Source organism: Heloderma suspectum, chromosome 6 (assembly GCF_057233095.1).
Source record: "Heloderma suspectum isolate Gila_16-S chromosome 6, 16-S_ref, whole genome shotgun sequence".
Taxonomy (NCBI): Eukaryota; Metazoa; Chordata; class Lepidosauria; order Squamata; family Helodermatidae; genus Heloderma; species Heloderma suspectum.
The window spans coordinates 45,650,584-45,722,058 of NC_139463.1; the positions used below are offsets into that span (position 1 = coordinate 45,650,584).

At 50.1% G+C, this 71,475-nt stretch overlaps 1 protein-coding gene across 1 annotated transcript; it reads left to right on the forward strand.

Annotated features, from left to right (window-relative positions):
- Positions 1 to 1,461: 1,461 nt before the first annotated feature.
- Positions 1,462 to 13,995, forward strand: LOC146340750 (pituitary homeobox 3-like). The gene is made up of 3 exons (XM_084808212.1): positions 1,462 to 1,894; positions 3,952 to 4,166; positions 11,364 to 13,995. Exons 1-3 carry the CDS (start codon positions 1,807 to 1,809, stop codon positions 11,871 to 11,873), a joined length of 813 nt encoding a protein of 270 aa, XP_084664338.1. The 5' UTR covers positions 1,462 to 1,806; the 3' UTR covers positions 11,874 to 13,995.
- Positions 13,996 to 71,475: the final 57,480 nt, after the last annotated feature.

Sequence of the window (71,475 nt, forward strand, 5' to 3'; positions counted from 1 at the left end):
AAACTGGGGATCTTGGCTTGTTACAAGCCAGAGTCACAAACTAGGGTTTGTTCTTAGATTATGAATCCTGGCTTGTTTAAGGGCAACAATCCAGGATGCTAGGTCCGGAAGAAGGGTATGTTTAGCCATCCTGTTGGTGGGAAGGAGCAAAGCAGGAGCAAATAGGCTGCATGTACTGGCAGGCTGCTTGTTCATGATAAGCAAGGATTCTCTGGAATTCCAGCTTACTGTTGCATGCAAACATGGCCAAGGTGATGGCCACCACCTTATATGGTCTTTAAAAATTTTTGATTTTGTCTAATCAAATTCATGGTCAAATGGTCTATCAGTGGCTATTGGCCATGAGCAGTTGGTGCAGCAACAGTAACATCTAGGGCCTGGCAGAGTGGGCAATTCACATTATTGTGGCTTCAGTCACCATTTTGCTGCCAGGGAAGAGCCAGGAGACACAGACTGTCCAGCAGTGGAGGCTGGTGTCTCCAATGTCAGTGGGATGGTGAATCCGCTCTGGGTTTCAGTCAGAACCAGTCAGAACTCTTAAAGGAGCTATCCAAGGTGCAGAGCAGTTCTGAATGAAACCTGGAGTGGATTTATCACCCCACTGACTGACATCGGAGCCATCAGCATCCACTACTGTCCAAGATGCTCAGCCCCAGGGATTGTGGGGGTGGGGTGGAATTTCCCCACATGGACACTGCCGAATCTTTTTAGAGCAGCAGTAGACACAACAGACCACCTTATAGAGAGTTAATTTTCTTTTATTGTAAGCCACCTTGAAGGCCTGTGCTCAGGCAGTATAAAAATACTTTAAATATTTTTTTTCAAACATGTAGCTAAATGGAACCCCCATGTATAGAGACAGTACACCTCTGGGTATTACATTCTGGGAAGAAACAACACAGAGGGGTGTGTGAATGTATGTGTGTGAACCATCCTCCACTGTTTGTGAGTTTCCAAAGCCACCTGACTGATCACTGTTGGAAACATAATCCTGGGTTAGATGGACCTTTGATCTGGTCCAGTAAGACAGTTCTTACGTTCTTCTCCTAAGTGGTGTCAGAGGCAAGCTGCAAGGATGAATGAAACTCCAAGCAGAAAATGTAAACACAGAGACAACTGGTGCCGAAATGGTGCATATTTCATGTCTTCTCCAAAGAGCTCACTGAGCAAAACAGTGGCCTCCCAGCTGCCATCTTCTCGTCCATCTCCACGTCCAAAGGCCCCAGCCTGCTGCAGAGACCATGGCTGATTGGCACCTGGTTAGACTGCACTCAGCTGTCCCTGATATTTGACACAGAGAGAGAGAGAGACATGTCTCCTCCCTGCCAAGCCAAAGAATGCTCGAGCCCTGGGAAAGGAAAATAAACATGTGAGAAAAGGAGGTGGGATAGAGTTTAAAAAACGGCTGTACTCTGGGAGCAAATAGCTCCTAAGAAGTTGCAGACGCCTTCAGTGGAGGGAGACTGGCAGTCAGAACTTGTTGTGGACCTGGTGGAGGAAAGCTGAGCCCTCAGAGAATGGCTAACTTGGCTCCATGAAGAAGATCCCTGAGGGGATTTTATAACCGGAAAGGGGCTGTCCAAATAGCCAGTGTGAAGAGATTCCCTAGCTTGGACTGTCGGTTATTCTGGAAGACTAGTGCCCCAGGTTTTGTGCCGTTTTATTGCCTAGTCCTCTCCCATCAGCACAGTAAAACTGACACATCAGGCCTTGCTGGCCAGATCTTTTGGAAGTTGTGGAGCAGGAAGCAACTGTTCCTGCACAGGGGACTTTAGCCAGGGAATCTGCCTTTGGATCTTTGGGAGTATGGCAGCATTGCTGCAAGCCGCAGATGGGAGCGCTGATGGGATTCCACCAAGAGCTCAGGCTGGGACACCCAGCACGGAGAGTGGAGGTAAGACACGGAGGAGGAGAAAAGAGTTCAGGAAGATACCAGCTTGCCTGGGGGCTCTGAACCACTCACCCTGGAAGTGATTGTCTCTGAAGGTGTGTACTCACGATCCCTTTGCACAGATCAGCTACATCAAATATTTACCATAGGCCAGAGATAAACAGAGTGTTAAAAATGGGTTGAGAGAAGTCCCACTTTCCATGGTACTTCCATACTTATTTTGTCCCACTGTCATCTCTAGTCAATTAGGGTTTTGATGCCACAAGATCCTGTCCACAAAATCAGGGTGGCTAAACACGGATCTGAAGAGAAATGTTTTCCCAGTCTTTTGCCACATATTTAAAGCATAGAATGGAGATTTCAATCTGTGTTGGCAATTGTGAATAAGGAACTAGAAGGCAGAAGCGTTTATGTAATCTGGAATATTTTATTTATTTGTTTGTTTGTTTATTTCTATACTGCCCAATAGCCCAAGCTCTCTGGGTGGTTCACAAGGTTTTAATAAAACCTAAAAAATTAAAACCACAAGGTTTTACTAAAACAATATAAAATATGAAAGCTTAAAACTACAATATAAAAGTACACCCAGAATAAAACCTAGCAGTGATGCAGAGGTTTAAAATACAGATTTAAAACAGCAGAGGTAAAAGACTAGAATGCTAAAATGCTGGGAAAATAAAAAGATCTTCACCTGGTGCCAAAATGAGTACAATGTAGGCACCAGGTGAACCTCTCTAGGGATAAATGAAAGGGAACCTAAATCCTTAGACTATCTAAGGGACTGTGAGAAAGGAGCAGAGACAGGGCAGAAAATTACACTAGGGGAAGATTTTGAATGGGCTTGGTGAATGTCACGGATTGTCAGGACTTGCTCTCTTTTGGGGTACAACTGCTGCTGTGACCGCTGCTCTTCAGGTCTGCATTACTTCTAGAGTTGTCTTGGCATTACTTTATTTATTATTTATTTATTTATAGCATGTTTACCCCACTCTTCAGCTGAAATGGCTTCCAAAATGGCTTCCAAATCGATAAAAAACCAAGACAGTCCGTGAACTCAGGCTTACAGTCTAAAAGGGGCAGAAAAAGAAAAAGGGATGGGGAAGAAGCTGGGGGGCAGGGGGTTGCGGGGGGGGGGGACACAAACTCTGGCACCAGTTCTTAAAGTAGCAAGAGTCCTTACAATGACCAGCAGGGATGGAAATGGTTCATGGAGAAGAACAGCCAAAAGGAGCTGGTCTCTCAGCAAAGTCCCTGCTTTCCTTTTCTCCCTCTGCTCTGCAGCCTAATGCAATTATATTTATTAGTTCTACAGCAAACTATCTTGATTTGTGATACTTTATCATTTGCTTCTAGCCACTCCGAAGTAATGGCAGTCGAAGTTGCAAGTATGTCCTGCAGAAATTCATTTGACTCGAATCAAACAGTAGTAGTAGTAGTAGTAGATAGTATGCAAAGTAACTGTTCCAAGAAGCTTTCAGCCTAAATTTTGACAATGAACATCTGAAATGTGGGTTTTCTTGATTCAGGACAGCCATTGTACATCACAATTCCATTTCAGCTTGTGAAAAAGGTTTATAAAACCATGGACCATGCAGAACAAGTAGAAAGAAATGGCTGCACCTCTCCTGTACTAGAACTTGGGACCACCCAGTGAAGTTGTCTGGCAGTTGATTCAGGGTGGGCACACTATTTGTACTTCTTCATGCAACAGCTATAAAACATGATAGCTAGATGGAACCTCCATGGATACCTCTGAACACAAGATGATAAGGACAAACAAGGGGGGGGTTGTTTAGATGTCCTTCTTGTGAGCTTCTCAGAGGCATCTGGTTGCCCAGGATGCTGAACTTGATGGACCTCTCTTCTGATCTCTCAGGGCAGTTCTGCGGGAGCTAGGCCGGTGGGGGATTGTGTTGTTTATATCTACTCTAGCTTCCCCCCACCCTCAAGGATATCACTTTGCAAAGTTGTTTTAAAATGTGTTTGTGCCCCTTGGACAAGGAATAAGTCTGATGCCCGTTGTACTTACTAACACCTCCCTTGCTCATGGTTCTCTCCAGGAGAGAACGGTGAGACGTCTCAGTACAAATCTTCTGACTCCAGTGGGGAAGAGGAGGCAAACGTGAGCAAGAAGAAGCCACGCCGACAGAGGACGCATTTCACCAGCCAGCAGCTGCAGGAGCTGGAGGCCACTTTCCAGCGAAACCGCTATCCGGACATGAGCATGAGGGAGGAGATTGCAGGCTGGACCAACCTGACAGAGCCTAGGATCAGAGTGAGTGAGGACCGATGTCAGGGGCATCAAAGTTCTTTTAGCCTGAGGGCTGGATTCAATTTTGGGGAAGCTCTCAGGGCTGCATTCCAGTGGCGAGGCCCAAACACTAGCATATTTTAGCCTAAGGGCCTAATCCTATGGATGTTTAGACAAAAACAAGTCCTACAATTCCCTGTGCTGGGTGGGGAATGCTGGGAGTTGTAGGACGTTTTCTGTCTAAACATCCATTGGACTGAGCTTTAAAGCTCCTACTGCCAGTAACTAAATCTTAGCAGAGTTATTTCGACCTCGTAGAATGGGAAAGAAACAGTGCAAAAGCTGGGAAACTGCCGAACAATTACCAGCTATGGGAAAGGGGTGGGGCCAGGGGAAGGGGGCGTGGCCATGCTGGGAATTCTGAAGGGCTGGATAGGGACCCCAGGTGGTCTGAATTTGGCCCGCAGGCCTGTGGTTCAGCACCCCTGGTCTATGTGGACACAAGCAGCAGGCAAACCAGGAATGAAACTCCTGAACGCAGGTGATCTGGATATACACATGCAAAGGATGAGTAAGCGGAGCCCCAAATGGGTTGACAGACAGTGAGCAACCCCCGGCAAAATCAGGGGCTCTTGGCTGACTTCTCTTTCACGGCAGGATGAAGGGACAGTAAACCAGCCTTCCCCAGCCTGGTGCCCTCCAGATGTGTTGGACTGCAGCTCCAATACATCTGGATGGTACCAGGGTGGGGAAGGCATGTGGAAATGATATCAAGGTTGCTACCAGTAGCGGGATCAAGTTCACAGTTCTATAGGGAAACATGGTGACCCATTGTCTTAAACCTGGGGACTGATCAAGCCAGGACCCACACTAAACAGATTTAAAGGTACCAGTATGACTCATGTCCACTTGTGTGAAAGAATGATAGAGTTCATTGATAGAAAATGGATGCAGATAATAAAAGCAAAGAAGAGCTTACACACACCTCTCAATCGGCAGATCACAGTCTCCTCAATTGATGTTGCATTGGTTTCCTTGATGAACAGGTGCTGTCCCAGGAGGCTGGTTATCTGAGCAGGTGGCACATCTTCCCCCAACCCTCAGACCAGAACAGGTAGCAGGCCGATCTGCCCAGGATTTTATAGGGCTTGTCTCACTGACCCTGTTCAGACATCACACTAAGCCATGATGGTTAGGAGTTTTGAGCTAACCATGTTTGCTTAGCATGATGTCTGAACAGGCATCTGTCGCAACCATGGTAGGTTATTAATCATGAACTAACCATGTTCAGTAACCACTTGCTGCAAGATGGTTAGTGGCCTCTACCATGGCTTAGTGTGATGTCTGAACAGTTGCTGTGGTAAATTGGCAGTTGCCATAGAGCTCTGTGGCAAGAGCGGCCAAAGGAGTAGCCTCCGAGCACCAAAATGGCCAGCAGCACCAAGCACCAAAATGGCTGACAGTGCAAAGGCTGCTGGGATGTATGGCCACCCATCCGGAGGACTGCAGGTTCCTGCAGGAGGGAGGGTGGTTAGAGAATATTTAGTCTAACCACTTTGCAGAACATGGTTACCAGTACGTGTGACAGTAGCACTCGCAGTGATTAGCAGTAACCTCCATACACCATGGTTAGCCTAACCACTCTTCCCCAGTGTGCATCTGAACAGGGCCATCGACTTCCAGACTGTCAAAAGGCACAAATACACCTCCCTCCCTTCACCAAGGAGGAGAAAGGGGACCCTTAACTTCTTGGCAGGAAAGACAGTTTCTCACAGCAAAGAAAGGAGCATTTCTTATCAACAAATTAGCAATTAAAATACACCCCATGCAAAACAACTACTATGCATTATATAACTTTTGTGTAGCAAAAAGCACTGAACTTCAGCTGTAAAAACCAATTCTAACTTCATAATAGTTGCCAACCGCTCAATCAAATAAGTGTACATTTGCTACTAGACACTGTATAGGACTTTGCTCAAGTTCACACCTGACTGCTCACCATTCTTCCAAAACCAAACCCAATACACCTATAAATGACCGAAAATCATCGGTGCTGCTGAAATACACTGGAATTCTTTGTATGTTGAGGCACATCAACCCCAGAGATTGTGCCCACAGCTCACAACATGAAGATATGGAGAATGTGCCCAACCTGAGAGCATCCACAGGGAATTTTGCAGGTTGCCTGGTGGGCATGTGTAGTCTCCAAGTGATTCTGGAGAATGTACCCAAGTGGACAATGCCAATTGGGTAGTGTGTACTTGTTGTTGTTGTTGTTGTTCAGTCGTTCAGTCATGTCCGACTCTTTGTGACCCCATGGACCATAGCACACCAGACCTTCCTGTCCTGCGCTCTCTCCCGGAGTGTGCTCAAGTTCATCTTCATTGCATCGGTGATGCTATCCAGCCATCTCATCCTCTGCCGTCCCCTTCTCCTTTTGCCTTCAGTCTTTCCCAGCATCAGGGTCTTTTCCAGAGAGTTTTCTCTTCGCATTAGGTGGCCAAAATATTTCAGCTTCAGCTTCAGTATCTGTCCTTCCAATGAGCATTCAGGGTTGATTTCCTTTAGGATGGACTGATTTGACCTTCTTGCAGTCCAGGGGACTCGTAAGAGTCTTCTCCAGCACCACAGTTCGAAAGCATCAATTCTTCGGCGCTCAGCCTTCCTTATAGTCCAGCTCTCACAGCCATACATTACTACTGGGAAAACCATAGCTTTGATTAGACGGACCTTTGTCGGCAAGGTGATGTCTCTGCTTCTTACTATGCTGTCTAGGTTTGCCATAGCTTTCCTCCCAAGGAGCAAGCGTCTTTTAATTTCATGGCTACAGTCACCGTCTGCGGTGATCTTGGAGCCCAAGAAAGTACAATCTGTCACTGCTTCCATTTCTTCCCCTTCTATATGCCAGGAATTGATGGGGCCAGATGCCATGATCTTAGTTTTTTTAATGTTGAGTTTCAAACCAGCTTTTGCACTCTCCTCTTTCACCCTCAACAAGAGGCTCTTGAGATCCTCTTCGCTTTCTGCCATTAGGGTGGTATCATCTGCATATCGGAGGTTGTTGATAATTCTCCCGGCAATCTTAATTCCGACCTGTGATTCATCCAACCCGGCGTTTCTCATGATGTACTCTGCATATCAGTTAAATAAGCAGGGTGACAATATGCAGCCTTGTCGTACTCCTTTCCCAATTTTGAACCAATCGGTTGTTCCATCTCTGGTTCTTACTGTTGCTTCTTGACCCTCGTACAGGTTTCTCAGGAGACAGGTAAGGTGGTCTGGTACTCCCATCACTTTAAGAATTTGCCACAGTTTGTTGTGATCCACACAATCAAAGGCTTTAGCATAGTCAATGAAGCAGAAATAGACGTTTTTCTGGAATTCTCTTGCTTTCTTCATGATCCAGCGAATGTTGGCAATTTGATCTCTAGTTCCTCTGCCTCTTCGAAACCCAGCTTGTACTTCCGGTAGTTCTCGGTTCGCATACTGCTGAAGCCTAGCTTGTAGGATTTTGAGCATCACCTTGCTGGCATGTGAAATGAGTGCAATTGTGCGGTAGTTTGAACACTCTTTGGCGTTGCCCTTCTTTGGAATTGGAATGTAAACTGACCTTTTCCAGTCTTGCGGCCATTGTTGAGTGTTCCAAATTTGTTGGCATATTGAATGCAGCACTTTAACAGCATCATCTTTTAGGAATTTAAATAGCTCAGCTGGAATACTGTCATCTCCGCTAGCTTTGTTGTTAGTAATGCTTCCTAAGGCCCACTTGACTTCACTCTTGAGGATGTCTGGCTCAAGTTCAGTGACCGCACTATCATGGCTATCAGGGACATTAAGATCTTTCCTGTATAGTTCTTCTGTGTATTCTTGCCACCTCTTCTTAATCTCATCTGCTTCTGTGAGGTCCCTGCCTTCTTTGTCCTTTATCATGCTTGTCTTTGCACAAAACGTTCCCTTGAGATCTCCAGTTTTCTTGAAGAGATCTCTAGTCTTTCCCATTCTGTTGTTTTCCTCGATTTCTTTGCATTGTTCATTTAAGAAGGCCTTCTTGTCTCTCCTTGCTATTCTCTGGAACTCTGCATTCAGTTGGATAGATCTTCCCCTTTCTCCATTGCTTTTCGCTTCCCTTCTTTCTTCAGCTACTTGTAAAGCCTCATCAGACAGCCACTTGGCTTTCTTGCATTTCTTTTTCTTTGGGATGGATTGAGTTGCTGCCTCCTGAACAAAGTTACGGACCTCCGTCCATAGTTCCTCAGGCACTCTGTCTGTCAGGTCTAATCCCTTAAATCTATGCCTCACCTCCACTGTATATTCATAAGGGATATGATTTAGGTCATACCTGAATGGTTTAGTGGTTTTCCCTACGTTCTTCAATTTAAGCTGAAATTTTGCAACAAGAAGCTCATGATCTGAGCCACAGTCAGCTCCAGGTCTTGTTTTTACTGACTGTATAGAGCTTCTCCACCTTTGACTGCAAAGGACATAATCAATCTGATTTCGATATTGACCATCTGGTGATGTCCATGTGTAGAGTCATCTCTTGTGCTGTTGGAAAAGAGTGTTTGCTATGATCAGCGTGTTCTCTTGGGAAAACTCTATTAACTTTTGTCCTGCTTCATTTTGTACACCAAGGCCATGCCTGCCTGTTATCCCGGTGATTTCTTGACTTCCTACTTTAGCATTCCAATTCCCTATGATGAAGAGGACATCTTTTTTTGGTGTTAGTTCTAGACGGTGTTGTAGGTGTTCATAGAACCGATCAACCTCAGCTTCTTCGGCATCAGTGGTTGGGGCATAGACTTGAATTACTGTGATGTTGAATGGTTTGCCTTGGATTCGTACTGAGATCATTCTATCGTTTTTAAGATTGTACCCCAGTACTGCTTTTCCCACCCTTTTGTTGACTATGAGTGCTACTCCATTTCTTCTAAGGGATTCTTGCCCACAGTAGTAGATATGATGGTCACCTGAATTAAATTCATCCATTGGCTGACTAATCTGTACCTTGGCTGGTTCTCTGGGGGACTATGTACATTTCCCAGGCAATGTACAAAATGTTGATGCCATGAACATATGAAGCTGCCTTATACAGAGCCAGGTTATTGGTCCTTTTAGCCCTCTGCTATCTAGTCTGGCTGGTGATGGCTCCCTAGTGTCTGGGGCAGGGGGGCATTCCTAGCCCTGCCACCCACCACCCTTCAATTGAAGATGCTGGGGACCGAAGCTGCAACTTCTGCACTATTTATTACTATTTTATTTATTTCTAACCATATCTCACTTTGCTTCTAAGGTAAGCCCTCGTCAGGCAGCTTACAGTAGAAAGACTGAAAGCAATAGAATGTTTTTATTCCAAAATTCCCTCTTGATGCTCTCAGTTTGTGCACATTCTCCATGGCTTCATGTGGTGAACTATGATGCACATTTAATAAAAACATCAAATAATGTTATATAGAGGGGTCAAGAACAACATTCAATAAAAAGCTTGGCAGAATAAGAAGGTATTTAGGATGGCCTGGTGCCCTCTATATGTTTGGGAAAACACCTACCACTATCCTGACCAGTGGCCATGGTGGCTGGGGCTGATGGGAGTCGAAGTCCAAAACATCTGGAGGGCACCAGGTTGGGGGAGGCTGCTTTATGGTATGCTTAAAGTCCACAAGAGAACGGGGGAAGCAGAGTTCTCAGGGGAGGAAATCCCAAAACTATGGGGCCACCAGTGAAAGGGCACCTGCCAACCTGATGGACCTTAGTGGCAGCCCAAGAGCAGGGCATCTGCGGCAGACCTTAGGGTCTGAGCATGTTCCTTTGGATTCAGGCGGCCCTTCAAAGAACCTGGTCCCCAACAATTCAGGACTCCATGTAAGGTATGCATGCATTCTACCACCAACCTATGACTAATGCATATTAACATCTCTGATCAATTTACACTCTCCAAGACCTCTCCGTGATTAACGCTGACTGGGCAGTGTTCAAAATCTCCTGCTGATACTGTGAATTTGCTCACATTTTTCCATGCACATGTGAGAACATGCACAATCACCTGCTTTTTCCCATTCACCAATCACATGAATCTCAACATTTTGAGTAAAATGTTGGCTGGCACACAAGGATGGGTCATCCCATGAACAACTCCATCACTGCCTAACCAACGAGCTGCTCATACTGAGGAGCCATGCCAGAGCCAGCAACTTTATAGGACCAGGTGGAATCCCATTGGCCCTTTGTATCACCTGATACCTGTGGGATTGAGAGCTGCAATGCCATAGAATCCTAGAATGGTAGGGTTGGAAGGGGCCTATAGGACCATCGAGTCCAACCCCCTGCTTGGTGCAGGAATCCAAGTCAAAGTATCCCTGACAGATGGCTGTCCAGCTCCAGTTTCAATATTGGCATTCCAGCACAAAACAGAGCAGGTTGGCAGCCACCTCCACCAACTTGCTGCCACAGGGGCACAGACAGAAAAGCGCAGGCCTCTCAGACCCAAGCAAGAATCCCCAACCCTTTTGGGTTGTCACATTTGGAAGTTTGTAGTGGGTGCTCTCACAAAATGGTTCCCATGAGGGGCTTTCCCATTCATAAAATGGCTCCCATAGTGGGCATGGCCAGTGACAGAACACTCGTTTCCCAGAAGACAAGCTGGTGAGACTCAAAGCCAAGTAACCTCCCCAAGAACCTATATACAAGGCAGAGGTGGGGTCTTTGCACCTTGGAGAGCTCCTTTAGAGTTCTGACTGAAACCCAAAGCGAATGCACCACCCCACCAACATCGGAGCCACGAGCCTCCACTGAGCTGGGTGCTTCCAGATGAGGCTTTTATGGTGCCATTGCCCTGCCTCGTTCATGGAATTTTATGGGGGGGGGGGGGTTTAACTACCCAACATTGTCTTGAACTCCAAACCCTCCAGTATTTTCCCACTGTGTCTTCTGTCTCTTCTCTCACAGTGCAGAAATTCCATTAATGAGAAAAAGATGGCATAACTGCCCTACACCTTCTAATTAGAAGCACCAGGAGCCCTCCCTCCGTGCCTCATTTGGAATAAGCGCCCCCAGCCCCCGTTCGCCAACTGCAGTGGCTGCAGGCAAATTGCATGTGCAGTGCCTGCATAAAGCTGCCTGTCATTCCATCAGGCATTGGATTGTGACTAACCAGTGCCTTCAAGAGTACAGTCTTTCTCCCTGCTTCCCTTTCTTCCTCTCCCTCTCTCTTCCCCCCCCCCCCAGGTTTGGTTTAAGAACCGGAGAGCCAAATGGCGGAAGAAGGAGCGCCATCAGCAGACGGAGCTTTGCAAAGGGGCCTTTGGCTCGCAGCTCAGTGGTTTGCCTGGGAGCCCTTATGAGGACCTCTACCCGAGCTATGCCTGCAGTACCTGGGCCCCCAAGGGGCTGCACGTCAACCCCATCCATGGCAAAGGTTTCCAGCTCTTCAACTCCATGAACCTCAATTCCTTTCCACCCCAGAGCGTGTTCCCTGCAGCTGCAGGAGCCTCCGTGCCTGGCGTCCCCTCTTTGGAGATGTTCAACAGCCTGGCAAGCCCTCCTGGGCCTGCTGTCTCAACGTATGGAACTGGTGCTTCTTCTCCGTACATGTACAGGGACCCCTGCAACTCAAGCCTGGCGGGTTTGAGGCTCAGAGCAAAGCAGCCGCAGCTGCCGCCCCTCAACTATGGCTACCCTCAAAATGCAGCCATCAGCCCCAGTTCCAGCCAGTATAATCTGGACAGGCCCGTGTGACATTTGGGCCCAAAAGGGGGCCAGTGTTGTGCCCTCTTCAGACTCTTGCAGGGCCTTGGTAAAAGGGGTGGCCTCTGTAAGTCCAGGGGGCAGGGGGTGAATAGGATCCACCAGTTCTGGAAGGAAGGGCTCTTTGGGCCTCTTCCATTCCGGATGTCATCGCATGACCTTCTTATTGACTGCTTAGACACAGTCACCTTTCATGGAGCCCATTACTCTTCTGAGGCCCCTAGTCCTGGTTGGAGGCTACGAACAGCTAAGGCTATTCTAATTTTATCTGAACCTTTTTGTATCAGATGCCCAATGTGTTTTTATTTCTTTAGTAGGAGGCCAGGAAGGGTGAACTGTTATTGAAATTTTGAACTGTCCAATGGTTCTCTAATGGTTAGAGGGAGAAAAGCCCATCTGTTATGACCAAAAGCAGAATCTCAAAGGAAATGGAGGAAGTGACCTTCTCCTAGGAGGAGGAGGGATGGGAGATCCAGTGATTTTTGAGCTCAACAAGATTTTCCAAATTCCACTTTGGAAGCTCAGTTCGCCTCCCATTTTTGCTTGCGACCTGTTTTTCTTCTTGTTCAAATGTGAAAAAGTGTGCATTTCCGTGCACATTTTTCAAAAGTGCACACTTTTTCCCCATTGACTGAAGCATGAAAATTAGTATTTTTGCATTTTAAAGTGTGCATTTTTTAAAGAATACACATTTTTTGGATGGGATCTCTAGTTCAGGAATGTGTGAGCTTTTTCTGAAAAATGTGCTCCCGTTCACTTTTGCGGTAGTGAACAGGGCAAGTTCTGTTGATTTGTGAACTGAAACCAAGTTCTTGTACATCCCTAATGAGGAGCAGGTAAAGAAGCCAGACAACACAGGTGGATGCTGGGGCTGCCTTGGTGGGCTGGCCTGATCCAGTCAAATCAACTGAACCCCTGTCCATTGATGTATGGAGGCCTAGGGTTGAGAGGCTCTCAGCAAAATGCTACCCTGTGGGGGGCCCTTCCACCACTGACACCTGCCCCCCTTTATAATTAATCCCCCCAAACATATCTATCTTTTGGGGGGTCAGGTGCTCTGGCACTAAGCAACTAATGGACACCATATTGTCCACCATCCCACCCCCAATGCCCTGGAAGTGGAGTTGTTTTGGGGCTCTGTGGAGAGGAAAAAATGACTCCTGCTACAAATATAGGGAACCTTGGGGCAGCCCTGTTTCTGTGGCAGTGGCCATTTTTGCAGGGTGGCAGCTATTTTTTCCTGGCCCTCAGTTTCATCCCATGGTCAGCTGGATGGACCCCTCATGAACCTCAGGACCAACCCTGTGTCATAAACCAGACTTATATCCACCATGATTTTGAAGGTTTGGCCAAATTAACAATAATGGTTTCCATTGTCAAAAAGGCATATCCTCCATTTTGACTGCAAAGCTCCCAGAGCAAGCAGCCCCTGGTGAATGAGTTGTCCGTGACTAGACAGCACAAGCTTCCCCACCCTCCCGGTACTTACATCCGGCTAGCTACTTGTTGCCATTTGCCTCGAACAGAATTGCTCAGAGGGCACTTCCTGCCTGCACCCACCACATTCATTTGCAGGCGAGATGGAAAACCCCAATTCGCATAAACTTTCCACCATTGGCTTTGCCCAAGCCTTTCTTGTCCAGCCTTTCTGAGGATTTCTCTGCTATCTGTTGTTCAAATCACTGGGAAGATGGTGGACCTCTTCAAACTGTTCACCCATGAAGGCTTTCCCTCTTGAATGGTGGGATTCAGGTTTCCCAGGGAATTAAGAAGGGCAGATCCATCTTGAGAGTGGAGTTGCTCTAACCAGAAGAGGCTTCCTTGTTTGTTCTTCTTTTGTCATTTCGGAGAATATGTGCTGGTGTGGCATAATGGAAGGTTGTGGCCACTGGATTCTATGTGCTGGATACGACATTGGGAATTGCCTGACTAAAGACTCCAAAAAACTCTGTAACCAAACAGAAGTATATACAAGCCCTGTCTGTTTACCATCTTGAGATAAAGAGAGACTTGCTTTTAAAGCCAGACTTCTAAAAAAAAAAAATTCATGAGTGAATGCCATGTGCTTCTTTCTGATGTCCTATCAATAAACTTTTTTTTTCTATTTCATTACAATGCTGTGCCCATGGATTTGAACTTCCGAAGCTTACCATACTGAACCTCTTTGTTTGAGTTCTGTGTGAAAACAGATGTTTGGGGTTTTTTATAAGAGATTCGAGTGCCCAGGTAGTGACATGTGAAAACCACCCATTTTAGCAATTTATTTATTTTTAATAAAACCAACTGTGGGCACAAGTGCTCCATTCACCTATATGGAACATGGGGGGATGACTGCAATTAGGAAAATAGAGCAATGGGGGTGGTGGTATTTTTTGGAGAGGGTGCTCAGAATTTTCTGCTGGATGAAGACACATATTTGAATCTGTTTGAACATCAATCTGAAAACAAATGCCTTATAATGCAGTGAATGCATGTTCAAACCACTTCCACCACACTTCACTTCACTTTATTTCATTTTATTTATTATCAAAATGTGTATCCCTCCTTTCTATCAACCCAGCTTACAATCAGGTGGAAATCCACAAACTGTAATCGAGTAACAACAAAAAGACAGACAGTATCAAATAAACATCAGTTAAAGGTGCAATCCTATGAATGCTTAGACAGAAAAAAAAGTCCTACAAATAAGTCCTACATGGCTGACTGGGGAATGCTGCAAGTTGTAGGACTTCTTTTCTATCTAAACATGCATAAGATCGTGCCCTAAGACAGTCTAAAAGCTAAACATCTAAAAGGCAGCAAGAGCATGCAAACATATTAAGACTGAAAACCCACAAAAGCTCACCAAAATAGAACCTCCTTTCCAACCTGCATAAAAGTGAGCCACCTTTGGGAGGCTGTTCCAAATCTTTGGTACCACATCTGAACAGGTCCCATTTCTGAAATTTGTGGAATGGTGGAATGACCTGGAGCTGAACAAGAACGAAGCTCTCAGGTAGGCTCCTATGGAGGAAGGCAGTTCTTGAGATATTGAGATCCCAGACCGTTCAGGGGAAGGGCTGTAGCTCAGTGGCAGAGCCCCTGCTTTGCATGCGGAAGGTGCCAGGTTCAATCCCGGCATCTCCAGATACACCTGGGAAAGAGCCCTGCCTGAAACCCTGGTGAGCCAGTGCCAGTTAGTGTGTAGACAGGACTGAGCTGGACAGACAGATTAACTGCCTTGGAATAAGGCAGCCTCCTATGACTTGTGCTGGGAACGCTAGTTCTGGGCAGGGAAGAAATACAGCAAAAGTGCCCACATACAGGAGCATCTGTGCACATAGGCCAACAATACAGGCCAGGAGAGAACTCTGAAAACCCTCAGATCATTCCTTTCCAAATGCTTGCCAAGAAAACTCAAAAGACCGAGCCAGTTCTGAATTCACCCTGGGCTTTCTACACAATATAACCTATCCAGTGGAGGCTGGTGGCTCCAATGTCAGTGGGGTGGTGAATCCACTCCGAGTTTCACTGACATCAGAGCCACCAGCCTCCACTGAACCTGTCCTCTGGCTATATTGCCACTTGGGAATGCTTTGCACAAACTTTGTTGTCCTCGCTACAAAAGGTTGTCCTTGAAGATGATCTGGAGCCTGTTTCTCATGTCCTTTTTGGAATTGCTGGGATGTGCAGCTGGTAAATTTAGAACAAATAAAAAGAGATACTTCTCCACACAGCGTGTTGCTCGATGGTGGAATTCACAGCAGCGGGAGCAGGTCTCAGCTACTCTGCCTTGAAAATGCTCTGCCTGTTGTGGATGTCGTTGAGGTAATCAAGCCTCACGATTCTGAGCGCCGGTGTTGGAGTCTCGAGCTATGGCTTAAGTTAAGTTGAGTTTACTTATATGCCACTTTCCCACAATGAATTGTGGCCAAAGCAGCTCACAATAAGCATTAACTTATCAAAATATAATACTGGGGAGAAAAAAAGCAATTTGTTACCAAACATTTCAATACCTTCAAATGGGACAAAAGCAACCATTTAATAAACATAAGAGTAAATTCAGTATTATAGTGAAATAGTAAGTACAGAACAAAATCAAAATGAACAGACCAAAATGCAAACAACAACAAAGATAAGCCACACTATTTATGCTCGTCACTTCTTTTGACTGGAGAAGTCAATTGCAAACTTCAGAGAAGTGCGAATTTAAAAGGATAACTCATTTTTTGTTTGGTTCGTGTATTGGTTTAAAAGTGCAAAATTAGGTGAAAACACATTAAAATGAAAACAGAACTAATTTCTCCCCATCCCTACAAGTAAATCCACCTTCTACTTGCCCACCCCCCTTCCCGGACAGGTTTAGGACCATAGGGAGCTACCATGGGCATCCACAGGAATTCTTCCAGGGGGTGGGGCAAAGCTGGTGTGTGCTTGTAATTCACACACATAGCAGTTGCCGCTACAACACAGCTGTGCATTCTCCTTGTGTGTCTGCACACGCTTTGTTGCTTAAGAGTCATATTCCATGACATTTAGAAGGTTACACAGTGACAGAAAATCCTCGGAATTTGTCAGCCCTCATGCAGAGGAGTATTCTAGTAAACCTGCACACATGAGTTATACATCAGCGTGAGAGTCATACATCAACACGAGACTTGGCGTGCCTGGTTTGAAAGGGGAGCCGAGATACAGTGGGCAGAACGGAAACCTGATGGAATGGAGACAGCCAGTGGGATCCTGTCAAGTCTGGATATAAGCTCTAGAGGAAAGACAGGGAAGGGCGTCCTGGCGGTGGTGTCACTCTGTACGGTAGAGAGGGCATGGTGTCGAGCAGACTAAAAGAGGCAGACATGTCCTCAGAAGTGCTGTAGGTGACAAGACCAGGCTCCAAAAGTAATTTAGTGCTGGGGACATGCCATCATTCCTGGACCAGAACACTCAAGGTGCTCTTGAGATGGAAAATGAAATCAAGGAGGCCTCCAAATGAGGAAGTGTTGAAATGGGTGACTTCAATTACTCCCATACTGACTGGATAAATGCATGTTCCAGTCATGAAAAAGCGGTTAAATTTCTTGATGCCCTAAATGACTGAGCCCTAGAACAGTTGGTTATGGATCTGACCAGAAGAGAGGTGACCCTAAGTGATGCTGCCCATGACCTAATGTGAGATGTGAATATTGTCGAATCAACGGAAAACACTGACCACAGTGCTATCAAATTTAATTTATATTTAAGTGAAAATTTGCCAAGGAATCCCTACATAGTCACATTTGACTTCAAAAGGAGAAACTTTGCTAAAAGGAGGGGACTAGTAAAAAGGAGGTTGAAAGGAAGAATCAAGAGGGTTAAATCTCTCCAAAATGCTGGGAGATTAGCCAAAACCACAGTAATAGAAGCTTGGCTAAAATGTATATTGCAAGTCAGGAAGGGTAGCACCAAGTCCAAGAGTTCACCAGCAAGGAGCAGAGTCAAGGAAGCTATCAGAGAAAAGGCTCCCTTCTGAAACTAGAAATCTTGCCCAAATGAGAACAAAAAGGAACACAGAATTGCACAAAGGAAATGCAAGCAGACAATAAGAAATGCAAAGAAGTGTTTTGAGGAGCACATCCCAAATAACATTAAGGCCACCATAAAGAATTATTTAAATATATCAGAAGCAGGGAGGTTCATTTGCATAATCTGAGTGCCAAATTTGGGTTTTCTGAGTGTAGAATTCTGATTATTTGGGGTGTGGCTTTGGCTGGAAGACTTCTAGGTCAACTTCTTTTAGCACAGTGTCGGCATTAGACGAAGCAGAAGCACTGGGCTTTGATATCTCAGCCGCTTGCAAATCCAAACCTTCCAACATTTTCGATGGTGCTTCTAAAAATATCCCAGCCACATACGTGCCTCCGGTCTTCTGGAACACAGTCCCTGGCAGAACACTGAGAGTTTATTTTAGTCACACTACAAAGGAAATCATGGGTTTTAAAAAAACAAACCTACAAACACCTTGACTCTCTCAGCCCAGTTGGTTTGTGTCAGTGTTGCCTATCCTCAAAAAACCTGTTTCACTTGCTTCCTTAAGGCTGCAATCTTTAGCACACTTACTTGCACACAGTGGGTGTGAGCAAACATAACTTCTGAGTGAACATACATAGGATCAGGTTGCACATATAGTTCTGAGTGGCATACTACTGCCCTGTAAAATTATGCATACTCTGTTAAGGAAATTAATGGCTCTCTCATAGGCTCCAGCCTCCAATCATCTTTTGCTACCTACACACTTTGAACTAGGGACTTCTCAGCTGTTGCACAGCTATTTCACACAGCCCCTGACGGTTAAAAAAGTGGAGCATCCCCCACTTCTAATCTGCATGAGAAACAGTGAATATGGAATGTAGTGCACTGGTAAGAGACTGAGACTTGGAATGCCCCCCTAAAACCAAAGTACTAAGACTGGGGCACAAGTATGTTGTAGGATACAACTCCAGGTCTGGTTACGAAAGAATCAAAGAATCATAGAATAGTAGGGTTGGAAGGGGCCTACAAGGCCATCGAGTCCAACCCCCTGCACAATGCAGGAATCCAAGTCAGAGCATCCCTGACAAATGGCTGTCCAGCCTCATCTTGAACGCCTCCACTGCGGGAGAGCCCACCACCTCCCCAGGCAATGGGTTCCATTCTCATCTTGCTCTAACAGTCAGGAAGTTTCTCCTGATGTGCAGCCGGAATCTGGCTTCCTGTCACTTGAGCCCATTATTCCATGTCCTGCACTCTGGGACGATCAAGAAGAGATCCCGGCCTTCCTCTACCCTTTGTATGAACAACTTCACCACAGGCTGTGTGGTGATGCCTGTGTTATATCAAAGCAAGATTCTGGAGGCCTTGATTTCCATTCCTTGCTACCAAATTCTTGCCCTGAGGAGCTCTTATCTCATGAACTTGGAGAAAGCAGCAGGAGGAAGTCTCCATAAACTGTTGTTGTTTTTTAATGTGAGCGTTCTCTTTTGATAGGATTACATCTTGTATGTTCCTCCTCCTCCTCCTCCTCCACCTCCTTCACTTCTTTTAAATGGTTAATCTGATTACAAACTTTTTAGTTTGTAATTTAAAATAGTGGCTCTTGCAGTATTTAGAAACTCGTATACTCCAAAATCACTTGTGATTTCTGTGCCGCTACCACCCATGAGGGTATTTTTTTCCTGCTGAGTTTCAATTCCATTTTTTACAATAGTAAAGTGGACTTGAAATGACAACAGGGAATTTCAAAGGGATGGAATGTGAGGAAAGTGAGGCCTTCCTTTTCAGTTCTGGTTTAATTCTGAAGTATTTTAGTTACTTTACTGTCCGGACTTGGCTACCTGGCTCCTTCAGCAATTCAACACAAGAGGCTTTTTTTTGCATTTGGGTGTTTTTTTCTATAGATCAGGTTACACAGATAGGCTTTCTAAAAACTTGTGAAATAGCTTGCTGCACTTAAAACTCCTCACCACAAACAAGTGGCTTCTTCGCAGCAGGGTCCTCTCAACTTGACTCTGGGAAGACAACCTTAAGCTAAAATCCTTTCAGCACTGTAGTTCTCAGTAAAAGACTGACACATATAAACTCAATACCAAATTATTGTAAACAAGAGTTCATAGAGTGACCAAGAGAATTCAGACATGGTAGATACCCAAGCATAAAAGATGCTGATATCTGCGAGGGCTGATCAGCTAGGGCCTACTTAAAATACCAGGTAGACCTAGTTAATGCCCCTCTTTTGACCACGGTTGGGACCTGAACCTTTACTTGTAAATGCAGAACCGCCCCTCCCTCTGGATTTGATGTCTCACCCTCGGTGACATACCTCCTCCCTCCTCCCTCCTCCTCCTCAGAATCCTCTTGTTCTCCAGTTTTCACTGTCTTGGGCACTAAATCATGGGTGTGACATGATCCCTTATCTTGCAACTGCGCCATACCTGAAGTTACATTGCCTGTTGTCATGGAATTCGTTGCAGAGTCAGGCTGCACCAGGTTCCCAGACCTTGACAGACCCATGACAGTACGATGGTCAAAATCACAATGGAGGCTGGGGGCTCCGATGTCAGTCTGGTGGTGAATCCGCTTTGGGTTTCAGTCAGAACCAGTCAGAACTCTAAAGGAGCTATCCGAGCACTTTGGATGGCTCCTTTAGAGTTCTGACGGGTTCTGACTGAAACCTGGAGTGGATTCACTGCCCCACTAACATCGGAGCCACCAGCCTCCACTGCTAAATCATCCTTCTGTAGTTTGGAATCAGATCTTAAGTGTTAAGGGCTGCTGTGATGCTTGAGCCAGTCCCCACAATGGCGGGGGGGGGGGGGGACCAGGAAATCAGCAACCCAACTCCCACGGAGTTGAATAGGAGAATAATTCCTTCCTTCCATGCCTGCAAAAGTACATTACCCATCCCTGCCCCCATTTGTGGGAGCTAGTCAGGCAGCTATCCACTCCCACCCTTCCCGACGTTAGTTCGGATTTTAAAAAGAAAACTGCACCTGCATGCTCAGGAAACGATGTATTTATTAGGGAATTACTCTGTGTACAGTCAGGCTCCAGTTTAAGTGAGCATGCATTTACTGTACCCTTTCCCCCACTTTTCCTTAATTTCAGGAAGTGCAGCCGTGGCTGACCAGTGCAACGCGGAGAACATGACTGTGAATGAAGTGGTTCCGGAGAGCACAGAGATAGCTTTGGAAGGCAGCCACGAACATCCTGGTATATCAGGATATGAGCTGGCATATCAGGCCTGTAGCCTGTGACAGTAAAGCAGGGGTGCACAAACAATCCAGCCCTGAGGGCCGCATCTCAGGGTATGCTGGGGGCTGTGCACGCATGGGCGCACGCACACACGCACAATTCTTAACAGTTTGGAAATTTTATTTCCAAGCATACAAAGCACAGCTCAGTTCTGTGCATGTTTACTCAGAAGTAAGCCCCAGTGCAACAGCCTTCCAACAGCACTGCTTCCTAGAGGTGCTGGGGACGTTCTAGGCACGAGCCTTCTACGGCAGGAACCAAAGAGCGCCTTCTTAGTGTGTTTTTCCTTTTTTTCTTTTCTGGGGATGTGGGGGGCACACTTTTTGTGGGCCTGCTTTAAGGCTTTCCACTGCGTGGGAAGGGGTTGGTCTGAGAAGGGGGCTCTGGACTGAAGCATTAAAGGCTTCCATCTGGTCTCAGGCCTTGATGAAACAGGTTGCTCCCTGGGAGCTTTCCTAAGGGCTGCACCAGCCAGCCTACCTTGCTGTCCTGAGCCCTGTGGGGTCCTGCTTCAGACCAGAAAAGGAGGTTGTGGAAAAGATGTACTGAAAAAGTTGCAGACACCGACTGAAGAGAGAATCCACTAAGAAATGTTTACTGCAAATTAGATCATTCAACTGCAAAATTCTTCCTTTATTACATTTCTATACTGCCCAATAGCCAAGGCTCTCTGGGTGGTTTACGAAAGATTAAAACCTTAAGAATACAATATAAAACATAATTTAAAAAACAATTACATTTAAAAACAATTTAAAACAATCAACAATAAAAATCCCAGGACGGGTTAAAATTGAAGTCCCGTGGTACTCACAGGAAATGTATGAATCAGAGGAGACATTTCTCCAATCATCAGTTCACCAGCATCTATCCAACACATTACTCAGGGGTGCACAACCTACAGCCTGCCTCCCCACACACTTTTCCCTGTAGATCAGCTGATCAGCAGGGCTGCCGGGGCACTGGGGGTGGGGGGGGGGGAGACCACCACAATTAGCAGTACTGAGACAGTGATCCACATTGGTGGGGGAAGAGGCTTTCTTCAGCCCTAAGCAAGGAAACCAAGGTTACTACGGGGAATACCATTGCTTTAACTATGTTGTCAGTGTGATGCCTCTGCTCTTCACTATTTTATCAAGATTTGTCATTGCTGTCTTCCCAAGAAGTAAACGTCTTCTGATTTCCTGGCTGCAGTCAGCATCTGCAGTAATCTTTGCACCTAGAAAGACAAAGTCTGTCACTGCCTCCACGTTTTCTCCCTCTATTTGCCAGTTATCAATCAAGCTGGTTGCCATAATCTTGGTTTTTTTGAGGTTTAACTGCAACCCAGCTTTTGCACTTTCTTCTTTCACCTTCGTCATGAGGTTCCTCAGCTCCTCCTCGCTTTCAGCCATCAAAGTGGTATCATCTGCATATCGGAGATTGTTAATGTTTCTTCCAGCGGTTTTAACTCCAGCCTTGGCTTCATCAAGCCCAGCACGTCACATGATGTGTTCTGCGTACAGGTTGAATAGGTAGGGTGAGAGTATACAGCCCTGCCGTACTCCTTTCCCAATCTTAAACCCATCCGTTGTTCCGTGGTCTGTTGTTACCGTTGCTATTTGGTCGTTATACAGGTTCCTCAGGAGGCAGACAAGATGACTTGGTATCCCCATCCCACCAAGAACTTGCCACACTTTGTTATGATCCACACAGTCAAAGGCTTTAGAATAGTCAATAAAACAGAAATAGATGTTTTTCTGAAACTCCCTGGCTTTCTCCATTATCCAGCGGATATTGGCAATTTGGTCTCTAGTTCCTCTGCCTTTTCTAAACCCAGCTTGTACATCTGGCAATTCTCATTCCATCAATTGCTGGAGTCTACCTTGCAAGATCTTGAGCATTACCTTACTGGCATGTGAAATAAGTGCCACTGTTCGATAGTTTGAACATTCTTTGGTGCTTCCCTTTTTTGGTATTGGGATATAGGTTGATTTTTTCCAATCTGCTGGCCATTCTTGTGTTTTCCAAATTTGCTGGCATATGGCATGCATCACCTTGACAGCATCATCTTGCAAGATTTTAAACAGTTCAGCTGGGATACCGTCATCTCCTGCTGCCTTGTTATTAGCAATGCTTCTTAAGGCCCATTCCACCTCACTCTTCAGGATGTCTGGCTCTAGCTCACTGACCACACCGTCAAATCTATCCCTGATATTATTATCCTTCCTATACAGATCTTCCGTATATTCTTGCCACCTTTTCTTGATCTCTTCTGCTTCTGTTAGGTCCTTGCCATCTTTGTTTTGGATCATACCCATGATAAGAATTATGTGTGTTGTAATGTTTTGGCACAACCTTGTCCAATCAGCTCCAAGGAAATGTCTTCTGGCAGAACTTAAGGGTGCTTCCAGACGGATGGACCACTCCAAAGGCGTTGCCCAGCGATTCCATCTTTCCCTCCTTAATTATTTTTTTGTGGGAAGAAAAAGAGGAAGAAGCGATGGGAAAACACGGGAGGGTTACAAGTGAAAGGCAATGAGGTTCATCACACGGAGCTTTTATCCTGCTGTTGAGATGGCTCTGTCACGGAAGTATGCGGGCTCTTTAGATGACGCCATTACCCTCCAGGGTGTCTCCCGCAATTTTCCCCAGCCTATCCCATCTTTTCCCCAAACTCAATAAATGTGGTATTTTTTCCAGCCCATGGAACAGGAGCAGCATAACCTCCCTGTGAGATTCTCCAATAGCGGGAGAAACTGCTCTGCCTGCCTGCTGTGGGCATTTGTTTTCAGGTGCTTTGGGCGCGCGCAGTCAGGATGATGAAGGCCTTGAGGATGGGAGCGGGGCGTGCAGGAGCAGATTTGACAGGCATGAGGGCAAGAATCGCCTGTTGGTTGCAACTCTTGCCTCCGCTCAAGTCTTGCTGAGGAAGGACTTTCCCCGCTTCCCAGGTGTCTGCCATGTAAATGCTTGAGCACATTACTCAGTTGGAGGGACAAGAGGGTAAAATGCCTCGCTGCAATGAAGGGAGACATATCTGATCCCCCACCCCACCAAGCTCAGAAGCAACATCCTCTGTTGATTCAGAGCACCCCTTTAAGTTCAGTGGGGCTTACTCCCAAGTAAGTGTGCCCAGGGTTGCAGACTTACAGGGTGATCTTATGTCTACTCAGAAGTAAGTCCCATTGAGTTCATTGAGGTTTACTCCCACATAAGTGTGCCAAGGGTTGCAGACTTATAGCACAATCTTACATTTTATGTCTACTCAGAAGTAAGTCAGTGGTTTCCTGGGGGCTGCAAGAAAGGCGTACAGCAGAAGTTAAGCTATGGAAACAAGAACCCCACCCACCCACACTGCTCCTTTGCACACATGCCAGAGAGGGAGGAAGGCACTCCCTCAGTTCAAACCACATGTCTGCCATGTAAAGGAGCCCTTCCTAATCCTGCAAAGAAACTGAAAGCAGGAAACTCTGGACCGGATCGCCTCCCCCCCCCTCCAGCGGATGCCCCGACCAGAACCAGTTAAGGGATTCGTACATCCCTAGTCCCTAGGGGCAGATGTCCCTAACCAGTGCAGAGTTTTGTAGCCAGTACTGTTTGAAGCCAGGGGCAATGAGTAGGCAGCCCCAGCTCAGGGGAAGAGGGTGGCCAGACCCCTCCCCTAGGGGCTGTGGAGGGGTACCATGCCAGGGACTCTGCCTAGGGGTGCCACCGCCCGTGGCTTCGCTCCGACGGGGCGGGCAGAACGTGTCCAACTCCGACAGCTGTGTCAGTTTGCTTGAGGGCTTCGCTGTATCAAATGAAGGGCTCTTCCAACCCACACGAAGCCCAGTACGGTTGCTAGTCGTCTCCTCAGACCCAATTCATTCAACCAGCAACTGCACTGTGTAAGCTGTTTCTGCTTCAGGATGCTGTTCCCAGAAACCCCCCTCTCCCCCCTCCCCCCCGCCTCATACCTGGCACGGGTACTGCAAAAAGACGGTTTCCTATGTGCCGCACAGTGTCCCACCCCCCTCCCACTCCGACGTCCTAAGTTGTCAAAGTTCCTGTATTAGCTACCTGAGGCTGAGAAGGACGATTTCACATGTCTGAAGCGGTTCCAGAGAGCACAGAGATGGCTTTGGAAGGCAGCCACTACGTTTGCATCTCAGACCTATAGCTTAGGTGCCTGTGACAGTAAAGTAGGGGTGCACAACCCGTCCGGCCCTGAGGGTCGCATCTCAGGTGTGCTGGGGGCTGTGCACACATGTGCACGGGTACACACACACACACACACACACACACTCCTGATCAGTTTGGATATATTCTCTCCAAGCAGAGCACAGCTCGGTTCCATGCATGTCTACCCAGAAGTAAGAATTACGTGTGTAGTAATGTTTTGGCACTATCTCATCCAATCAGCTCCAAGGAAATGTCTTCCGGCAGAGCTCAAAGGTGCTTCCAGACAGATGGACCAAGCCAAAGGCGTTGCTCAGGAATTCCATCTTTCCCCCCGTAATGAATTTTTTGTGGGAAGAAAAAAGAGGACGAAGCGATGGGAAAACACAGGCGGGTTACAAGTGAAAGACAATGTCTGGACCCCAGCCCCACAAATTCCATGAAAGGGGCAGGGTGATTGTACCATGAACGCCTCGTCTGGAGGCACCCAAGGCTTCTACTTGGCCAAGGAGGGCCACTGGCAAGGTGGCCGGGTGACACCCAGCCCTGCACGTGCTCAGTGCCTTCACCTCTGCTTCAGAAGGTGCATGGACAGAGAGCTGCCTCTGGAAATCAGACAGCCTTGCCCAACCTGGTGTGCTCCAGATGTTTTGGACCACCACTCCCAGAATTCCTGATCACTAGCCATGCCAGGCCAATGGGCTGGGCTGATGGGAATGGATATCTAAAACTTCTGGAGGGCTCGAGTTGGGGGAAGGCTGAACAAGAGCTTCCTTCTAGAAGAACTCCTTGCTGAGGGGTGTGAGGGGTCCATCCCTTCTCTTTTGCTGCCCTTGATGCCTGGGACGCCCTTCCAGAACACCTGTGCAAGGCCACCACTTCCACAGGAACATCATGTTGGAAGGCATCTCAGGAGCCATCTAGCCCAGCCCCTTGCTCAGTGAAGGACCTGCAATGCAGGATGAAGCAGCAGCATCCAGGCTCCGCTTAAATAACTCCAGCGAAAGAGACCATCTCAAACACTTCCTACTGGTAAGACATTTCTCCTAATGTTTACCTGAAATACCTCCATTTCCACCCATTGGTTGTACTCCTGCCCTCTGAACCAACAGAGGACAACTCTGCTCCCTTGCCTCCATGACAACCTTTCAGGTATCTGAAGAGTGTGATAATGTCTCCCCTTTGTTTTCTCTTCTCCAGGATAAGCATACTGAATCCTTTCAACCATTCCTCTTGGAAGTTGCTTTCCTGACCCTTCACCGTATTGGCCGCCCTCCTCTGGACATGCCCCACTCGGTCAATTCCCTTCTTAAAATGTTATCCTCAGAACTGAACACAGTACTCCAAATGTGGCCTGACCAGTGCAGAATGGAGCAGAACTATGACTTCCCATGATCTGGACACTATGCTTCCTTCCAGTTCTTTCCCCCTAATCCTTTCTTCAAATCCACCTCTTCCACAGAATCTCTGACGTTCCCCCTTGGTCCTCAGCAGAAAAAAGTCCAGCTAGGTGTAACGGCACTTGCTCATCATAATTCCTCATTTCCAGAGCCCCCATCTGTGGCTCTCTCTTGTATCAAATTGGAGATTGTGAGCTCCTTGGGGCAGGGACTAGTCTTGTTTGTTACTCTCTAAACATGACACACACATTGATTGTACTAGATAAATAATACATCTCTTGAACTTAATATGACATCATGATTTATTTTTATTTTTCAAACACAGTCTCTATATAACTTCTCTATCCAGTTGACAGCTGGTTTTCTCCTGCCAGCTCATAAGACCATGTGAAGAGCTGTGCTAGATCAGGCCAGAGGCCTCTCTGGTCCAGCGCTCTGTTCCTGCAGGAGCCAGCCAGATGCCTCTGAGAAACTCACAAGCAGCAGGACTTGGCACATAAGCTCCCTCATTGTTCCTCAGCACCGGTATTGAGGGGCAACTGGCTCTGATCCTGAAGGCAGTATAGGGTCATCATGACTAAATGCCATTGATAGCCTCACCCTCTACTAGGCACAATGAACCTCGGACTGCCCTAGAATGTAGAAATGGATCTGGAAAATTAACTTCCCAGAGGCTTACCGAGGGATATCTAGGGAGTCTATGGCAACGGTGAAATGTGAACTCGGGACTTTCCCATTCATGGCACATACACCACACAATGCTATTTCCTTATTAGCCCCCCCCCCCAATTTACTGCAACACAGGAATCAAAAGGATACCAGGAAGAAAGGTAATATGAATGCCAGCAACAGGACCTTGCCACACTTGGTGCCTACTATTCGCGTTCACAAACGTAGCACTCCAGAAAAATGAAGGCAGAATGAGTTAGTCCACCAGTCCAGCGAGAGCCAAAAGGGACTTCACGTGACTATGTTTGAAGCATCTCGGCATCTCAGACCAGGCCTTCCTCTCTGGAGGTCAAGGTGAAGGTCACTCATTGTTGGACAGACAGACGAAGGGCGCCTGGGAGGATGAGTTTTCTACCAGGCAGAGTGAGTCACTGAGCATCTTTACACCAGCCTAAAATCCCGCATTCAAAACGGGGCTTTCTGCTTCCGATTCAAAGGCACGACCAAAACAGACTCCCCTTACACGTGCTTCCCCCTCCCCCCCCCCGATCTGAGTCTTCCCTGTGTTCTATGATCTCGCTCCTCTTCTTGTGGCTTTTCCTTTTTCACGGTGTTTTTTTAAAAACTAGCCATGATAAGCTACGTAAATCTTTATGTAGCCTATCACGTTTGTTTGTTTGTTTGTTTTTACTTGGAAATGGCAGCGGCAGCAGCCGGTCAGAACACTGGCTGCCACCACCGCCGAACCGCCATCAGAGCCGCCGCCGCCATGGACATTGGAACAAGGTAAGTCCCATCCCGGGGGGGGCGGGGGGGCTGACCATTTCTCCACCAATTTTGGGGGGCCGAATGCGCTGGCATTCGGCCTCCCCAGGATTCGTGGAGAAATTCTCTGACATCCCTAAATAATACTAATACTAAAAATAACATAATCACTGCATATTAATTATTAATTATTATCATTATGAAGAGCTATTGCAACCAGGTGTGAAGCAATGCCCCGTGAAAATAAATGGAACTTAGTCCATGGTGACCCACAACTCCTTTAAGGCTGCAATCCTATACACACTTATCTGGGAGTAAATCCCATTGAACACAATGGTACTTACTTCTGAATGGACAAGTAGGATAGCCCTGCAGTCCCACTACACTCCTTCTTTTCCCACGACAGTATCCAGGGGAGGGCTGGTGCAGAGGCGGCCTTTGGCCAAGACCTCTCCAGGCTGTTCCTGGAGGGATCGTGAATACTGTTCCCCTTGGGTGGATATGTTCCATTTCATGCATGGCTCATGCCCCGTTTTTTCTCTTGGTCATCACCTTTGCTGCTATCTACGTTTCTCATTGAAGGTTCAGGGTTTTCTGACTGTGCCCTTCGCTGTAGTCTCTGTCTCCTGATGTGGGCTGTTCCCTCGATGGTGAGCAGGGAGCAGGACATCGGGCTCTGCTTTGGGTTGCTCTTTCATCTCCTGTCGGAGTGGGTTCCTTCTAGACTTGCAAGTCCCTGGACTGGGCTTGAAAACTGTGAAAGCTCTGCCCATCAACAGGGAGCCTGCAGCTAACCCATACCTCTTGGATTTGCTCCGGGAGAAGTCAGGGGAAAACAGCTCACGGTAAGTGTAACAGATGTGTTTTTACTGGAGTCATAACCAACTCACGTCTCAAGGTAAGCTGGCTGAAATCAGCCCCATGGTCAGCATCACTTGCAGGAGGAAGGAGGAAGAAGATGGGAAGGGAGAGGGAGAAGACCAGGAGAAGGCAGGAGGACCTCTCAGGGAACCCCTCCCACCTTGCTCAGGTACATATTAGCCCTTCGAGTTCAGGTTCAGTGACTCATGGCCCTAGTCCCTCCAGCATAACCTCCACTGAACACATTAGGACTTACTTCTGAGTAAACACACCTAGGATCCTACCGTCCACCAGAGGGGTTGGGTCCAAACCCAGACCCCCTCCTGAGCCTTGAAGGACAAACTGGATGTGCAAACAAACAGCAGGTGAAAACATTTCACCGCATGATCCCATTCTACCGCCTGCACATCAAGCCCACTAGAATCCCTCTCCCCCACACAGCAAACCCCACGCGTCAGCACGAGCGACAGACCAAGGCGGCATCGGCCCCCCGCCTGCTGCTGCTGCTGCTGCCATGGCCAGCCCGCCAGGGACGCAGGCAGGGAGTGGGGACAGGCAGCAGGCTGGGAACACGGGGAGGAAGCTGAGGGGTTGGCCAGGGACGATTGAGTAGCGAGGCATGGCGGCTGCTCTGGGGGTGGAAGACGGAGGAGCCGAGGGCTGAGGAGGAGACTACGGGTGCTGAGGAGAGGGAAGGGGGCTTAGGTCCCGCCATAGTGCTGACTTCCACACAGAAGGGTCCCTAGTGGAGATCCCCTCCTGGGACCAGGCGTTGCTCCTGACCACTTCATCTTTGCTTTGCTCCCGGCTTTCCACCAGTTCCTGCAAAAAGGTAGCTGGAGAAGGGCCTTGGCCAGTCAAGAGCTCCTGATGAGGTGCACCTCGCTGTGCTGCAGACCACTTGCTCTTTCTTCCGCTGCCGTCATCTTGCACTAAATCTCACCTGGTCTGTGTCCCTCCTCCCTGCCTGCATGCCCTTAACCGTCCCCTACACCAGTTACATCACCCATATGCCAGAGGGTCACCTGAGACTAGGCAGTTGCCACATGGGATGAGTCTTTCCGCCTTCCATAGTTATCTGCTGGACACCCGTAGTTGTCTGAATGGATCACAAATGGATCTTGTGGCTCTCAAAGCAGCTCAGGAGGACTTTTTGGAGGGAGCGATGTGGGTTCTTTGGTCAGTGTCATGGAAGAATATTCTAGTACTGTGGCTCTCATTATGGGTTTTCATTGATTGGGTTTTGTATGAGAGACGTTATTCAGTAGATGGTCCGCAGCCTGTCCCGAGGCCTCAGTGGTCATCGGCAGGGCATGTTTTTTCATTAATGAATGCAAAAAAGCTAAGAAGACCCAACCACAGAATCTTGTCTTTGAGTGCCATGTGCCCATCCTGCACTGAAAGTAGGGATGGGGGAGAATTTCTCACCGAAACTTCGGGGGGCCGAGTGCCAATGTATTCGGCCCCCCGAAGTAGTTTCGGGGAGAAATTCTCCGCACCCCCCCCGCACCCCGCACCCCCCCGGGATGCAACTTACCTTTCCCAAATGTCGCTCCCAATGGCGGGTCGCAGCGGCGGTTCGGCAGGGCTTCGACAGGGGCGGGGGCGGCAGCCGGTCTTTCGACCGGCTGCCACCGCCGCCATTCCAAGAAAAGTAAAAAAAAAACAGCGCCCCCATGATAGGCTACGTAACGATTAACGTAGCCTATCACGGCTAGATTTGCAAAGTCAGCCATGATATGCTACGTAAATCGTCACGTAGCCTATCACGGGTGACTTAAAAAAAAAATAAAAAGCGCGTATGGCTAATGGTGGCCCCCATAGGGAGCCACCATTCGCGTTCCTTATTTGGTCGCTGTAGTCTACGTAAAGATTTACATAGACTACAGCAACCAAAAAAGGAACGCGAATGGCAGCTCCCTATGGGGGCCGCCATTTGCGTACGCGCTTTTTTTTTTTTTTAAGTCACCCGTGATAGGCTACGTGACGATTAACGTAGCCTATCACGGCTGACTTTGCAGATCTAGCCGTGATAAGCTACGTAAATCGTCACGTAGCCTATCACGGGGGCGTTGTTTTTTTTTTTTTACTTTTTATTTCGCGGCCGGGCGAGGCGAGGCGCCTCCTCCCCGGCCTGAATTTTGGCCGGGCGAGGCGGGAAGCCTCCCCCCCGGCCTGAATTTCGGCCTGGCGAGGCAGGAAGCCTCCCCCCCCCGGCCTGAACTTTGGGGGGAGCAGCGAAGCGCCTCCCCCCCACCGCGAAGCAAGCTGCGAGACCAGGTAAGTGACTTTCGTACACTCCTAATTGAAAGATGTAACATCCCTCATTGCACATGGAGTGGAATTTAGTACCCGCATTATGAAGCCAGAGGGTCTTTGACTGAAATGGGTTTCATCTCAGTTGGAGAGTCCTAACAAATCATCTGACATGGGACACAAGTCTGGCAGCAGTTTTCTAAGTTCCACGTCCTTTAAACATTGTCATGCATCACGGCACAGACACTAGGGGAATGCAAGAGTTAATGACCCAACTCTCGGGATGGGGGCTTTTAGTCGAATAGTATGGGGACCTCACTCTTTAGCACTGTGAGTCTTCCCAAGTCAAGGAAAACTTGCTTGAGCCTGCGGAATGTAGGTTGTACGAGAACAATCATGGAGCTGCTTGGCTGCTGGCTCTCCACGCTTGAGCTCTTTACGCTCCTTGGAGAGAAAGTGCCAGGAAGCACAAGACCCATCATGGAGAGCATGGCCCTTTGGACCATCAGCACCATCAGCCAATATTGCGAGATGGCCAAGGATGCAGGTTTCCGCAGAGGCCAAAGGCAGCTCTACTAACATGAGGCAACATGAAGGGAGGCTGAGGGGGAGGGAGTCCTGGCCATGGAGCCCCACCCCCAGGAAGACGGCGTGCACATCCCCAGTGAGATGAAGGGACGTTTTGCGTGAGCCTAATAAGACCGTGGGGCCCATGAATACTGGGAGGTTGCTCCATTACCTGCCCATGTTGAATGCTTACTTAATACAAGGTACTCCTTTTTTAAAATCACAAAACATTTAAATTCAATGCACGCCATTTCATGCAACGAATAAAACACTTTCACCTTAATAGCTATCAGCTGCAACTGATCATTCTGAACAAGAAAACCGCCAATGCAACAGCAGTAAATTCAGACTCCAGCAAAGGAGAAGAAGAAATGCAGCAAGTCTTCACCTGCGTTCTAATTACTTTCTGTGAGGTCCTAGGCTGGTGGGCCTCCCAGGGAAGAGAACGAGGCTTCGCCTGCCTTCGTTTGCGCAGAGGAAAGGAAGAACAGAAGATCTCCTTTGGTTGTAGATCACTGATTCCTCTTCATTTCATTCCAAAGGAGCCGAGGGAGTGGCATCGGACACCCACCAACTGGCAGATGTCCCAACATCTCTGGAGCTCCACGACCCAGAAGAATTAAATCAGGTCCCGGCTGAGAACGCTGCACTGAATGGTGTGTGCCAAAGATTCAGAGGGTGACTCTATGCACCTGCCAAGCGGGGCTTGCTTGCGGAATGCCTGTTGGTGCACAGTCTCCCCGAGCTTTTCCCGTCGCTTTCGCAAAGGGCACTACCCACTTGTGACACATTCCTTGGGCTTTGAGGAATGCAGCACACTGAGGCCCTGTATTTTGGAAGAGTATTTTTAAATCCTTAAGTGATGACCACAGATCCAGATCCATAGTCCCAAATTTCCCCTGGAATCAATCAGTTGGACCCTGTGGGTTCACGGGTCTCGTGCTGCTTTGCTCTCTCGCCCAGTCTGGAGTGTGTTTCCCTTTTTTCATGTCAGGTATGAAAATTGCCCCCCTCTCCAGAAATGAGGACACCCAAGGCGTAAATGGGATCAGTACAGGCGAGAGGAACAACCCTCCTGCTCTCAACCTGGCCTGGGCGATTCCCCGCCTTGCAGCCTCAGGCCCACTCCCTCCCGGCCTGCGCTGGACCCGCCAACAGCACCAATAGGAAGAGAGCCCATCAGCCGCCTTAAAAACAGCAAGGCCCCCCACCTCCCACGCAGCATGAAGGAGGTGAAAAGGAGCTCGCTGGATGCCAATTGCAAGCCCCCCACCCCCCCAACGCCCTGCTTAGCCCTGGAACCAGCGACTCCCCCCATGTCACACCACCTATAGAGGGTTGGGAGAGTTGCCTTTTGGAGGAATGCTCTGAGGTGATGGGAGGCAGATCCTCCCATGTTTCTTCTTGGTATAGGCAGCGGAGGAAACTCCTTCCACACTGGACGAGGGGCAGGTGGAGCCCCCTCTGAATTATGGGAATCGGAGAATTGCTCTCATGTTCTGCCCGCAAAGTAGCAAAGGTTCCTTGTCCTGTAATCATGGGCTCCACTTTTTCTCTCTCTTTCAGGGGTGGACACAGTGAATAGGCACTTAGCAGCACAGTGCCTGAAGGCCGGGGCAGCCCCGGTGGATTTGTTTTCCTGGGAGAAAAGATCAGGTCTTAGCCAGAAGAGAAAATGCCCTGATCCTCAGTCCAAAGACGTGGGCAAACTCCCCAGGATCCCTCCAGAGCCCGGACCTCGCAGGAGCCACCTGCGAAAGCACCACCAGAGCCTCCCATTAATGGGAAAAGAAAATCAAAGTCAGCCGAAGGAGAACCTTCCCCAAAAAGGCTCCCCACAAGTCTGGACCCAGATCACTCCAGACCCCCAAGACATCCGGGAACGGGACGCACTTTGGTACCTGGGGAAAGTCAGGAAGGGCACAAACATGAGGGGACAAGATCTGAGCCTGTGCCATCTGGGGCGACGGGGGGAGAAACAGTCCCCCACAAGACCGCGGAGCCTGGGGAGAGAGCCCCCATGAAGACTGCCGGGGTGGCTGAGGATGCCTCTTGGCCCCAGCGCACCCCGAGGGATCAGGGCTCTGAAGAACATCAGTGTAAATATCAAGGCAAAGACCAGGCAAGGGTGAAGGCCAGTCTCCCTGGGGCGAGGGGGAAAAAGAGAGGCGCCAAGCCGGAGCCAGAGGAAGCCTGGAAGCACGTCCCCAGGCGCAACCTGGCTTTGCCCGTAGCGGAGTCTGTGCAGGGCTTCTCCCCACTGGGGCAGAGCAGAGCTCCATCCCTGCCTCCGCAGAAGCTCCCTCCAGTTCCTTCTCCCCGCGCCGTTCCCCAGACGTTGCTGGCCACGCCGGGAAGAGCTGTGCCTGCGCCTCTGCCAAGGCCACTATCGTGCTCACTGCCAAAGCCATGTCCAGCCTCACTGCCAGGCCCGCCACCGAGCTCTTTGCCACAGCCACCACCGAGCTCTTTGCCACGGCCACCACCAAGCTCCCTGCTGAAGCCCCTGCCAAGCTCTTTGCCGAGGCGAGTGCAGGCTTGCGTGCCCAGGCCAGCACCGACCGCTTTGCCACAGCCAGGGCAGACAACGTTGCCAAGAGTGGTGGAGATCTCCTTTCCGAAGCCAGTGCCGACCTCTGGGCCGAAGCCAGTGCCGACCCCTTGGCCCAAGCCACTGCCGAGCATAGTTTCCAAGCCGCTGCCCAGTTCATAGGCGAAGCCACCGCCTTGCTCAGTGACTGGGCAACAAGCAACCTCCTTGCCTCAACCACTGCCACAATCTGTGTGGAAGCCAGTGCTGAGAACTATGCTTCACCCGGCAGTGGCGCATCCCTCTCAGCCAAAGCCACCATCAGCTCAGTTTCCCCACGCCGGCGGGTGGAGAGGGCAGGCCAGCGTGGCGGGCAGAACACCCAGTCTCCCCACCAGGCCAGCCGGTCCAGCAGAAAACCTTCGGAAGCCAAGCAGCATGGGCACATCCTCTCTGGCGACAAGCCAGCCTCTGGGGACGACCCTCCTTCCTGCCTCTCCACCGCACAAGGAGGACATGTCCAACCCGTAGAGGACACCCCCTGGTGGCCTGGAGGTCTCGCAGCCTGTAAGAGAAGAGCAACAGCCCATCCGAGAGATGGTGAGCGGCAAGCCCAGAGGGGCGGGAGGGGGCAGCCGCTGGACATCGGCGGGGCGAGGGCAGCTTTCCGTGGGGCAGGAGGGAGAAGTGGACATATCCATTCGGCACGGCTGCCCTCAGCATCACCCAGAGGGCAGTTAAATGTATATAGGTGTATATATATGTGTGTGTGTGTAATTGGTTAGATTGGAAGGCTGGAGCAGTTCCTGAGTTGTCTTGAATATCCCATTTGATTTCAGTATGTTATCTACCACTATAAAATATTTCTAGCTGATTTAATGTTTTATACTTGTTATATTATTTTATTTGATTGCTTATTTACTATATCACAGGCATAAAAGAATTTTCTATTTTTTATTTTAATACTGTCCCAATTAAAGCTGTACTTTCTCGTTGTGCTCCTTTTTATATCCATGTGTGTATTAGGCTTATAAATTGTTCCTATAAATTCATAGTTACATATGCATTTCTGCAATTCCATATTTATCTTAGCTCTTTGTATATTTCTCTCATCAGTAGCTAGTGTTCATTTGTATATTAGGTTCCTGCTAATGGTCTTTTAATTTCACTGCCTAGATCTGAAGGATGAAAGAGATTGCTACTTGATTGGAATAGAAGTTACCTTACTATATAATATTAATGCTATCTGCTTTACTATTTTACAGCTATTATATTAATTTATTCTGGGGTGTATTTACTATATTACAGAGATGAAATCTTTTTGTGTTTGTTGATTATATTTTAGAAATTTTATATTCCAACCTGTGTACAGATGGCTTATATCTTTTAATACTGGTAATCTTTATATGACTTTTCTTCATTTGATAGCACTGTTTTATATTACAGTTACAGGCATTAAAGAGTCGTTGGTTAATTATTAGTTATTTATTCATTCATTATCTGTGACTTGCAATATAGAGATGTTTATATTAGGCTAATCACAGAGTTGTTTCTGTAGTGACATAATAAAAGTATGTTATATTTATTATTTTCTGTCTTTCTGGTCATTCTATGGTTACAATAGAGCCTGGTCTGAGAGTCTGAGGATCGTAGTACTGTGGCATGTTGACTAGGATTCCGTGAGGCTGATCCCAGTTTGCGGGTGGGAGACTGTTACTACTTGCCTTCAGCAGGTTAACCTCATCAGTGGGCATAACGATAAGCTTCCTTCTGGCTTAGACTAAGCAGCAAGTAAACATGTTAGGGGTGTCACCGATTAAAGCAGTCTGAGTTGATTGATGTCATCAGTTTCAATAAATCTGAGTGCAATCCTATGCATGTTTAGACAGAAAGAAGTCCTACAATTCCCAGCATTCCCCAGCCAACATGGGTGGCTGGGAATGCTGGGAGTTGTAGGACTCCCCTCCCTTATCTTAACATGCGTGGGATTGCGCCCTCAATCAAGGCTGTGATCTGCATAAAGGTCCTCACTCAAGTACTGTCGTGCAACAAGGAACAGGAATATTTTCCAGTGTAGGTGGAAAAAATAAAATTAGGGATTGGCTTTGGTCTACACAGGGCTCCACGAATGGGTGTACCGTACCAGTACAAGTCGCTTCACAGAACCTACTTCCAGGTGGGGTAGGGGCATTGGAGTGAATGTCATCTGACTGGCAAGGGCTGCTCAACCAATAAGAGAGGCTCCCCCCCCCAATCCAGGCTCTCCCCACCCCCCCATTCTCCTTTGATAAAATCCTGGAGGTTTCCTCCTGTGTCTCAACAAAAATCACTCACCTTCTCCCCCCCACAAACATTAATTACTTCCTTAGAGCAACAACCATTCAAGGAACACAGTATTCTCCCTCCCCTGAAGCTGCTGATGCTGCAAACAATCGAAGCTCCACATTAATGAAACATGTTATTTCAATGCATGGGAATCTCAGTAGTGTTGGGAGTGCGCATTTCGGGAACAGGCCTCATTGACCACAATGAGAGTTACTTCTGAGTAGAAACACATATGGTTGTGCTGGGAAAGACAGGCAGGGGAAAGATAAGGACGGCAAGCCAGGCCCCTTTCTAACCTGAGGCTACATAGGTGTGAATTGGATACTTCAGAATGGCAATAAACCAAACAACGGAGAATCTCAGCTTCAACATAGTGCTGTACAGCCTTTAGGGAATCCGTGCTTTAAAATGTGCTATTTCGCTTGTGGGAGATATCTGTAAATTCTGAAGTGCTCATTCAAGGGACAAGCCTCATTGTCCACAAGGAGAGTCACTTCTGAGGAGAAACTAATGGGTTTGTGCAGGGACAGAAAACACACAGGAAACACCCCTCGACCAGGGTCATGGTGAAAGGCACACTCCTGGGCAGGGCTAGCGTACCCGGGGTCAATGTGGGGCTTGAGGCAAACCACAGCTATACCACGGAGAACCCGACTTGAGGAAAACAATCACACTGAAGCAGTCTCAGGAAATCTGCTTTTTCTGTGATACGCTCCAGGGTGGCTCTGGGATGGTCACGACGTCCTGTGCTCCAAACGGCCTCTAAACGGAGCCAGCTCGCAGCCAATTGACTGTGGAGACACGCCCTAGGAAAGCCCTCAGTGAGGGACAGCGCTTTGCTGCTGCAGTAGAAGGAAGGAGCCCTCCCCTGCTGCGTGACAGGGTTCATCTGCCATGCACCCTTGGGACCCTCCTTTGCGTGCCAGGCCTCACTTACGCACCCTGTGAACCTACTAAAGAGGAAGAATGCTTCGGAATATTTAACTATGGCCTTTTTGTCGCATGAGAATCCGGGCCAAGAGCCACGCATTTGGGATCAGCTGGGAGGGGGAGATGTCTTGCAGGCGAGGACGAGGCTCAGCACCCCTCTCTTTAGAAAGCAGCCATCGGGGTTCCTCCAGAGCTGCTTAGAGATCCCTGTAGGAGAAGATCAGTAACGGCAGATGGAGTGGATAGGCAAGAGAGTTGTCTTTATTCGTCTCTCTTCATCCTAGACCTTGGGTTCATCCAGTGAAAGTGATCGAAAAGAGATTGGCGACAGAGAAAAGGACGCATAGGAAGCATCCTTCACACGACGCAGGGTTTCTTTAAGGAACACGCTGCCACAACACGTGGTAGTGAGCACTAGCTGAGACAGCTTTAAAACATGGGTGTTTTTGCTTGAGTCAAAGGGATGCCAAAAGCTGTGGGTTTTGTTTGTACCTGATTCACATCGTTTGCATTAATGTGGCAGACACTAGGCCGTGGCTGGCGCACATCTCCCACATTATCCCTGGTTGAGTTTCCAGCCAGTTGAGATGACCCAAACACCGTGGAACGGTGAGCCTGAAATGGTAAAACCAGGACTCTGCTTCATCAAAGAATGCAGACTTAGGAACCATGGGATCGGAAGAAGGCCGTGATTCTGTAGGCACACAACCCCCCATGCCCCTCTTATCTCTACAGCGATAAGGCTTAGGGGTTCACGGCCATTCTCCTCTCTGCACTGGGCTCAAGACACGTGCTTCTCCCACGAATCAGGGACAGGCAAACAGGCAGCTTGGGTGGCATTGCAGGGGGAAAGTGGTTGAGCGTGGAAAGGGTGAACTACTCTCAGCCATGGCTTCTCTCCTGCAAGCTGGATGAAAACAGAACTAATTTCTTCCCATCCCTGCAAGGAAATCCACCTTCTGTTTGCCCCATGGTAGCTCCCCGAACAGCTCTAGGAACACAGGGAGCTGCCATGGGCATCCACAGAATTGTTTGCAGGGGGGGCAAAGCTGGTGTGTGATTGTAATTGACACACATGGCAGTCGCTGCGGCGATACAGCTGTGCGTTCCCCTTGTGTGTCCGCGCACGCTTTGTTGCGTAGTCATATCCCATGACGTTTAGAAGGCTGCACAGAGTGGCAGAACATCCTGGCGACTGGTCAGCCCTCATGCAGAGGAGTGTTCCAGTTCCCCTGCACATGGAGTGATACATCCGTCAGCGTGAGGGTCACAAGAGTCATACATCAGCGTGGGAGTCGGAGTGCCTGGTTCGAAAGGGGAGCCGAGATGCAGCGGGCAGAACGGAGACCTGATGGAATGGAAGGAGCCAGTGGGATCCTGCCAAGTCTGGACAGACGCTCCAGAGGAAAGACAGGGAAGGGCGTCCTGGCCGCGGAGTCGCTCTGCACGGTAGAGAGTGTCCAGCAGACTGAAAGGGGCAGACATGTCCTCAGAAGTGCTGTGGGTGGCAAGACCAGGCTCCAAACATAATTTAGCACTGGGGACATGCCATCATTCCTGGAGCAGAATATTCAAGGTGCTGCTGAAATGGAAAATGAAATCAGCGAGGCCTCCAAAGGAGGAAGTGTTGTAATGCTAGGGGACTTCAGTGACTCCCACATGGGCTGGATACATGCATGTTCCAGTCACAGAACCCTAGAATCATAGTGTCATAGAATAGTGGGGTTGGAAGGGGCTTAGAAGACCATCGCGTCTGACCCCCTGCTCAGTGCAGGAGTCCAAGGCAGAGCATCCCTGACAGGTGGCTGTCCAGCCTCGTCTGGAACGCCTCCAGTGTGGGAGAGCCCCCCACCTCCCCAGGTCATTGGTCATTGGACTTCATAGAGCCCTTATCAAGGCCTTTCTCTCTTGGCAGCAAAATAAGTTTCTCACAGCACAGAAAGAAGCATCCCTTGTCAGGTAGGAGGTACGCAGTGTGAAGAGCAACCACTGTGCATTGCTCTAGCTTCTGTCAGTAGCAAGTTTTGTGGCCTTCACTGTTTGTGACTACAGCTGTGAGAACCAAAGCTAAAACTGTGAAAATTGCCAACTCTCTAGCATATCAGTGTACTTGTGCTGTTAATTCCTGCATTCAGTCCTGCATATCTCTGGGTAAATTCTCACCTGACTGCCCGCCATTCTTCTGAAACCAAATCCAAAACACTTCACCCCTTGCACTTTCATAGATTCCGTATGCCCCTGTGCATTTAACAAGGAAACAAATCATATATGTTGCCTCCATATACTGCTGTCTATTAAGCAATTAAACCAGATACAGTATTGCGTTTGCATGACAGATGCAGAGCAAAAAGACACAGCGAGAAGATAACAGTAACCGATACAACAGTGGGATAGAGCATAACGCATAGGATTTCAGATCCAGTGGTACTCCAGTGTACAAATATATCCCACCAGTGACTTCCAGTAAATGTTTACACTTGCTTAGACCACGTTAAAAATCTCATTCCCATCTCGACAGCATCATTTCAGCACATGCAGCATCCCTCCGCAAACATTCGGTTTAGACTGCCCTTTCTGGTCTCGTGAAGTACCCCTTGCTGATACAGACGGAAAGTGGGGCCTAAGCCGCAGTGCATTTTCAAACACGTAGCAACACAGGCAGTCCCCAGCCCACACCTCTCCCCCTTGTCAGTGACTTGGCCAGGCATCGCATCGTGATCTTTGCACGGGAGAAGCGGCTGCTGTTGCAGCGGTCAGGGGGACGCAGAGGACCATGCATGCCCTCAGCTGACCCTGAGGGAAGGCATTCGATGACGCAGAGGAGAAAGACAGTTCGCACCCCCAAAAGGCAGGAGCCGTAGGCACAAAAGCAGATATAAACGCACTTCTCTAACGCAAAACAGAAGCAAAGTTACGGAGTACATTCAGCACAGTCAGGTACTTAATGTGGGGGGTTGGACTCGATGGTCTTGTGGCCCCTTCCAACCCTGCTCTTCTATGATTCTGTGGCTATTCACATGTCTGCAACTCGCCTAATTCTAGGGGTGTACGAATGGTGGACCTTCAGTGCCGCTTGACTTCCGCAGTTTGCAGCCAGTGCTCTGTTCCGCCATTCACAAGCCCCCGGAATTCTCCTCTTTTTTTTCTGCTCCAAAAATTACAAAGATAAATCCGTACCGAAAGCCATAGTTCCGGTGCCCAGCTGTCTCCGTGAGGCTGCATAACTTCCGTAAGAATCGCTATTTTTGTAAATATTTACCTTTTTTTTTTATTGAAATCCTCCGTCTCCGTTTCCATTCAGCCAAAACACTTCCTCTTCCTCGGGGCTTCCCAAAAGAAGGCTGTCTTAGGTGTGCCTGAGCGATAAACTCTTTGTTTAAAGCAACGCTGTTTTAAAGAAAGGAAAAAAACCCTTTAAAATGACCATGCCGGTCCTGGAACACCCACAAACAAGGTGGTGAACGCAATTCCTTTTTTAAAAAAACTCACGTATTTATTATCGGAATATACTACACTGCATTCTTATTAGTGATGTACGAAAATCACTTACCTTTCGCGGATTATGTTGATGGTGGGGGGGAGGCATTCCGTCCCTCCCCCCGGAATCCTGGACAGGGGGGGGAGGCTCTCCGTTCCTCCCCCCCGGAATCCTCCTTGGCCGGCTGTGCTCCGGGGCAGCTCTGCGGAGCAGCCGGCCAGGCCCAGCCAGGCCAGAGCCGTCCGCAGCCGGATTTCCGGCCCTGGAGGGCTCGGGGGGGGGGGGGGAACCGCATACACAAATGGTGGCTACAGCCGCCGCCATTTGCGTTCCTTATTTTTGACGTCTTAGTCTACGTCATTATTTACGTAGACTAAGACAGCCCAAAATAAGGAATGCAAATGGCAGCGGCCATAGCCGCCGCCATTTGCATACTCCCTTTTTTTTTTTTACCCAGTCGTTTTAGGCTACGTAAGTTTTTACGTAGCCTAAAACGTCTGAGTAAAAAAAAAACACCAAAAAACTGCAAATGGCGGCACCGGCAGCCGGTCGGAAGACCAGCCCCCGCCGCCGAAGCCACCGCTGGAGCCGCCGCCGCCCGGAAGATCCGCCCCAGGTTAGTCTCGTTCCAGGGGGGATCCGCGGGGGGGCGGGGGGTGGCAGGCCCTTCCGCCACAGATTTCAGGGGGCCGAATGCACTCCCCGAGATCCATGGCGGAATTCTCTGCCATCCCTAATTCTTATTTACTAAAATTTTGCGACTCTTTGCGGACGACGAAAAAAAGCCGCATGACTGCTGGATCCGCAGGACCTCGTGGCGCCGTTCCGCAGAGGATTCCGTGGCACGGACTGAAGGGAACTCGATCCCATTTCAGTCCATGGCGGGATTCTCTGGCATCCCTACCTATTTCAAACCATCGTGGCAGCTCCACCCCCAGGGAATAGCTCAACAGGTTCTACCCTCCCCCTACGCTACCACCTCCCCCACTTTTGGGGGGCTACCTTGGGCAAAAGCCCTACGCTTTCTGCCCCACACACAGTGTTAGCGCCTCTCGAGATCTTGGGCCCTCCAATTACAAATCAGGGTTAGGGGCAAGGTCCATGATGTTCCCAGTGTGATGTGATGTTGAGCTTGTCCATTGTCTTCCTCCGCACATTCACAGGCCTGTGTCAAGTAAAATCTCCACACGGCCACAACTTGCCATCGCACCTTTGTCCTGGCTTCCACAGGATGCATTATCTGACACAGGGCCATGCGGTGCAGAAGGCAGGCTTACGTCACCCCAGCCAGCGTTCTTCCTTCCCCTCACCCAGGTGGCCGGATGTCACTCCTACCCTGGTTAGATGTCTTCCACCCTGACAGGTCAGGGTACCGCTTGGGAGGCTGCAAGCTCGGGGAGGTCTCGGTCCCCTGAACCCTCACCGGTTGGCGCTTTTTACACGAGGTGGTCAGAGGGGCTGCTGTGGAAGTGAAATTAGGAGGAAAGCGCCGGTGATTTCCAGCCAGCGCCAGGGGGGACAGAACCTGCTCTTCATAGTTGGCAGGGGCCATTGCTGGACAGCCTCTACTTTGGCCTCCGCAGGCTTCGAATTTTCACTCCTGGCCTGATGCCTCAAAGAGGTGACCTCCCCCCATCCCAACTGACCCTTGGTGGCTTTGATAGTCAGCCCACTTCTTGCAGGCGCTTCACCTCTTGTCTCACCAGACCCACGTGGCCTCCCAGGTCGGACTACAAATGGCAACGTCGCCTAGGTAGGCGCAGGCCCAGCCCCTCAGTCCATTCACCAGCCCATCAATGACCTTGCGAATGGTCTCTCACGCTCCCGGCACGCCGGACAGAAGCCCTGTGCTGGAACTCGAGGGTAATAACCAGCACAGCTGGGAAGCCCAGGGGCTCTGGCTCTCTTCAGTAGCCAGCATTCAGTAGCCCCAAGCCAGCATTTCTTGCAATCCCCTGGCCACCGATTCAGCATGCTGTCCGGTAGCCCAGTAGCGGGGAGACTGAATAGGCCGATGGTCTCCAGCCAGAAAGACAACTCAAACAGAAAGACACAAGGGAAATCAAACACTTCCTCCGCCCAGCACCCTGGCGCTGTCCCTCCGGACCCGTTCAGCCTGGTTGACTCAATCGATGGAGTCCACGCCTTTCACCTCCCGGGGGTCCTGCCCCCGTTCTCCAGTGCCGTGGCAGACCTCGACGGCGGTCCGGCGCACCCCACGGGTACCTTCGCTGGTCTTGTCGTTCGACCCCGGCGTGGCCCAAGGGGACTCCTGATGTTCGACAGATTGTTGCACAAAATGCTAGTTTCACCCCCAGAGGCTAGTCCAATCTGCCCCGAAGAGGAGAGTCAACTTCAGGCGGGGTCCAACTCGATTTTATGGTTTGCAAACAGGTTGACAAAGGAGCTCACGCTCAAAAGCAGAGTCGACCGTGGGCAACTCCCGCGCTATAGTTTTATCACCTCGGCTGGCATTCCTTAGCCAGCGCGTCACTTTGGTTGGTTGCTAGCAGTTTGCCCAGCTACCTTATCTTAGGGTTACTGTTCACTCATTCCAGGCAGGCGCAGCTCTCACAATACTACGTGCTGCTTAAGGCACGTACACTGGCTTTTAGGTTACCTTTTACAACACCCCCAGCATTTAGAGGTGGGAACTGCACCTGTGGAAGTTCTGGCTGTCCTGCCACCGAAGTACAGCCAGGATATCCACAGCTTCTGCTTCCACCCTCATGTGCTGTAGGAAAAGCCGCACCTGTTGAAGTTCTGCCTGTCATGCGCCTGGTGCAGGAGTCCTGGGCCCTCTGCCCCTGCAAGGCACTCAGCGGCGCCTTCCCTTTGTGAGGCCTTCGGCTGGATGCCGGCTGGAGCCGAATGGTGCCCGAGGCCTAGCTGTGCTGAGGCAAGAGGCAGCCGGGCGAAGGCGAGGAGGCGGAGGCGAGGAGACGGAGGCTACTCTTGGAGGACTGCCCAGGAGCCTATCTTCTCCAGACATGTCCCCTTCCCTTGGGGTGGGGTGGGGGGCACAGAGCAGCCATGGTGCTTCCCCTCCCTCCTCCACGCAGCCAGTCCTTTGAAAAATGGGGAGAAATAAAGTATAAAGGTTTCCCGTACGCTGTCACGCCAGCCAGCCCCTGCTTTGCTCATGAATGGGGCAGGAGCAGGAAGGAGAAAGATGGCCGCTCTCCCTCCTCCGCTTTAGAATCTCCCATGGAGGGCATCAGCCACACGTGAGGGGAGAGTGCCTGTGGGCATGCGCAGAGTACTACCCCTTGCCAGGGAGCCCCTTAGGCTGGCTGCAGACCTGGAGGTGGCGTGGTGCTTCCAAGGCAAAGGGCGCCGCTCTCGGGCAAGCTTGAGTCCCTCTCTCGTCTACGGGTACAAGTTCAGTGCTTGGGATTGAGTGTGTAAAATAGGACAACTGGGGGGGGAGGTGGTCCCCCCAATTCTGACGTCTCAGGAGGAGATGCAGATTCAGCACCTCTCTTGGGACCAGCCAGAAGCAGCCATCTCTGCCCTTCCCTCCGCTTCGCATTTCAATGAAGAAATTTATTTATTTATTTATGTTTATTTATTAAATTTATTAAGCGCCCATCTGGCTGGTCACCCAGCCACTCTGGGCGAAGTACAACATTAAAACAGTTCAAAACAATACAACTCAACATTAAAAACATCACATTTCTAAAATTACCTAAACCACCCCAAATGCCTGCCTGAACAACCATGCATGGCGGAAGCTCATTAAGAGGGGACATGGCGGAGTTCCCTAGGGAGGGAGTTCCAGACAGTGGAGGCCACCACAGAGAAGGCCCTCTCCCTCAACCTCACCAGCCTAGCTGTCCTGGCTGATGGGACAGAAAGAAGGCCATCCGAGGCCGATCTTGTTGAGCGGCCTGTCTGGTGATGCTGGAGGCGCTCCTTGAGATAGGCTGGGCCGGAACCACACCTTGAATTTGGCCCGGAAAACATCTGGTTACCAGTGCAGCTCCTTTAGCACTGTGATCTCACAGGTGGCTGCCTTTCATCAGGCAAGCCGCTGCATTCTGTACCAGCTGCACCTTCCAAACCGTCTTCAAGGGTAACCCCACCTAGACCGCATTACAGTAGTCTAAACAAGAGGAGACCAGGTAGGGATGCACGAAAGTCACTTACCTGGTCTCGCAGCTTGCTTCGCGGTGGGGGGGAGGCGCTTCGCTGCTCCCCCCGAAGTTCAGGCCTGGGGGGGAGGCTTCCCTCCTCGCCCAGCCGAAATTCAGGCCGGGGGGGAGGCTTCCCGCCCCGCCCGGCCGAAATTCAGGCCGGGGAGAAGCGCCCCATCTCCCCGGCCGCGAACTTCAAAAGAAAAGTAAAAAAAAAACACCCCGTGATAGGCTACATAATGATTTACGTAGCCTATCACGGCTAGATCTGCAAAGTCAGCCGTGATAGGCTACGTTAATCGTCACGTAGCCTATCACGGGTGACTTTGAAAAAAAAAAAAAGCACGTACGCAAATGGCGGCCCCCATAGGGAGCCGCCATTCGCGTTCCTTATTTGGTCCCTGTAGTCTACGTAAAGATTTACGTAGACTACGGCGAAAATAAGGGCAACGCTATTTGCGTTGTCCTTATTTTCACCGTAGTCTACGTAAATCTTTACGTAGACTACAGGGACCAAATAAGGAACGCGAATGGCGGCTCCCTATGGGGGCCGCCATTAGCCGTACGCGCTTTTTTTTTTTTTAAGTCACCTGTGATAGGCTATGTGATGATTAACGTAGCCTATCATGGCTGACTTTGCAAATCTAGCCGTGATAGCCTACGTTAATTGTTACGTAGCCTATCAGAGGGGTGTTTTGTTTTTTTTTACTTTTCTTGTAATGGCGGCAGCGGCAGCCGGTCGAAAGACTGGCTGCCGCCCCCTCCCCCCGACGAAGACCTGCCGAACCGCCACCGGGACCCGCCGCCGGGAAGGACATTCGTGAAAGGTAAGTCCCATCCCAGGGGGGGCGGGGGGGCAGAGAATTTCTCCCCAAACAACCTTCGGAGGACCGAATGCGTTGGGACTCGGCCCCCCGAAGTTTCGGGGAGAAATTCTCCCCCATCCCTAAGACCAGGGCATGTACTACCGATGGGAGCAGACGGTAGGGAAGGAAGGGGTGCAGCCGCCATATCAGATGGAGTTGGTACAGCGCTGTCCGGCTACAGCTGACACGTGAGCCTCCATGGACAGCTGGGAGTCGAAAATGACCCTCAGGCTGCGGACCTGGTCTTTCAAGGGTAGCCGTACCCCATTCGACACCAGGTCAACATCCCCCAGCCTCCTCTTGTCTCCCACCAAAAGTACCTCGGTCTTGTCAGGTTTCAGCTTATTCCTCCCCATCCAGCCACTCACCGTCTCCAGACATTTGGATGGGGATTCTATGGCCAACCTTGGTGAAGATTTGAATGGGAGGTAGAGCTGCGTGTCATCCGCATACTAAGGACACTGCACCCCAAACCTCCTGATGATAGCCCCCAGCGGCTTCATATAGATGTTAAATAGCATCGGGGAGAGGATGGAACCCTGTGGCACCCCACAAGTGAGCGGCCACGGGTCCGAAACATCCTCTCCCAGTGCTATCCTGTGGTACCTGCCGGAGAGGAAGGACCGGAACCACCACAATACGGTGTCTCCAATGCCCAGCCCCTCCAGGCGGTCCAGGAGGATACCGTGGTCAACGGTATCAAAAGCTGCTGAGAGGTCGAGGAGAACACGGAAGGAGCATTCGCCCCTATCCAGAGCCCTCCTCACATCATCCACCAAGGCGACCAAGGCCGTTTCTGTCCCATGCCCAGGCCTGAAGCCCAACTGAAATGCATCCAGATAATCGGCCTTTTCCAAGTTTGCCTTCAACTGCAGCACCATCACCCGCTCAATCACCTTGCCCCAGACTGGCAGATTCGAGACTGGGCGAAAGTTGTTCAGAACTTGGGGATCCAAGGAGGGCTTCTTTAAAGGCGGTCTTATCACTGCCTCCTTGAGGGCTGATGGCATCACTGCCTCCTCAAGGGAGGCGTTCACCACCGTCCTGATCCCCTCACCCAGCCTCTCTCTGCAGCTCATAATGAGCCAAGATGGGCAAGGAGCAAGGACGCAGGTGGTCGGCCTTACAGATGAAAGCACCTTGTCCACTTCCCCAGAAGGAAGAAGCTGGAACCGATCCCACAAAACCGGTTTGCCACAGACTGCCTCTCGCTCACTAACTGTATCCATAGCGCACGGAGTAACACTCCTAATCCGATCACTTTTATCCGCAAAGTGCCTTGCCAAGGTCTCACAGGAGGCCTCAGAATGCTCCAGCAGTTCTGGAACAACTGGACCGACCAGGCTCCGGACCACTTGGAATAGCCTCCTGGGACAGCATTCTGCAGACACAATAAAGGCAGCATAATATTCCTTTTTGGCTGCCTTCACCGCCACGTGATAGGCTGAAGATACAGCTGTTCATTTTAATGGGTCCTCCCCCCCTGCGGGAGGGGTTGTGGAACCGAGAAGTCCAACGGCACCAGATAGCAATCTGACCATGACAAGGGGGTGGTGGATACACCCCCAGCTTCCAGTTCCCTCCCCGCTTCTCCAGAAACAAACACAAGGTCTAGTGCACAACCGGCTACATCGGTGGGCCCAGTTGGAATATGGTGCAGCTCCCAGGAAGCCATGGTCCCCATGAAGTCCCGAGGTGCTCCTGTGAGGGCAGCCCCCGAATGTACGTTGAAGTCCCCCAACACCAGTAAGTTAGGGGACTGCACCCGCCCATCAGAGACCACCTCAAGCACCTCGGCCAGGGAGTCAGTCGTGCAGTGGGGTGGACGGTACACGAGCAGAATCCCCAGACTGCCCAACGGGCCCAGCCTCCAGTACATGCACTCAGCAGCCTTGGTCTCCCAGAGAGGGGGTCTGGTGAAGACCAAGGCCTCTCGGTAGATAACAGCCACTCCCCCTCCTCAGGTCGTCTGTTGGTCTCCCATTTTGCAAAGGAGGGGAAACCTTCCCTGCTGCGAGGGGTCTTGCCACAGCGTTGGCAGCAGCTGATGCGTGAGAAGGAGCAACACTGGTGCTGCGGCTGCTGGAGAGGCGGGGAGGCGGAGTGGGCAAGGGGCTGCTCCCCCGGTGTGCTGCGGGGCCATCGGGGCGTCTGCTGGGGTAGCAAGGAGGTCCGGGGCCAGTTGGCACAGGAGGACCTACCCATGCGGTCACTCCCTGGACAGAACTTTCTCTTCGCAAACACCGCGCTCTCCAAGGGAGCCGGTTCCTGCATTTCGGGAGGGGAGGGGGCCGTGGCTCTGTGGTGGAGCGCCTGGTTTGCACGTGGAAGGGGCCAGGTTCAGTCCCCGGCCTCTCCAGGGAGGGCTGGAATCCCTTGCCTGGAACCCTGGAGAGCCACTGCTGCCAGTCAGCCTCGACAGCACCGGGCTAGGTGGGCCCAGGGTCTGACCCAGGATAAGGCAGCGTCCTATGTCCCATTTCAGCCACCTGTCTTCAAAGGGGGGCTCATCTAATTCTCTGCAGGGCTGAAAGCAGGGGGGGCTCTCGGGGATTGGGGGAGGGACAGGCAGGCGTTGCGAGGGCACTTGTGTTCCAGGGGAACGGGCTAAGCAGAGGCCGAAACCCCATGTTTGGTTTCCTGTGCACGTAAGAACATCGGAAGAGCCCTGCTGGATCAGACCAAGGGTCCGGCATTCTCTGCACACAGTGGCCAAACAGCTGTCGACCAGGAACCCACAAGCAGGGCATGAGCGCAGCAGCACCCTCCCACCCATGTTCCCCAGTCACTGGCGCACATAGGATCACTGCCTCTGGTACTGGAGGGAGCACAGAGCCATCAGGACTAGCAGCCTTTTCCTCCAGGAGTTTGTCCAACCCCTTTTGAGCCATCCAAACTGGTGGCCATCCCTCCATCCCGTGGTAGAGACTTCCACAGTGTAACTCTGTGCTGTGTGAATAAGTGCTTCCTTTGACCTGTCCTGAATCTCCCACCAGTCAGCTTCATGGGATGAGCCTGGTTTCTGGTACTTTGAGAAAGGGAGAAAAATGTCTCCCTATCCGCATTCTCCACACCATGCATAATCTTGTAGACCGCTGTCATGTCTCCCCTCACACTCCTTTTTTCCAAACTAAACAATCCCAGCTGTTGGAACTCTCTCTCTAGGGATGTCAGAGAATTCCGCCACGGATCTTGGTGATGGAATGAAATCCGTGGCGGAACGAAGCTCCCCGCCCCCCCCCCCCCCGCGAACAGGCACGGAATGGAGCACCTACCTGCTGCCGTCTGCGCTGCACTGCACATGGCGGCCGCAGACTTCTTCCATATAGCCATGACAGGCTACATAAATACTTACGTAGCCTATCACGGCTAACGCAGGAAAGCCATCTGCGTCCCTGCGGAAGCTGTGATAGGCTGTGTAAGTATTTATGTAGCCTATGACGGAAAAAAAAAGGGAACGCAAATGGCAGCAGCTACGGTGACTGCCATTTGCGTTCCCTTTTTTTTTGCTGTGATAGCCAATGTAAATATTTACATAGGCTATTACGGAAAAAAAAAAAAGAACGCAAATGGCGTAGTGGCTGCCATTTGCGTTCCTTTTTTTTTTTTTGTCGTAATAGGCTACGTAAATATTTACGTAACCTATCACGACAAAAAAAAAGGGAACGCAAGTGGTAGCCGCCGTAGCCGCCGCCATTTGCATTTGCTGGGTTTTTTTTGGCTGTGATAGGCTACGTAAATATTCACGTAGCTTATCAAGGCAAAATACAGGCAAATACAAAATTTGCGTCCTTGCAGGCTGCCCACTGGCTGGATGTCTGGCTGCGGGCGGCCCCAGCCGGCGGCTCTGCGGAATCTCCGTGGAGCGCAGCCGGCCGGAGGGAATTTCGGGGGGAGGAACGGAGCGCCTCCCCCCCACCGCAAATGTCACCCTTCGAAAAGGTAAGTGACTTTCGTACATCCCTACCTCTCTCATTGGGGAGATGCTCCAGCCTCTTCATCGTTTTAGTTGCCCTTTTCTGCACTTCTTCCAGCTCTACAATATCTTTTTTTTTAGGCGTGGTGACTAGGGATGTACGAAAGTAAATATTGGGGGGGAGGGATGACACCACGTACCCCACCTTGAGCTCCCTGGATGAGAGGCGAAATATGTAATCAGTAAGCAAAACCCTACCATCCCCAACAAATATTTACAAAAGTAAATATTTATGTAGGCTAGAACGGCAAAAAATAAAGGAATGCAAATAGTGCCCACTACGCTATTTGCGTTCCCCTTTTTTTCGCCGTTTTATCTTACGTAAATATTTACGTAAGATAAATCGGCGAAAAATAGGGAACGCAAATGGCGGCCGCCGTAGCCGCTGCCATTTGCGTACACTGTGGGGTTTTTGTAAATTCTTACGTAGCCTATCACAGCTGCAAGGATGGCAGTGGTGGCGGCAGCAGCCCAGCCGCAGCTGGCCAGGAGACCATCCACCGCTGCCGCCGCCCCCAAATCCGCCGCATCCGCCCTAGGTAAGTGCCATCCCAGGGGGATTCCGCGGGGGGGCGGGGGGCAGGAGGCCGTTCCGCCGCAGATTTCAGGGGGCTGAATGCACTGGCATTCGGCCTCACTGAAATCCGCGGCGGAATTCTCCGCCATCCCTACTTGTTACCAGACAGGGAAATGGAGGTTGCAGGGGAGCGCTGCCTCCAAAGCTTCCCCCGATCTAAATAAGAGAATAATGGCAGCCAGTTCTAACTGGGATTCTACTTGGTGACACTTGGTGACTTGCCCGTGCTCAAATATGGCCTGGTATCTTGTGCTTGCTGAATCGTTCCCCTGTTTTTCGGTGCTGGTTCCCTTTGTCTGACAGTTGCCATGCTCCCAGTGGGAATATTAGGGTGTTGGAAGTGTTGCCATATGTCCTTGGAAGGCCCGCTAAACAAGAGCCATCTCGCTCCAACAGGGAGGGGATGAAGAGGTCTACGGTGAAGTATGGCATGAGGCGTCTGCCAATGACATGGAAGGAGATGAGGCGGTTCTTCGCTGTGCCCTTTCAGCCCGTGTGAGTCATCCAGAGGGAAACAGGGAGCTTTTGCCATTTTGTAGGAGGGGGGCTGACAACAGTAGCTGTCAGGATAGGGAGCGGTCAGCATAACTTGGGTATCTTGAACGCCTCCAGTAGGAGAGAGCCCTGCAGGTCCCCAGGTCACTGGTTCCATTGTCGTATTGCTCTAACAGTCAGGACGTTTTTCCTGATGTCCAGCCGGAATCTGGCTTCCTGTCACTTGACCCCGTTCTTCCTTGCCCTGCACTCTGGCATGGTCGAGATGAGATCCTGGCCTTCCCTTCTGTGGCAACCTTTCAAGTACTTGAAGAGCACTGTCCTATCTCCTCTCAAGGTGTTTCTCCGTTAAGCAAAAAACACGCAAAAGTCCACATACTTTCCGGAGCTTCCTGCTTCCGCTTTCTTTGCAGGATTCAGAAGGGCTCCTTTACAGCAATGGTGGCTGTATCGCTGGCACTCCAGAGCTGGTGGTGGGCAGGATCTGTCCAGCAAGGACTTCGATGGGAGGCGTACGTAAGCACTTCGCCCAGAAAATGCGGAGTTCCAGGGTCCCCCCATCCCTTTGCAGCTGCACAGTTACAGAGGCACAGAGGGGCATTTTTGCAGCTTTGTGTCTTTGCAATGGTTGTGATCTCATTACCAAGGGCGGGGGGGGCGTCTTGGGGAAGGACCAACATCGTTCCAGCAACCATTTCGGAGCGATGGCTAGGCACGTAGTGCTCACGCTTCTGCGTGCGAACCATCACGAGGGTCTCGGGCTGGCGACCTTACAAACGGATGGTGCGGAAATGAAGGAGCACAGAACACCCACTTTTTAGCTGAAAGGGACGGAAAGACACAGCAGAGCCCCTCAGACACAAAACAGCCACTGAAGTGCCGCTCCCCCACACTCACGGGACTGCAGAGCTGCGCGTTTCAGTATAATGGCAAAAACGGGGGCACGGCGAGGCTGTGCAGTGCATCACGAGTGTACCGCAGGGCCTGCTGACTCAAAGCCACATTGCTGCGCTGTTGCGACGGGGCTGGGGGTCAAAGCGGTGCCATACAGATGGGGCCCGGAAGGAGAAGCGGATGGAGGATTGCCCGGATTCTTTGAAGGGATCGGCTTTGGTGTGCTTTGGTCTGCGCGGGGCTCCATGAGTGAGTGCGCCGCAGGAGTATAAGTCGCTTCACAGAACATACTTCCAGGTGGGGGGCGTTGGAGTGAACGTGACCTGACTGGCAGGGGCTGCTCAACCAATAAGAGAGGCTTCCCCCCCCATCCAGACTCCCTCCCCCCGCTTCTCCTTTGATAAAATCACTCTCCTTCTGTCTCCCCCACACACATTACTTACTCTCTGGTCCAGTGCTCTGTTCCTGCAGGAGCCAGCCAGATGCCTCTGAGAAACCCACAAGCAGGACATGGCACAATAGCTCCCTCATTGTTCCTCAGCTCCGGTATTCAGGGGCAACTGGCTCTGATCCTGAAGGCAGTATAGGGTCATCATGACTAATCGCCATGGATAGCCTCACCCTCTACTAGGCGCGATGAACATAGGACTGCCCCTAGAATGTGGAAATGGATCTGGAAAATTAACTTCCCAGAGGCTTACCGAGGGATATCTAGGGATCCTATGGCATCAGTGAAATGTGTACTCGGGATTTTCCCATATGCTACACAGTGCTATTTCTTTGTTAGCCCCCCCCCTCCAATTTACTGCAACACAGGAATCAAAAAGATACCACGAATAAAGGTGGAGCCAGCCATACCTGGTGCCTGCTATTCACATTAACTAACGTGGCACTCTGGAAAACTGAAGGCAGAACGTGTTAGTCCGCCAGTCCAGCAAGTGCCAAAAGGGACTTCACGTGACTATGTTTGAAGCATCTCAGCATCTCAGACCAGGCCTTCCTCTCTGGAGGTCAAGGTGAAGGTCACTCATTGCTGGACAGACAGACGAAGGGCGACTGGGAAGATGGGTTTTCTACCAGGTAGAGTGAGTCACTGAGCACCTCTACACCGGCCCCAAATCCCGCATTCAAAACGGGGCTTTCTGCTTCCATTCCAAAGGCAGGACCCCAGCAGACTCCCTTTACACGCGCTTCCCTTTCCCCCTCCCCTCCCGCTCCCCCGATCTGAGTCTTCCCTGTGTTTCATGATCTCGCTCCTCTTCGTGCGGCTTTTCCTTTTTCACAGAGGGAACTCAAGCGGAGCACAAACGGGTGATGTGAGAGCTCATTATCTCCAATCTATTTCGAAGTGGAATATGGGCCATTGATGCAGGAGAGGCCGTGAGTGAGCAATCTCAGGAGTGGGAGAAAAGCTCCATGTGAAGACCCACGACCTCTCCTCCCTGCCCAGGTCCGTTCTGGGCAGCAGCCCTGGGTCTGCTCTTCCGCCACACCTTCCGCCATGACATCACCTTTCATCATCGTGTTCCACTCTGGATATGCTCCTTGCCCCCCCACCCAATCCCTTGGTTGCCATAGTCCGTGTCCTGCGTTCTGGGACACTTTTAGATACTCTGGTGCCAAGCTGTCGAGGGCTTCACAGGGCAACACCAACACTTGGAAGTTGTCTCTGAAGCGGACAGGAAGCCAGTGCAGCTGACAAAGGACTGGCATCACGTGATCCTATTGGTCAGTCTTGGAAACCTCCCAACTCTGTTGTGATTGGGAACTAACTGAAGTTTCTGAACCGTCTTCAAAGGTGACCCCACATACAACGCACTGCAGTAGTCCAACTGGGAGGTGACCAGAGCATCCATAGCTGTCGCCAGGCCATCTCTGTCCAGATCGGGTCACAGTGGGTATATCAGCTCCATGCCCTCCTTGCCACATGGCAAGTAGTCCGTATCTCACCCTCAGTGTTTCTCCATTCCTATCTTTCCCTGACAGGCACCACCCTTAGGGAAAAGCATGTCTCCTGGGCTTACAACCTCCAGGGAGCTCCTGCTCAGCCTAGAACCACGGAGAACCCCAATAGCAGCCAGCATCTCCCTGGCATGTTTCAGACGTCTTTTGCCCCTGCCTCGTCCAACGAATGCTCTGAAGGCTCCGCTTCTTCTGGGAGTGTCCCAACCAGCCACAGAGGATTCCGACGTGAGTATTGCACAGCCTGTAACTGGGTCACGGGCTTCCTTTATTATAGGGCAAGGCTGGTCTGGATGTCCAACCCTGAATAGCCCCCCATGACCTATCATCCCTTTTGCTCTGTTCCTATTTTTCAGTGGCAAGCACCTCTGTTGGGAAACAGCATGAGTCCCATGGTCACCACCTCCAGGGAGTTCCTCCTCAAAGCCAAACTGGGGAGAATCCAGCCAGCAGCTGCCAGATCTCGGTCACGTTTGGGATGCCTCCAGTCCCTGCTTCACCCACCAAATGCGCTGCAGGACCAGCTTCCTCCAGGAACGTCCCAACCACCGACACCGGACTCCAAGGTGATTGTTGAGCAAACTAGGGGCTGAGCTCCATAAACGTGTTTTCCTGCCTTGTAATGCCTGGCTCACCGGCATGTCACACGAGGCACACCCCAAACCTTCCTCCTCCTCATGCGATCTCTCCATCGATGGTGTTGTTTTCCAAACTCCCATGACGATGTTTTTTCTGGTGCTTGAGATTTTCATGTGCTACATGTGTGTTCCAGCTAGGGATGTATGGATTTTGTAAAATCTGCTTCGTCTGCATTTCACAAGTCGTGAGGTGCCTTCCGTTCTATCGTCCGCTCACTGCCAGAATTGGATTTGTTCCCCATTTTCCAAGTTTGCACAAATGCATACTTGTGCAAATGTACAAATCCCTCCAAAATGTGTAAATTCCCCCCAAATGCACATTTTCATGCTTTCTCCTATGGGGGAAATGGGCATTTTCAGCCAGCGTTTTACAGATTTCTCCGTCATCCCTCGTTCCAGCCGAGCTGTAGCGGAACTCTTGCCAGCAGGAGCGGCCGGTAGCGCAGCAGCAAATTCAGAAGTGCAGGGTCCCGTCGGGATGACCACAGCCACGCCTCTCACAGCCACGCCCCCTCCTGGGATGATGCCATCTTGCAGGATTCTACAATACAAATGAGCTTTCAGTCACTTACTGGGTTTGGAGTCAGCATAATTCAGAATTATTAAAAGGTCCATTTGCAAAGAAAACGCACACACAAAGTAATGTCCAGCACCTTGCTTGAAAATATTATTTGGTTACTCCTTTTTAATTCAAGGAACATGTAATAATACTAATAGTAAAAATGACATAATCATCGCACAGTAATTATTAGTTATCATCATTATGAAGAGCCATTGCAACCAGGTGTGAAGCAATGCCCAGTGAAAAGTAATGGAACGTAGTCCGCGGTGACCCACAGCTCCTTTAAGGCTGCAATCCTGTACACACTTATCTGGGAGTAAATCCCATTGAACACAATGGTAGTTACTTCCGAATGGACAAGTAGGATAGCCCTGCAGTCCCACTACAGACCACTCCTTCTTTTCCCACGACAGTATCCCGGGGTGGGCTGGTGCAGAGGCAGCCTTCGGCCCAAGACCTCTCCAGGCTGTTCCTGGAGGGATCGTGAATACTGTTCCAATTCGGTGGATATGTTCCATTTCATGCCTGCCTCATGCCTCGTTTTTTCTCTTGGTCATCACCTTTGCTGCTATCTACGTTTCTCATGGAAGGTTCAGGGTTTTCTGACTGTGCCCTTCGCTGTAGTCTCTGTCTCCTGATGTGGGCTGTTCCCTCGATGGTGAGCAGGGAGCAGGACATGGGGCTCTGCTTTGGGTTGCTCTTTCATCTCCTGTTGGAGTGGGTTCCTTCCAGACTTGCAAGTCCCTGGACTGGGCTTGAAAACTGTGAACGCTCTGCCCATCAACAGGGAGCCTGCGGCTAAGCCATACCTCTTGGAGTTCCTCCGGGAGAAGTCAGGGGAAAACAGCTCACGGTAAGTGTAACAGATGTGTTTTTACTGGAGACATAACCAACTCACGTCTCAAGGTAAGCCGGCTGAGGTCAGCCCCATGGTCAGCACCGCTTGCAGGAGGAAGGAGGAAGAAGATGGGAAGGGAGAGGGAGAAGACCAGGAGAAGGCAGGAGGACCTCTCAGGGAACCCCTCCCACCTTGCTCAGGTGCATATTAGCCCTTCGAGTTCAGGTTCAGTGACTCATGGCCTTAGTCCCTCCAACATAAACTCCACTGAACACATTAGGACTTCCTTCTGAGTAAACACGCCTAGGATCCTACTGTCCACCAGAGGGGTTGGGTCCAACCCCAGACCCCCTCCTGAGCCTTGAAGGACAAACTGGATGTGCAAACAAACAGCAGGTGAAAACATTTCACCGCATGATCCCCTCCTACCGCCTGCACATCGAGCCCACTAGAATCCCTCTCCCACACACAGCAAACCGCACGCGTCAGCACGAGCGACAGACCAAGGCGGCATCGGCCCCCCGCCTGCTGCTGCCGCTGCCGTGCCAGCCTGCCGGGGACGCAGGCAGGCAAGGAGCGGGGACAGGCAGCAGCGTGGGAACACGGGGAGGAAGCTGAGGGGCTGGCTGGCTGGGGACAGTCGAGTGGCGAGGCGTGGCGTGGCGGCTGCTCTGGGGGTGGAAGGCGGAGGAGCCGAGGGCTGAGGAGGAGACTAGGGGCGCTGAGGAGAGGGAAGGGGGCTTAGGTCCTGCCATAGTGCTGACTTCCACACAGAAGGGTCCCTAGTGTAGATCCCCTCCTGGTACCAGGTGTTGCTCCTGACCACTATCTTTGCTTTGCTCCCGGCCTTCCACCAGTTTCTGCAAAAAGGAAGCTGGAAAAGACCCTTGGCTGGTCAAGAGCTCCTGATGAGGTGTTCCTTGCTGTGCTGCAGACCCCTTGCTCTTTCTTCCGCTGCCGTCATCTTGCACTGAATCTCACCCGGCCTGTGTCCTTCCTCCCTGCCTGCATGCCCTTAACCGTCCCCTACTCCAGTTACATCACCCACATGCCAGAGGGTCACCTGAGACTAGGCAGTTGCCACATGGGATGAGTCTTTCTGCCTTCCATAGTTATCTGCTGGACACCCGTCGTTGTCTGAATGGATCACAAATGGATCTTGTGGCTCTCAAAGCAGCTCAGGAGACTTTTGGGAGGGAGCGATCTGGGTTCTTTGGTCAGTGTCATGGTAGAATATTCTAGTACTGTGGCTCTCATTATGGGTTTTCATTGATTGGGTTTTTTTATGAGGTACATTATTGAGCAGATGGTCCGCAGCCTGTCCTGATGGTCCGCAGCCTGTCCCACAGCCTGCCTACCTTCGTTTGCGCAGAGGAAAGGAAGAACGGAAGATCTCCTTTGGTTGAAGATCACTGATTCCTCTTCATTTCTTTCCAAAGGAGGTGAGGGAGTGGCACCAGACACCCGCCAACGGGCAGATATCCCAACATCTCTGGAGCTCCACGACCCAGAAGAATTAAATCAGGTCCCGGCTGAGAACGCTGCACTGAATGGTGAGTGCCAAAGATTCAGAGGGTGACTCTATACACCTGCCAAGCGGGGCTTGCTTGCGGAATGCCTGTTGGTGCACAGTCTCCCCGAGCTTTTCCCATTGCTGTCACAAAGGGCACTACCCCCCTGTGACACATTCCTTGGGCTTTGAGGAATGCAGCTCACCGAGGCCCTCTATTTTGGAAGAGTATTTTTTCAATCTGCAAGTGATGACCACAGATCCAGATCCATAGTCCCAAATCTCCCCTGGAATCAATCCGTTGGACCCTGTGGGTTCACGGGTCTCGTGCTGCTTTGCTCTCTTGCCCAGTGTTTCCCTCATTTCATGTCAGCTATGAAAATTGCCCCCCTCTCCAGAAATGAGGACCCCAAAGGCATAAATGGGATCAACAGGCAACAGCTTTATTGACCTATCAGAATCGGCAACAGGAGGAAACAGCTTAGCCACCAGCTCACAGCCTTCCAGTACAGGCCCTGCACCGCAGCAGAGAGCTGGGAAAACAACCCTCCTGCTCTCCACCTGGCCTGGGCGATTCCCCGCCTTGCAGCCTCAGGCCCACTCCCTCCCTGCCCACGCTGGACCCGCCAGCAGCACCAATGGGAAGAGAGCCCATCAGCTGCCTTAAAAACAGCAAGGCCCCCCACCTCCCACGCAGCATGAAGGAGGTGAAAAGGAGCTCCCTGGATGCCAATTGCAAGCCCCCCACCCCCCCAACGCCCTGCTTAGCCCTGGAACCAGCGACTCCCCCCATGCCACACCACCCACAGAGGGTTGAACGAGTTGCCATGCGGAGATATGCTCTGAGCTGGTGGGGGGCAGATCCTCCCGTGTTTCTTCCTGGTATGGCGGCGGGGGAAACTCCTCCCACGCTGCAAGAGGGGCAGGTGGAGCCCCCTCCGAATTGTGGGAATCAGAGAATTGCTCTCATGTTCTGCCCGCAAAGTAGCAAAGGTTCCTTGTCCTGTAATCATGGGCTCCACTTTTTCTCTCTCTTTCAGGGGTGGACACAGTGACTAGGCACTTAGCGGCACAGTGCCTGAAGGCCGGGGCAGCCCCGGTGGATTTGTTTCCCTGGGAGAAAAGATCAGGTCTTAGCCAGAAGAGAAAATGCCCTGATCCTCAGTCCAAAGACGTGGGCAAACTCCCCAGGATCCCTCCAGAGCCCGGACCTCGCAGGAACCACCCCCCTTCGAAAGCACCACCAGAGCCTCCCATTAATGGGAAAAGAAAATCAAAGTCAGCCGAAGGAGGACCTTCCCCAAAAAGGCTCCCCACAAGTCTGGACCCAGATCACTCCAGGCCCCCAAGACATCCGGGAACGGGAAGCACTTTGGTACCTGGGGAAAGTCAGGAAGGGCACAAACATGAGGGGACAAGATCTGAGCCTGTGCCATCTGGGGCGACGGGGGGAGAAACAGTCCCCCACAAGACCGAGGAGCCTGGGGAGAGTGCCCCCGTGAAGACTGTCGGGGTGGCCGAGGATGTTTCTCGGCCCCAGCGCACCCCGAGGGATCGGGGCTCTGAAGAACATCAGTGTAAATATCAAGGCAAAGACCAGGCAAGGGTGAAGGCCAGTCTCCCTGGGGCGAGGGGGAAAAAGAGAGGCGCCAAGCCGGAGCCAGAGGAAGCCTGGAAGCACGTCCCCAGGCGCAACCTGGCTTTGCCCGTGGCAGAGCCTGTGCAGGGCTTCTCGCCACTGGGGGAGAGCAGAGCTCCATCCCTGCCTCTGCAGAAGCTTCCTCCAGTTCCTTCTCCCTGCGCTGTTCCCCAGACACTGCTGGCCGCGCCCGAAAGAGCTGTGCCTGCGCCTCCACCAAGGCCACCATCGTGCTCACTGCCAAAGCCATGTCCAGCCTCACAGCAGCCACCGAGCTCTTTGCCACGGCCGCCACCGAGCTCCCTGCTGAGGCCCCTGCCAAGCTCTTTGCCGAGGCGAGTGCAGGCTTGCGTGCCCAGGCCAGCGCCGACCGCTTTGCCACAGCCAGGGCAGACAACGTTGCCAAGAGTGGTGGAAATCTGCTTTCCGAAGCCAGTGCCAACCTCTGGGCCAAAGCCAGTGCCAGCCCCTTGGCCCAAGCCGCTGCCGAGCATAGTTTCCAAGCAGCTGCCCAGTTCATTGGCGAAGCCACCGCCTTGCTCAGTGACTGGGCAACAAGCAACCTCGTTGCCTCAACCGCTGCCACAATCTGTGCACAAGCCGGTGCTGAGAACTATGCTTCACCCGGCAGTGGCGCACCCCTCTCAGCCAAAGCCACCGTCGGCTCAGTTTCCCCACGCCGGCGGGTGGAGAGGGCAGGCCAGGGTGGCGGGCAGAACACCCAGTCTCCCCACCAGGCCAGCCGGTCCCACAGAAAACATCCGGAAGCCAAGCAGCACGGGCACATCCACTCTGGCGACAAGCCAGCCCCCGGGGGACGACCCTCCTGCCTCTTCACCGCACAAAGAGGACACGTCCAACCCGTAGAGGACCCCCCTGGTGGCCTGGAGGCCTCGGAGCCTGTAAGAGAAGAGCAACGGCCCATCCGAGAGATGGTGAGCGGCAAGCCCAGAGGGGCGGGAGCGGGCAGCCGCTGGACGTCGGCGGGGCGAGGGCAGCTTTCCGTGGGGCAGGAGGGAGAAGTGGACATATCCATTCGGCACGGCTACCCTCAGCATCACCCAGAGGGCAGTAAAATGTATATAGGTGTATATGTGTGTGTGTGTGTTTGTGTGTGTTTAGATTAGAAGGCTGGAGCAGTTCCTGACTTGTCTTGAAGATCACATTTTATTTCAGTATGTTATGTACCACTATAAAATATTTCTATCTGGTTTAATGTTTTATACTTGTTATATTATTTTATTTGGTTGCATATTTACTATATCGCAGGCATAAAAGAATTCTCTATTTTTTAATTTTAATACTGTTCCAATTAAATCTATACTTTTTCGTTGTGCCCCTTATTATATCCATTTGTGTATTAGGCTTATAAACTATAAATAGTTACATGTGCATTTCTGCAATTTCATATCTATCTCTACTGTTTGCATAGTTCTCTCATCAGTATCTAGTGTTCATTCTTATATTCAGTTCCTGGTAACGGTCTTTTCATTCCACTGCTTAGATCTGAAGGATGAAGCAGATTCCTTCTTGTTTTGAATATATTATTGTTGTTGTTGTTCAGTCGTTCAGTCGTGTCCGACTCTTCGTGACCCCATGGACTATAGCACGCCAGGCCTTCCTGTCCTGCGCTCTCTCCCGGAGCGTGCTCAAATTCATATTCATTGCATCCGTGATGCTATCTAGCCATCTCATCCTCTACCGTCCCCTTCTCCTTTTGCCTTCAGTCTTTCCCAGCATCAGGGTCTTTTCCAGGGAGTTTTCTCTTCGCATTAGGTGGCCAAAATATTGGAGCTTCAGCTTCATTATCTGTCCTTCCAATGAGCAGTCAGGGTGTATTTCCTTTAGGATGGACTGATTTGACCTCCTTGCAGTCCAGGGGACTCGTAAGAGTCTTCTCCAGCGCCACAGTTCGAAAGCATCAATTCTTCGGCGCTCAGCCTTCCTTATAGTCCAGCTCTCACAGCCATACATTACTACTGGGAAAACCATAGCTTTGATTAGACGGACCTTTGTCGGCAAGATGATGTCTCTGCTTCTTACTATGCTGTCTAGGTTTGCCATAGCTTTCCTCCCAAGGAGCAAACGTCTTTTAATTTCATGGCTACAGTCACCGTCTGCGGTGATCTTGGAGCCCAAGAAAGTAAAATCTGTCACTGCTTCCATTTCTTCCCCTTCTATATGCCAGGAAGTGATAGGGCCAGATGACATGATCTTAGTTTTTTTAATGTTGAGTTTCAAACCAGCTTTTGCACTCTCCTCTTTCACCCTCAACAAGAGGCTCTTGAGATCCTCTTCGCTTTCTGCCATTAGGGTGGTATCGTCTGCATATACCTACTATATAATATTAGTACTACCTGCTTTACTATTTCACAGCTATTACCTTAATTTATTCAGTTGCATATTTACTATATTACAGGCATGAAATCTTTTTGTCTTTCTTGATTATATTTTAGAAGTTTTATATTCCAATCTGTGTACATATGCCTTATATCTTTTAAAACCAGTAATCATGATATGACTTTATTTTATATCATTGTTGTATATGACAGTGAGTTGTTGGTTAATTATTAGTTATTTATTCATTAATTATTTTTTACTTGCAATATTGAGATGTTTATATTAGGCTAATCACAGAGTTGTTTCTATAGTGACATAATAAAAGTATGTTATATTTATTATTTTCTGTCTTTCTGGTCATTCTATGGTTACAATAGAGCCTGGTCTGAGAGTCAGAGAATCGTAGTACTATGGTGTGTTGACTAGGATTCCATGAGGCTGATCCCAGTTTGTGGGTGGGAGACTGTTACTACTTGCCTTCAGCAGGTTAACCTCATCAGTAGGGTTGGCGGAGAATTTCTCCACGAATCTTCGGGATGCCGAGTGCCAACGCATTCGGCCCCCCGAAAGTGTTGGGGAAATTCTCCGCCGGCCCCCTGCCCCCCCCTGGGATGGGACTTACCTTCGGCGAATGTCCCTCTCGGCGGCGGGTCCCGGCGGCGTATCGGCGGGGGCGGGGGCGGCGCTGCCGCCGCCATTGCAAAAAAAAAAAGTAAAGTAAAAAAAAAAAAAACACACCCGTGATAGGCTACGTAACGATTTACGTAGCCTATCACGGCTAGATTTCCAAAGTCAGCCGTGACAGGCTACGTAAATGGTCACGTAGCCTATCATGGGTGACTTTGGAAAAAAAAAAGAGTGCGTACGCAAATGGCGGCGCCCATGGGGCGCCACCATTTGCATTACTTATTTTGGCACGTCTAGTCTACGTAAACATTTACGTAGACTACGGCGAAAATAAGGGAACGCTATTTGCGTTGCCCTTATTTTCGCCGTAGTCTACGTAAATGTTTACGTAGACTAGACGTGCCAAAATAAGGAACGCAAATGGCGGTCCCCATGGGAGCCGCCATTTGCGTACGCGCTTTTTTTTTTTTTCAAAGTCACCCGTGATAGGCTACGTGATGATTTACATAGCCTATCCCGGCTGACTTTGGAAATCTAGCCGTGATAGGCTACGTAAATCGTTACGTAGCCTGTCACGGGTGTGTGTGTGTGGTTTTTTTTTTTACTTTTTTTTTCGCGGCCAGGTAGACGGGGCGCTCCTACCCGGCCTGAATTTCGCCGGCGAGGGATGGGGCGCCTCCCCCCCGGCCTGAATTTTGGCCGGGCGAGGCGGGGCGCCTCCCCCCCTCGCCTGAACTTCGGGGGGAGAACTGAAGCGCCTCCCCCCCACCGCGAAGCAAGCTGCGGGATGAGGTAAGTCCGTTTCGTCCATCCCTACTAGCTTCCTTTTGGTTTATACTAAGCAACAAATAAACATGTTAGGGGTGTCACCGATTAAAGCAGTCTGAGTTGATTAATGTCAATGTCATCAGTTTCAATAAATTCGGGTGCAATCCTATGCATGTTTAGACAGAAAAAAGTCCTACAATTCCCAGCATGGCTGGCTGGGGAATGCTGGGAGTAGTGGGACTTCTTTCCCTATATTAACATGTGTAGGATTGCGCCCTCAATCAGGTATATGATCTGCATAAAGTTACATGTGTATTTGTTACTTCCGAACGTCAATAAACCAAACAACCGAGAATCGCAGCTTCAACATAGTGCTGTACAGTCTTTAGAGAATTGGTGCTTTAAAAGGTGCTGTATCGATTGTGGGGGATATCTGTAAATTCTAAAGTGCGCATTCAGGGGACAAGCCCCATTGACTCAATGGTCTTGTCATTCCCTTCCAACCCTACTATTCTATGATTCTGTGGCTATTCACATGTCTGCAACTTGCCTAATTCAAATCATTGTGGCATCTCCACCACCAGGGAATAACTCAACAGGTTCTTCCCTCCCCCAATGCTACCACCTCCCCTGACTTTGGGTGGCTAACTTGGGCAAAAGACCTACACTTTCTGCCCCACATACAGTGTTAGTGCCTCTCAAGATCTTGGGGCCTCCAATTACAAATTAGGGTTAGGGGCAAGATACATATGCACTCAAAGGGTATCTGTCCCCCCTACGAGGACTTTTGTTACATTTAAGATCTATTTAGCAAGTGCCATGAACAACCCCCTTCAGGCCACGGGCAGATGTTCCCAGTGTGATGTGATGTTGAAGTTGTCCATTGTCTTCCTCCTCAAGTTCACAGGCCTGAGTCAAGTCAAAACTCCACACGGCCACAACTTGCCATCACACCTTTGTCATGGCTTCCAAAGGATGCATTATCTGACACAGGGCCATGCAGTTCAAAAGGCAGGCTTACGTCATCCCAGCCAGCGTTCTTCCTTCCCCTCACCCAGGTGGCCGGATATCACTCCGATCCTGGTTAGATGTCTTCCACCGTGACAAGTCAGGGTACAGCTTGGGAAGCTGTAGGTTCGGGGAGGTCTCGGTCCACTGAATCCTCAGCGGTTTGCACTTCTTACACAAGTTGGTCAGAGGGGCCGTTGTGGAACTGAAATTAGGAGGAAAGCGCCAGTGATATCCAGCCAGCCCCAGGGAGGACAGAACCTGCTTCTTCATAGTTGGCACGGGCCATTGCTGGACGGCTGCTACTTTGGCCTCCAGAGGCTTCAAATTTCCACTCCTGGCCTGATGCCTCAAAGAGGTGACCTCCCCCCATCCCAACTGACACTTGGTGGCTTTGATTGTCACCTCACTTCTCGCAGGTGTTTCAACACTCGTCTCACATGACCCACATGGGCTTCCCAGGTTGGACTACAAATGGCAATGTCATCTAGATAGGCGCAGGCAAAGCCCCTCAGTCCATTTAGCAGCCCATTAATGAACTTTTGAACAGTCTCTTACGCTCCCTTCAGGCCAGACGGAAGCCCTGTGCAGGGACTTGTGGGTTATCCACACAAGGCATAGGGTGACCAGCTGGGTAATGCAGCTGATCTGGCGGTAATCCACACGGAACCTCCCCCCTCCCGCATCTTGTTCATTGACCAGCACAGCTGGGGAAGCCCAGGGGCTCTGGCTCTCTTCAATAACCCCCAAAGCCAGCATTTCATGCAGTCCCTTGGCCACCAAGTCAGCATGCTGTCTGGTAGCCCAGTAGGGGGGAGACTGAAAAGGCCGATGGTCTCCGGCCAGAATAGAGTGACAAGCCAACCTAGTGCGCCCCAGGAGGTTAGAGAAAAGTTCCTGACATTCCGCCAGCAGTCCCATCAACTGGGTTTGTTGTTCTGAGCTCAGGTTCTTGGGCAAGTGCTCCTCTCTCACGCTTCCTCCCTGGCGGTATTCTTCCAGCAGATCAACCCCTCGGCCCGCCTCCACAGGCTCCACCCCACGGACAGCACAGCCTGCTCTCCCTCCCCAAGGCCTCTCATCACATTCACATGACGGACCTTCAGCCACCGGGCAGAGTTGGGGAATGTTAAGAGATGACTCACCTCACTAAGCTGCTGGTCCACCACTGGGGGCCCTCTCACGTCACCAAAGGTTTGTCAGGCTTAGGAGGCTTTAAAAGCAACACTTTATCCCAGGCTGAAACGCTTTCATTCCGGCCGTGGTGACATACCATTTTTTTTGTTGGCCTTGGGTAGCTGTCAGGTTAGCTCGGGCCACTTTCATCCCAGACTTTTCAGGGAAATATTCCTAAAGCTGTTCTCAGATTATCAAGTCCCAAATCTCTGTCCTCAGCATCACTCCAGCTGCCTCCAGCCAGGAATCAAAGGCAGCCATAAGACGAGTGTTTAGAGCCGCATAAGCCTCGGAGGCTCCCATTGTTAGAGTTCTGAACCCCTTTTGGCAATGCTCCTCGGACAGGGCAAATTGCTGGCGCACCAGTCCCTTAACATGGTCATAGTCGAAGCGCAACTCCTGAGGAAGCTGCCCCATAAGACTGACTAACGTCCCGGTTACTTGGGTCCACAGGACGCTCATACGTCTCAGCCCCTCCACACCATACTCCTCACATGCCACCACGAATAATGCAAAGGAAGCAAACACATCCTCTCCTTCTCTATAGATGGGAAACTGCCCCTGGTCGATCTTGGGCGAGGGAGGGGGTGGAGGAGGAACAAGCAAACCCGGCTTGTTCTCCTCCTCTGCTTGCAGTACTTTTGGCCATCAAATTCATACGCTGCTCGTACATCCTCTGTACCCTTCACTCCCGCTGGGGGGCCGTCTCCTCGCCAGAGGGAGGTCGCTGCCAGTGCCTAAATCGCTCCCGCTGACCGAGCCAGGTGCGGACAAGCTAACTTTCAGCAGTCTCTTCTCCTGTTCTCGGTCTCCGTCACTGGCCCACCTGCCCGCCTGGGAGGCTGGCGACATACCCACCTCCACACTGAAGGCCAGGGAGCTTTCTTCCTTTAACTCCTCCTAAGCTGATGAGTTCTCTACCTCTCATTCGATGGAGGTAAGGTAAGGTCCCACAACAGCTCCGAGCGCCATGGCTACAGTGAGCCAATTCCATTCCTGGGCAGCCAGAGTTTCTCCTGAATCCTCAACTAGCTAAAACAACAAATCCTGTATCAAGTTTCCAAGCACCCTTACTCTTCCAGTCCTTCTCACCACATTTTCTCCCTAGGGTCAGCGTTGGATACAACCACCGCCACCATGTAGACGTGGCCAGGGCCCTGTGGCTTTACTTGCCACTTTCCCCTGCTGCCGCCACCTCTGCAGGTGTCCTTGCAGCTGCGTCTTTGGAGGGAGGCTCTCAGGTGCCCTCGCACTCACAACCAGATGTTATACAGCAGTAGCCCCTGGATTTAGCGCTGACCCAGCGAAAGAAATTAGCAGCACACATTTAAGAGGTCAAAAGCTTATTTACATGTGAAGGGTAAGGGAATGGAAAGATTAATAAGAGGAAAATTCCAAAGAATAGAAAATTCCAAAGAAAAGAATTCCAAGAACCTATCCCTTGCTTGGAAAAAAAAAAAAAACCTGGCTAGTCTATCTATTTACTCCAAATCGGGTCTCTGAGACCTAGCCAGTAACCAAACACCTTCCACCACTAGATGGAAAACCCAAGACCAAGGGGCTGTAGACTGTCTCTAAGTTTTATACCTTTTCACCCCTCGTTTCAATTCAGTCCCCCCTTCCCTTCTCGGAGGGATGAGGAGAAGGTGCTTTTCACGCCTCTCTGCAACTGCAACTACTCCCTTGGCAGGCCAAGATGGTTTATGACCTTGAGTTGAGATAATTGGCCTGGCTGGCACCAATGGGCTGGAGATATCTGAACCCTTCCTTCTTCCAGGTGTCCCAGGGCTGCCAGTCCTCCTGACGAGATCCCAGTCATCATTCCCTTGCTCCTTGCTCGACTGGCCCTTTGGGACGGTGTCTTTGCAGCACCCCTTCCAGCCTCCTTCTCCTATTTCTTTCTACCTCCGACTCATTTGTTATTTGTATTAGATATATTCATCTTTCCATATTTTTTCAAAGTAACTTAGCTTTTCCTCGCTCATTGCTGCTATGCTCCCCCCTCCCCCGCTATTCCTGTGTTGGTTTTATGTCGCTTTTGGACTCCAGAAAAAGATGCATTTGTTGTTTAAGGTCAACCCTCACTTCTGCGTTCTCTATTCTACATCCTTGTCATTTTTGTCCGTCAACTCTGTCTCTTAGATTTCTAAAAACCCAGTCTTATTTTGATTTTTAAAAGCACACATTGACTTTGGGGCATGTTCCCCCCTCCCCATTTTTTAAGTCATATTCAAGTATTTAGTTTTTTCTTGCTTTCTAAATTCTTACAGAAAGGCGTATTATAGCCGCCTATGTGTGTAGTGTTTGGTTCCCCACCCCCACCCCCTGTGCTGAAGTGAACCGTACGTGTCTTCTCTTTGTTGATCCTCCCCAAACGGAAATTAAAGACGGTTTTTATTTTTTGTTTGCTCTTGGCTCTTATCGCCTCCGCTGTCGTCCTGTATTTCTTGAAGTTAACATGCCTTCCATGAAAGAACATGAAATATAAAACAATAACTTAAAGACACCCATTATTCGCTTAGGCAGTTCGGCTTTTCTTTAGCTCTTGTGTGTCTGTGTCCGTGTGTGTGCACGTGCTAGGTTGTTGTTCCACCAACACTATACGTCCAAATTTCAAGACGGTAGTGAAAAAGCACGAGACTCATAGTATCTATATTAATGACCTTCTTATTCCAATGACGCTCCACTGTGTGGCAAAGCAATCCAGTGCAATCTGAGGCATTCTCGGGGTCTTGGCAGGGACAGAGGTGGGCGAGGTGAGGCTGTCACTAGCAGCACTGTTAGGCTAGCTGTCTGTCCCCTAGTCCAGCTAGTGCATCCCAGCGGACAGGGCCCTGTGGCTTTACGTGCCACTTTTCCCTGCTGCTGCCACCTCTGCAGATCTCTTTGCAGCTGCGTCTTTGGAGGGAGACTCTCAGATGCCCTCGCACTCACAATCAGATGTTATACAGCAGTAGCCCCTGGATTTAGCAGTGACCCAACGAAAGCGATTAGCAGCACACATTTAAGAGGTAAAAAGCTTATTTACAAGTGATCGGTAAGGGAATAGGAAGAGTAATATGAGGAAAATTCCAAAGGAAAACACCCAAGAACCAGTCATAGAATAGAATCATAGAATCGTAGGGTTGGACGGGGCCTACAAGGCCATTGAGTCCAGCCCCCTGCTCAACGCAGGAATCCAAGTCAGAGCATCCCTGACAGAAGGCTGTCCAGCAGCCTTGTCTTGAATGCCTCCAGTGTGGGAGAGCCCACCACCTCCCCAGGTAATTGGTTCCATTGACCCCTGTTTGGAAACCCAATAGGATAAAACAAAAAAAAAGCGAGTTAGTCTATTTACTCCAAATCGGGTCTCTGTGACCTAGCCAGCAACCAAACACCTTCCACCACTGGATGGAAAACCAAGACCAAGGGGCTGGAGACTTTCTCTAAGTTTTATACCTTCTCATCCCTCGCTTCAATTCAGTCGGGGGGACTGAATTCCCTTCTCCGAGGGAGGAGGAGATGGTGCTTTTCACGCCTTTCCTGCTGGGTGGAACCTGAGGGAAATAACTGGCAGGAAAAAATTGTGACTTTTCCTTCATCTCCTCTTCCAGTGCTCTTCAATAAATAATTTTAATTTTGAGGTAGGGCTTCCCTAAAAATGTGTGGGCCTTTTGCTGTGGGTGGCATGAAATCAAGAGGAAACGACAGAAATGTGCACAAAAAAATCAATTCACGAATGTGTAGCAAAAGAGAACTAAGAAGAGAATTTTAGCTTTGAATACAAAAGAAGGAATTAAAACACATGATCAAAAGGAAATGGGAGAAACATGCCAATGTTATTTTAAAGATCTTCATGAAGGGAACCAGACAGGAATAAAGCAGATTCAGGAATACCAAGACAAAACAAAAATACCCCCACTCAAAGAACAGAAACAGTTTTTAGAAGCTGAGATAGGAGAAGATGAGATTAAAGAAGCTATAAAAGAATGAAAAAATCATACATCGCCAGGCCGAGATGGGTTTACGGGCGAATTTTAGAGAGCATTTGAGGATGTGTTGGCACCACAGCTGAAGAAATTATATCGGCAGATACAAGAGGGGCCCCAGTCCCAAAAACATGGCCACAAACTATAATAACATTGATACCCAAACCGAACAAAGATAAATGTAACCTGGACTCCTATGGACCAATATCTCTACTGAGTGTGGATTACAAGGTATTTACTACAATGTGGGCAAAACGCCTGAAATAAGTTATTAATGACTGTATCGGTTCAGATCAATTTGGTTTAAAATAAAATACATTTATTGCGGATCCAGTTAGGTAAGTATTCAGTATGATCAATATTTGTAAGACAAAAAAGATCCCAGTTGTAATAATGACCCTTGATCTTTATAAGGCATTCGATACGGTTAACCCAACATTTTTATTAAGTCAGCTAAATAAGTATAATCGGGGGAATACGTTGAAACATATAATAGAGGCAATATATGTACAAACGACAGCAAAAATAAGGTGCAACAGATTAGAGACCGAAGAAGTAAGGCTTAATTCAGGAATAAAGCAGGGGTCCCCTTTCACCAATCTTGATTTTATATATGTATATATGTGTATTTGTATTTATTTCATTTCATTTCTACACCGCCCAACAGCTGACGCTCTTGGCTGGCTGGGGAATGCTGGGAGTTGTAGGACCCTTCTGTCTAAGCATGGATAGGATTGCGCCCTGAGAGACTAAAATAACAGGCAGCAACTGTCACTCCAGCTATAGGATAATTCTTCCTTAATGCTACTTGCATTAGTAAAGAATATGGCAGTACTGCAATTTTACCTCACCTTAATAGCATTTTGCTCAAATATATTCCAATAGTTTGACAAAAAATAAGCCCTCCTCTCAACATTCTTTACTACGATTTCAATTGCATCAGCAGTACATACCCTGAGTTGGGGAGTCCCTGACAAAAAGCAGGTTTTCCAGGGAATGTTCAGCTTTCAACTTGCTAAAATCCATTGACATATTCATTCATTATTACAGTGCTCATTTTATTATCTGCCTGCATCTATGTATACTTTGGTTTGTCACATCCAATCACCCAGTTTCTAAAGGCGGGTGTATGAATTGCAGCATGCTGCTCCAATGATATGCCACGCTGTGCCAATACAATTTGGACGCAGGGAAAAATGATGCGTGGTCTTTTGCTGCGGGTGGCATGAAATCAGGAGGAGATGGTAGAAAGGCACACAAAAAGTCAACTCGTGAATGCATACGTTGCAAAGCCACATATGAATTTTAGAACAGATTTCTTTTTAAAAATGGCAAGCTCGGGCGGAAGCGGGAGGGAACCAGCTTGACTAACCCAGCCAGCCTCCGCCTGAGGATTTTGATGAGCCTGGGATGGACAGAGCGATCCACCCTAATCTGGTGCGCAGTGTCCTTTATATTACGAGAGCGAGAGCAACCACGCTAGCCTTCATGTTGCCGGGAAAATCGTGGAAAGCTGTGAACATGCTGGAGAGTGCTCGGTAATCCTAGCTATTTTTATAGTTGAAACTTGGCTTTCTTCCACCATCCCTGGAGCTCTGTGACAGTAGGTGGCCTTCCCCCAGCATTTAGAGGTGGGAGCTGCACCTGTGGAAGTTCTGGCTGCCACGCCGCTGAAGTACAGTCAGGATATCCACAGCTTCTACTTCCACCCTCATGTGCTGTAGGTTAAGCTGCACCTCTTGAATTTCTGAGGCCCTCGGCTGGAGGCCGGCTGGAGCCGAATGGCGCCCGAGGCCTTGCAGTGCTGAGGCAAGAGGCAGCCGGGCGGAGGAGAGGAGGCGGAGGCGAGGAGGCGGAGGCCGCTCTCGGAGGACTGCCCAGCAGCCGAGGCCTGTGTGGGGAGCAGGCTGGCCCGCCTCAGAGGCACGAGCGGGCCTTCCACGGGCGATGGCGGCCCTCTCTTCTCCAGACCTGCCCCCTTCCCTGGGGGTGGGGTGGGGGACATTTCCCGGCCCGGGCAGAAGTCCTTCCCAGGGCTAGAGGCAGAAAGGGCGGGGGGGCACGGAGCGGCCATGGTGTGTCCCCCTCCCTCCTCCACGCAGCCACTCCCTCTGTTAAGAATTGGGGAGATGAATAACGTCTAAAGGTTTCCCCCCATACTGGCACGCCAGCCAGCCCCTGCTTTGCTCGTGAACGGGGCAGGAGCAGGAAGGAGAAAGAAGGCCGCTCTCCCTCCTCTGCCTTAGAATCTCCCACGGAGGGCATCAGCCACACGTGAGGGGAGAGTGCCTGTGGGCATGCGCAGAGTACTAGCCCTCGCCCGGGAGCCCCATAGGCCGGCTGCCAGACCTGGAGGTGGCGTGGCGCTTCCAAGGCAAAGGGCGCCACTTTCGGGCAGGCTTGAGTCCCTCTCTCGTCTACCATTACAAATTAAGCGCTTGGGATTGTGTGTGTAAAACAGGACAACCCCGCAAGGGGGGGGGGCAATTCTGAAGTCTCAGGAGAAGGTGCAGATTCAGCACCTCTCTTGGGACCAGCCTGAACGACCCATCTCTGCCCTTCCCTCCGCTTCGCATTTCTATGAAGAAATTAAGCCCAAGGTTTGAAACTCACCCCAGAGCTGCTGGGATTTCATTTCCAAGGACGTTTGGGGGAGAGGATTGCTGGACTAGCAGCCCCATCAGGACTGCAGGACCCACGTCCATGTGGCTGAAGATTGTCCGGTTCCTGGACGTCGGTGAATTCCGGGTCTGAGGGTAAGAAGCCTCCCTCCGTCCCCCTTCTCCTCAGATCGTCGTCGGTCTCCCGTTTTGTGAAGGAGGGGAAACCTTCCCTGCTGCGAGGGGTCTTGCCACAGCATTGGCAGCAGCTGATGCACAAAAAGGAGCGACATTGGGGGTGCTGTTGCTGCTGGGCAGGCGGGGAGGCGGCATGGGCAAGGGGTGCTCCCCGG

Coding starts and splice junctions, on each gene's coding strand:
- LOC146340750 (XM_084808212.1), top strand. CDS start 1,807: ATGGCAGCATTGCTGCAAGCCGCAGATGGGAGCGCTGATGGGATTCCA. Junction 1,895..3,951: donor ACCCAGCACGGAGAGTGGAG/GTAAGACACGGA, acceptor GGTTCTCTCCAG/GAGAGAACGGTGAGACGTCT. Junction 4,167..11,363: donor TGACAGAGCCTAGGATCAGA/GTGAGTGAGGAC, acceptor CCCCCCCCCCAG/GTTTGGTTTAAGAACCGGAG.